The sequence below is a fragment of the Lissotriton vulgaris genome, chromosome 6, assembly GCF_964263255.1.
Source record: "Lissotriton vulgaris chromosome 6, aLisVul1.2, whole genome shotgun sequence".
Classification (NCBI taxonomy): Eukaryota; Metazoa; Chordata; class Amphibia; order Caudata; family Salamandridae; genus Lissotriton; species Lissotriton vulgaris.
Genome location: NC_141694.1, coordinates 1,856,833,601 through 1,856,905,689, shown reverse-complemented (window position 1 = coordinate 1,856,905,689; position 72,089 = coordinate 1,856,833,601). Strand labels below are relative to the sequence as shown.

The following is a 72,089-nucleotide window of genomic DNA, read 5'->3' as shown; positions in this document are numbered from 1 at the left end:
CAGGTCCGAGGCCATCGCCTAAGCCGGGAGATACCGTTTACTGCCCCTTATTGCATGGAGTCGCTCCTCTTCAAAGGATCCACTATTGATCATGGCCTCCCCACCCCATGGGATACGATCAGGCGCACACATCCTAAGAATCGGCGGAACACTCAGCCGCGTGATAGCCCCCTCCTGTTATCAGCGGGGTGAGGACCTCTATTGTGGATGTATGTGGGGGTGGATTGACACGATGATTATGGGGACATCATTTCATAAGTTTGAAGAGTCTTTTATGCAATAAAGAATGCTCACATGTCATAAACCAGGGTAAAGAGGCCAGGCCTCAGAGAGGCTGTTAGAGCACCTCGAGACGATACCTTGTTGTCTGATCTGATGTGTTCTGCTCCGTCGGAATAAACTTCTGTTTTCCTGCCTTCCAGTCTCCAGCGCCTGCCTCATTGCTTGGTAAATTGAATGGTATAGAGGCGGTTAGCGCCGGGCAAATCTTGGAGAAGGCCATAGCCCTACCCTTCTTTAACAATTGGCGTCCCAAAGCGTGGGGCCCATCAGCGACACGTGGATCCAGTGGGAGAGGTCCCGACGACAGAGTGAACGACTGCAACGATCGGGAGAGCTCGTGTCCGATAGACCCTCGTCTGACAGCCGATCATCCGACCTTCACTAGTTCCGAACAGACCTCTCTCGAGTGATCTACCGTCCTGACTGGGAACCATCAGGAGTGCCGCGAACGTCACAAAGAATAGAGGACGATCGGGCGCTGGATTCGGAAGACAGGAAACCGTCCATGCGGTCCGGGTAAGGTCGTGTAAACACGACAAATTGAGAAATGATTGTTTTTGGATAATACTAGTATTACGCTTTTGTTGATTCCTCTGGAGATTCACCGTCTGCAAACGGAGAAACTACAGGCTCTCTCTTTGCAAACAGTGAAGGATAGGTAACGCAGACTTTTGTCCCCATTGTAATCCGTCGTGCCTATATTCCTCCCCCACTGTTTTCCCGAACTGTCGTTCGTGGATTGTTGTCTGGAGATTCTCTGTCGGCAAACAGGGAGGAGCAAGGTCTCTCTCTCTTTGCAGGTAGAAAAAGAGCGGGTAACGCAAACCTTTAACACGTCGTACCCACTTATTCTCCCCACTGATTGTTTGATTGACCGTACATTAAGTGTTCGGTATTGGTCCTTTTGAGGTATTCACCGCCTGCAAACAACGGAGAATAGAAATATTCTGCCTAGTCTTTGCCCGCCGTGATAAGATAGGTAGTGCAGACTTTTGTCCCCGTTGTAATCCGTCATGCCTATCTTCTCCCCACTGATTGGTAGCCTGTTTAGCCCGGACCGCTTATTAGAGATGAACCATCCAGCTCCACTGGAGGGCACCCCTAATAAGGACATGTTCACCAAGCATGGACTAGTCGCCATCGCCTATACTAGGTTATGGCATAAATACACAAAGACGGACCTCAAAAGTCAGTGACCACTGATAGGTTCCTTTGATGACGATAAAATAAAAACATTAGAAATAGCGCTACAGAAAAATAAGACTACGCCTACTATGCTCGATAGCTTCGGCATGTGGCGCAAAGAAATGGAACAAGGAAGAAAGAGAGAAGAAGCAAAAATAGGGAAAGAATTACGAAAGGCAGCCCACCTAGCCGCTAAGCAACTAGAAGAAGAAATAAAAGAAAGAAAGGAAGCTACACAAAAACAAGAATCAGGGTCGGCAGGTCAATGTCCTGTTAGGACCCCCTCTGCGCTCTACCCTGAATTGCCCTCCAAACAACGGGCGAACGATGAGTTACTGCTAGGTCCCCCAATCATCTATATGCCCCCTCCATATGCCCCCTGTCAACAAAGCTTGCAAGCCCCGAGTGCGAGCGAGAGTGACCTCAGCGCTAGTGCACCAGCCCTCACGGCCTCCGCACCAGCCACATTAACAACATTGCCAGATGACCCCGAGGCTAGCAAGCAACCACCAGCCAGACCAAATAGGTTGAGCAAAGATGAGCGGGATGGGATTGACAAGATAGCAAAGACTCTAGTAGAACGGAAGGAGAGCGAAGAATACACGATGAATATGCAATTCACATGCCGGTAGCCATAGACGGCATTTCATTTTACGATTTAGCTACCACACCTTGAATGCATATGAGGATAGATATCAGAATAAGGGCCCTGCTAAACTGACGGCTCTATATAGAAAGGTCGACGTCGGAGACGGGACTGAACACGATGTGACGGACCTCTTCATGCAAATGCTTGAAGTCTTCCGCCACCTCACGGAACAGAAACCAGAAGTTAAGATTACAGTCCCTGAAACGACTGAGTCCTCAGTAGAAGTGGCCAACACTATGATGCCCTTCAGAGAGGCGGCCCCTTACTGGGTTCCGCCACGTGGTCAGGGAACAAACGACGATATTAACCATGCAGATGCAAAGGGAAGGGTTGTGTACAATTGGGTTTACCAACCATGGGACCGACAAGATATCTTAACGTTTAGACTAACTCTGCCTGATTTAAGAAAGAACCCGACAGCATTTTATACCGAATTAGGCACCGCCTTAGGTTCAACGATAATGACTTTAGCGGACATTGACTTGTTTTTCGGGTTGTGCCTGCCAGCTGATGTGTGGAAGCAAATCCGGAAGGCTGACCACACGGATCTGTTCGGACATACCTGGAAGCAACTCAGTGACCTAGACAGACAGCGAGAGCCCGGAAGGAAGCCAGTAAAGGACATATTAGAACTCCCAGACAAATTAGTTCAGAAGCTAAAGACACTAATCCCAGAGAAAAAGGTAGATTGGTCGGTAGTCACGGCCTGTCGTCAGAAACCCCAGGAAGATGTATCAGAATACTTCTCCCGATTCGAGACAGTGTTCTCCGACTACAGTGGCCAAGACATGACCACCGCAACCGGACAACACCTGTTTGTACAGAATTATGTGAAGGGGCTATCACAAGAGGTCTCCCAAAAGCTGCAGACGAGTGAGAGTAGTTGGGGGGCCTCCAAACCCGCAGCTATCCTTCAGATGGCTCAGTATTACGAGCACCAGAAGAATGAGAATGACAGGGCATCCGAGAAAAAGAAGAAAGATTTGAAAGAAAGGGTAATGATAGCCCAGATACAAGGTATAGCGGTCGGACGGGAACCCCACAGGGGGAACTACCAATCGACCACCCCTAGAAATCCACCTCCTAAAGACCACACCCCAACACCCCACACTGGACGTAGAGACATTAGCGATGACCAGTGTGCCTTTTGCAAAGGATTTGGCCATTGGAAATCCCAGTGTCCGGTTCTGCTAGAGATGAACAGAAATAGGGACCCCAAGGACATAGCGGGTGGACCAAGAAATAGGGGACAAGGACGGGGGCACACAAACGACACCAACAATGACAGATCAGGGAGATCGAACACATTTGATCGTCCCCGACAGAACCAGTATCAATTATCTGACGGTGAGAATACCCCCGATTTTGCATAGGACTGCCAGGGGCAAGGGAGGGATCCAGTCGAGCTCTGTGTTGACCAGCAAGGTCCTTACGTTACTGCTAAGGTCTTGGGAACAGAGTCTCCATTTTTGGTAGACACTGGGGCGACACGTAGTGTGTTATCAAAACGACTGATTCCAAGGGCACCCTTGTCTGGCTCACACATTACATCGATAGGTTTCGATGGAACGCCCTCCACTAACCCCCTGTCCGTACCTATCTCCTTTGACTTAGAAAGCAACACCACTGACGTGACATTTTTGCTCTCCTCCAACTCCCCTGACGCCATTATGGGCATTGATTTACTGAAGCATTTTCGAGCTACTATCAGGTGTTCCCCAGATGGAGTCCGAGTCATCCTGTACGACAACCCGGGTGTGTCTAAACCCTGCCTAGCACGACACATGTACTCCCTGACTGACTGTGATCTGTCCTTGCTTGACACCCTGCCCTCGTACCTATGGGCCACGAATGACTCTGATGTGGGGCGAATGATGATTGACCCCATACACATAACTGTAAGACAGGACGCCATGCTCCCGAAACTCCCACAGTATCGGATATCGCCCGAGGGTGAGAAGGCACTGGTAGCGATCATTCAGTCTCTGGTAGATGCGGGGGTGGTTGAAGAAGTGGTTAGCAATGTCTGCAACAGCCCAATCCTACCTATTGTCAAGAAGCAAGGCGAGGGAGATGAGAAAGCGTACCGCTTCATCATCGACCTACGAGAGATTAACAAAGTGGTTGTACCCCAATACCCCGTGGTCTCAGACATCACCACCATTCTGACCCTCATCCCGTCCACTGCCACCACCTTCACTGTCATTGATCTTAAGAATGCGTTCTTCTCTATCCCCATCCACCCAGACATCCGTTATCTCTTCGGCTTCACCCTAAAATCCTGCTCGTACCGGTTTTGTAGAGCTCCCCAGGGGTACACTGAAAGCCCCAGCATTTACAGCCAGGCCCTCAAAAGACAGCTGGATGCCTTCCAGCTACCAGATGGAGTGGTGTTGATCCAGTATGTCGATGATATCCTTTTGGCGGCCGACACCACCCCACTTGCAATCACAGCCACTGTTCAACTCCTACACTTTCTTGCAGAAAATGGCCACAAAGTTTCCAAAAAGAAATTACAGTTCTGCCAGCCACAAGTGACATACCTAGGCCATCTCCTGTCCAAAGAAGGGAGGAAGCTTACACCCGACCGAATCCAAACCATCCTAGACACCCCCGTCCCAAAAACACAAAAGCAAGTCCGCTCTCTGGTTGGCCTTACTTCTTTTTGCAGACAATGGCTACCCAATTTCAGCCTCATTGTAAAACCCCTACTTGCCCTGTTGGCCAAAGATGCCCCCCTTCCCGCTCCCTTGGACCCCTGAGTGTCAAACATCCTTTAAGGAGTTACGGGATGCCCTTTGCTCGGCCCCCGTCCTAGGAACACCGGATTACTCCAAGCCCTTTTCCCTCTTCACCCACGAAAGGGAGGGGTGTGCATTGTCTGTCCTAACTCAATCAATTGGTCCTAAGCAGCGCCCTTGTGCCTACTTCTCCGCCACTCTTGATCCTGTAGCCAGAGCTTTGCCTGCCTGCCTTCGAGCAGTAGCTGCCGCTTCTGTCTCTATCCGTCAGAGCGAAGGAATCGTACTTTCAAACTCCCTCACTGTGTTAGTACCCCATGCAGTCGACACCCTTTTGAACCAGACAAAGACCCAACACCTGACTAGCGCACGACTGACAGGGTACGAATTGACTCTACTTGCACCCCACATTACACTGAAGAGATGCACGACTTTGAATCCTGCCACCCTGTTGCCCTTGCCTGAAAATGACCCCGACGTGCCTCCCATACACGAGTGTGTGACCCTCACGGACGAACAGACTAGGAGTAGAGTTGACCTCCGAGACACTGCTTTTACAGACCCTGATGGAGAGCTATGGGTAGACGGCTCATGCATCAAGCTCCCAGATGGCACCACTTCAGCTGCCTATGCAGTAACGACAGCCCGAACAGTAGTTGAGACAGCCCGCATCACACAACGATCTGCACAGGCAGCAGAGCAGATAGCCCTCACCCGAGCATGCATCATAGCCACAGGAACCACCACGGGAATTGGGGAACTGGCTACTACTCATCAATCATACAATGTTCCAGACATATCACAGACATTCAAAACACATTCACACCACTTGGGAAAAGGGACTACAAAAACATGAGCTACAGTCTTAAAATATGTACAATCTATACTACAAAAGAAACAAAAAGCCACAATCTGCGAACACAGTTTTACAAAAATAGAAAAAAATTGGTTTTATAATGTACAATCCTATATCTTAAGTTAGATCTACAAGAGAAACTTTTTCAACTGATGGGGCTTGGTAATGTACGAGCGACTGGGAGAAATTAATTGGATGATCCTGTCGCTCTCGCAGAATGTAGAACACAATGTAGCAGGAGCCAAGACTGTAGCTCATGTTTTTGTAGTCCCTTTTCCCAAGTGGTGTGAATGTGTTTTGAATGTCTGTGATATGTCTGGAACATTGTATGATTGATGAGTAGTAGCCAGTTCCCCAATTCCCGTGTGTCCTTTTTGAACATGTTTCTCTGTAAAAAATGAAAAAATTACAAGTTTTCAGTTTTTCTAAAAATGTCACAATAAAAAACTATTAAGTAGTAACTTCCGTTCTTGAATAATTCTTCAAGTTCTGTTTGGTCATTTGCTTTATTAAATTATTTATATCAGCACTGGCACCTCACTTTTGTTTCTTTATAAGCAGAAGGCTGACCCCTAGAGAGAAACTTTGGTCAGCTATAGAGAGGGAGGCCTTTGCTGTGGTTTGGGCCCTGAAGAAGCTGAGGCCATACTTGTTTGGCACTCACTTCAAGATTCAGACAGACCACAAGCCCCTCCTATGGTTAAATCAGATGAAGGGTGAAAATCTCAAACTTCTTAGGTGGTCCATTTCCCTACAGGGGAGGGACTTTACAGTGGAACATAGACCTGGGACTGACCATGCCAATGCAGATGGACTCTCCAGATATTTCCACTTAGAACTGAAGACTCAACTGGTCAAGGTTAGTTTAATGTCCCTAAGTTTGGGGGGGGGGGGTTTGTAGGAGAGTAGGGTCTGCTTCCTATGGTCACCCCCACTTTTTGCTTCACTGGTTTTCGACGTAGATGTGGCTGTGGGTCTGCTAATCAGACCCACAGCACAGATGCACTCTCTCTAAATTTAACATGTACCCTAGGTACAACCACAATTGGGAATTGGTTCACCTTGTCAGCCCCTGTACTAAGTGTACCCTAGGTACTCAGGGCATAAGTGCAAACAAGGCCTACCAGGGGCTGCAGCATGTATTATGCCACCCCTGGATGGCCACTCAAATAGACACAACTGGCTGATTACTCAGCTGGGGCAAGGTCGTGTAATCACCCTTTGCTTAGGTGTAGTATTCCTATACCTACTTACATATAGACACATAGTAACCTATAAGTCACTCCTATGGCAGGCCTTAACAATCCTGAAGGCAGAGTGCTTGGTTATGTGTGAGATGGTGCTATAGCATGAGTTGAGCCTGTCTGCAGCTTTCAGAACCATGTCCTTATAGCTGTTCTATGATATCGCCATACCATATACTCTTTAGTGCGTTATAATCCTTGCGGTTAGATGCTAACTTTGGTTTGGCTTTATTTAAACATGTCGTGTAAGGTGTCATACACTTTGGAATACTACCCCCTCGCCAATTCTGGCGACGGGGGTAGCATTCCACCCCTCTAGAGGGAGAAGACATGTTAAGTCCAACGATCCCGGTTAAAGTTAACCAGAGCCCCAGCATCACAAAATGGATGCTGCTGCCACAGACACAAGTCTGACCTCCTGCTGCTGGGAGTCCTTCCAGTCACTGAGGTTTGGGCAATAGGTTTCCTGCTTGGGGAGGTGTGAGCACCACCCCAGACAGGAGGATGTGTATTGGAACAGGGAGGGCTGAATAGATTGAGACACTGCCTGGGGCACACTAGGTGCTTAATGCATACCCCAGTTCAAACCAGTTGCTGGGGCACTCCAGCCCCATCTCTGGCGCGAAACTAACAAAGGAGAGGGGGTGTAACCACCCCACTTCCTGGTCCCACCGACAGGAGGGACCTAGAAACTAAACCAGCCCCCTTTAGTGGTATAAAGGTAGGAGCTGACCCAGGAGACTTTAGATTAATCCTGGAATCGAACTGAAGACGAAACTCTGGACCCTTCGACATTCACCTGAGCTGAAGACGGAAGAATCTCCCTTGTGGCCAAGGATTGACTACCCTGGGAAACCAGGCACCATCCAGCAACTCGACGGCTTGCTTTGTCCCCGTTCCCGCCAGAACCCGAGCACAGAGCCTGACAAGACCCCGACTCCCAGACCTCTCTGACCCCACTGCACGACTCCAGCACAGCTGAGCACCGTGGAAGGCGTTGAGACACGTGGGACCAGACATCTTGGAAAGCCTGCAACTTGCTAACAGCGCAGCTCCTGAGGTATCCTCAAAGCTGTGCACTGGGGACTGAGACACCCCGACACCGAGCTCCACCTGCACCGAAGACCAGCCCTCCACACTCCACGAGATCTGCGTGGGGCCCTTCTGCTTGTATTCTGCTCGACATATTGTCCCGGTTTCTGGCCAGTTGGCTAGTAGCCCTGTGATGACGATCCTTTGAAAATCCCTCGCTGGTCTGGTTGCTCCAGACTGGCCCTCACTTCCCTGAAAAGGTGAAGAACCCCAGACCCTCCTGGTCTGTACCAGAAGCCTTTTGTGTATCCTGCATGGGTTGCATTTGCTTAGGCTTGTTGGCTCCGATCTTGAAGCTGACCTCTCCATCTGCGAGAACCTTTGTGGGACAGCTCCTCCCCAGCACCTGGTCATCCTCGACGCCTCCTGGTCCGCGTGGCTGCAACAACAAGCTTCCAGAGAGCACCTGAATGCTCCCCGACGACGTCTGGTTCCTTCCTGGTTCCACCCGGTCACTGGCTAGTGACCTAGACTCTGTCCCCTCTGCTTTCAGGTCTTCTTCAACTCCGATCCACCCTTGGATCCACCCGGACACCTTCCTCCTGGTCGCCTGCAGCATCTTCCTTCACAGACTCCATAGACTTCAACGGCGAAACTCGACACATCTTCACACCTATGCACCTGCTTCCTGTGGGTGAGGTAACATGAGTACTTCGGTGCTCTCAAGAGTATTGACTATCCAAGTGTCTAGGTTTTTAGTTGTTTCCTTCTAGCTAGACCGGAAGTGTCCTAAATCTTCATTTACTTACCTTTTACGTTCCTGTTGCCTTTCTATTGACTCCGGCGTGAGAGTATTGACTGCACGCGCTGCCTCTGGGCCTCCTACTCCTAACCTAAGGGTCCGATAGTATAGCCCCAGTGATTGCCTAGGCCCTAGGCCTTCTCCTTTCCCAAGTCGTGGTTCTTATACCACTTACTTAGTATATGGTTTTACGCACCCCTAGGGCCTAACTGTAAATTGTGCTATTTAAAGTATTTCTGAGAGTAACTTGTTATGTGCTTTTGCCTCTGATCTCATGAAGAGTTCAGAGGAGTGTGTTAGTGAATAAATACATATATATTTTATATATATCCTATGTGGTATCCTTTCATTTGGTATTCAAGGGGTTACATATGGTAAAACAGATGGCTTTACACGCCCTCAAGAGTCTTTTAGCCTAAGACTGTTCTGTCCAAGTTACCTCTAGGATAGCTGGTCTATAAGGTTGACTTTAGCCTTCCCGGCGTTTGAAATTTCACCCGATGCGGTCACATGGAAGTCGAGTCTCATATTTTAGCAGGATGCGCCATAGCTTGGATGCAACATTCCCAGTATTCGAAATAGAACAATAATACCTCATGGACATAATTTTTACCTAAAAGAGTTCGCTTTATTTCTATTCTTACTCTCAGCTGGGACCCAACTATTGGTGGTTTTTTATCAATAAATAGAAGGCCAAGGACTAATCTTACCTCAGGATTCTTAGAACAACCGATTTACTCCTGCAGCCACCTATACAGGGATCATCTTTAGATGTCATACTACCCTCAGGATATTTATAATTGAATTGCGTCACTAGATCGCCATCAATAGTGTCAACCCTCGCTCCTCTTTACCCCCTGGACATTTGGGTTTCTTTAACGGAAGTGGTCCTGAAGAAGGTGGCCCTGAGCCGCCGAAACGCGTCGACCAAGTGCGGGGTCTCCCATTGACTATGGAGACCTTCACTCTTGATTTTTCTTCCGTGTTTTAAATGTTGTGAGAATGTGTGTAGTTTGAGTGGTAATGTGGAGATTGTTATGAATGTGGTTGGTTGTTACCTTCTTTCTTTTTTCCAGGGGTCATTTCATATGTATTTGTCTTTAGTTATTTGATTTGTCATAAATGTTTGACTGATTTGCATGCGTAGTTAGATTCTTGTGTTCTCTTCTTCAGTATGTATAAAAATTGTCTGTATAAAAATTATAAATTTAATTATGTCTGATGAATTTTCTGAAACAATGTTACTTGAAGTAAATTTGTGGAGCATATATTTATAAAAATGAAATAAATAATATATACTTTGTTGTAATATTGTAAGTTATGGTCTTGTTCTTGTCACCCACTTTGTAGCAACTGCATTTTTTCAATTATGTGGTAGATAAGGGATAACTGTTCTTTCTTGTTAGATGACTTTACAACCATCACCATAAGGGTTGCTTGGGCTGGTGCACGGTGTTCACTATAATAGTGAACATCATATACCAGGCCAACTTCTCACACCCGTCCCCATGACCAAACCCCACTCTTGGCTGCCGTATCGGTGGGAAGTTTAGTAGTCAGGAGAGGTGTCCCCTCTCTGCCAGGACCATCCTAAGGTGCCCTGGAGCAGGGTAACCCCCTCCTTAGAAAATCCTCCATCGTCAATGAAAGGATTTTAGCCAGTCAGGCTGGGGTTTGCCCCCTCCCCAAAGGGAAGGGACATACTAAGGATGTAGTCACCCTATAGGCAAGTAGCCCCTTGGCTACCATCTGCCAGTACCTGTAATGCCCCTAATTTCAGATATTATGAGGCACCCCTGAACCTTGATCCTCAGATTCCTTCACCCTACAAAGAAGAATGACGAAGACGCCGTGCAGCAATGCTCGAAGATGACAACTGTCTTGGTCCCAGCCCTGCTGGCCTGTCTCCAGCTCAAAGAGCCTAAGAAGAAGACAACACCTGTCCTGTGGCAAGCGACGTCCAAGAACCACAGGAAAACTGCCACTCTTCAGCAAAGACCAGATCTCCCGAGGACAACTCAAGGACTCTGGATCCAGGCGGCTCCACGGCCCCTGCCCAATCTGCGCCTGACGCCCACGGCCTGAGTCTGAGTGTCTCACCTGTCCAGTGATGTCTCCCCAGTGATCCAGACCTCAACTCCATCTGCAGCTGACCTCTGCTGGACTCCATGAAGACTCCTGCAGCATCATCTTATAGGGGGTCTCCTGACTGCGACCTGCTCCGTTCAAGAAAATCCGGCACCATAGTGCACCCCTGCATCCTCAGCCCCCTGACTTTAGAGAGCCCAGCCGATGGTGCCCAGCCCTCCTGCAACATCTCAACTTACCTGCCCTGCTGGTGTTCACTTTCATCCAGCCTCCTGGTCTGGGCCTGCAGCCTCTTTGTGCGACCGTTGTTCCCCACTGGAAAGAATTGGGCTCCTGCCGCTGATTTGCGCTCTGTGCACCCTGTTTCGCTGGTGGTGTGAAGTTGGTACTGCTTGTGACCCCCCATGTGCTATCTTTAACCTCCGGAACCTGTGTCCTGAAACCATGGGTACCTACCTGCAAGCTGCACCTCTTGTGGGGATCCCAGTCGTCATTGACTAACATTGGGCCCAGTGACCTCTGCACCCGGCCGCCCCAGTGCCGCTGGTGGTGCAGTAACGACCTTGGTCTGACCCTTGCCCAGTGTTAGTCTAAACCCACAAAGAGTAAGTCTTGTGCTTACCTGCTACTGTGCAGAATTGTTTAATTCCATAAGATTGCATTGTATTTCTCCTGATGCATTTAACTGTCTGTCTTTTACAACTGGTAAATTTTCTACTGTTTTTGATTTACAATACCAAAATATTGTTACTACTGTGAAGCATTTTTGCTGCCTTGCAAAACAATGGCTACTGCATCTTGAAAAGTATTATTGCTATTCTTGAAACTGTAACTTACCTGCTACTGAGGTCCTCTTGGTTCTAAAATAAAATAACAAAGTAATAACTTTTTTACAAAACAATTGGTCTTGGATTCAGTCTTTGAGTGTGTGTAATCAATCATTTCTTGCCTGAGTGTGTACAACAAATGTTTAACGCAACCCTCTGATAAGCCTAACTGCTCGATCACGCTACCACAAATAGAGCTTTTAGTGTTATCTGCTTAAACCTCCTGGGGTCCACTGGACTCTGTGCAAACTTTGATACAGTACATACAAAGCAGCCTCCTACAAGCCCTAAAATCTAAGGTGCTAAAGTGAAACAATCCAAAATACAGTTTTTTTATGTACAAGTTTGCACTTGAGCTATGAATAATGTGTGAAACGCGTGTAGCAGGTTCGGAGGTCCAGGGTGAGCCAAGAACAGCTCTCCTCAGCCTCCATTGCGCTGATTTTCAACAAAGGATGCAACACAGACGGGGCTGCTCAGAATTGTGGGACCGGCCTTCACTGCCGCACAACAACTCCTCTAATGGTACAGGTGGCGAGGCAGGAGAGGCTTTGGTGTTAGACACTCGAGGCCAATGAACTCCTGCTTCCCACACCCAGCTAGATGCAAGTGGGGCTTGGCAGCTTGACTTGTTTCATAGCCCAGGCGACGATTACAGTGACTTACCTTGTGGAACAAGCTGCTCGTTCCAGCGGCCTCACCAGTAGCACATTATGAGGCCTCTTCACGGAGTAAGGCCTAAGGAAACGTGCCCCAGCGCCACCCCCACTCCCCCTCCACCCTCCCCCATCTTTCTGAGGCTGGTGAACGTGCCATATGAAGCAGGGGCTATTTCACGATACTTGATGTGAGATAGCCTATATTCCTGAGGAAGACGCCTGGCCCCATAGAGGCAATATTCGAGCGCCGAAACATGTTGATGAAAAAAAGTAAGGTGCATTGCTCTGCCGTCCTGTGGCAGGGAGACTCCAGTAAACACCATTTTAACACATCCACATAAAGATGTATCATAAATCTAGCAGCGTAAGACAGGGAGAACATCAATTTTGACATAAGTGACATAACCACTCTCAAACTAGGAAAGCCACAGCTAGGAGACTACAAGCCGTGGACAGAAGTACTCGTGACTGCTTCCCAGGCAAGGTATGGCAACCACTGCTGAAGAGGGGCACACTCGCTCGGGGAGTGCGCATCATCCTATGTGAGTGCAGGAATGCCCCGGTTACTTACCGGTAATCTTCATTACTCCGACTCCATGTCTTCCTCGCCACAGTAATTACCCATGAGCCTCCGGCTCCACACAGAACTCCAAGTACAAAAACAGCGCTCTAGTCTCCCTCTCCCTCCTCCAAGATGGCCCCCAGTGGCTCCAGCCAATCCCATAAAGGGACACAGAAGCACCAACACGACCTGAAGAACCAAGCCGCAGACATGAAGCCACCACCAGGGCCGGGAGGGAAGGGAAACTATACTGTGGCGAGGAAGACATGGACTCAGAGTAATGAAGATTACCGGTAAGTAACCGGGGCATTACCTCCTCGTCCTGTCTTCCTCGCCACAGTAATTACCCATGAGCCGATACCAAAGCAATCAGCTTCATGCAAGGAAAACACTCTACAGAAATCATGTAGAGAACACATCCAAACACAAGAGGTACAAATATTCCACAGAAATATACACCTCAAGGAATCCCAGCCGACAGGACAGAGGAGGCAAAGGAAACAGAAACCCCACCCCAATCCGAAGTCGACAATGGGACCCGAAAGTATGCGGGGACGACCAACCGGCCGCCCGGCAAACATCCTCCATGGACACCCCCCAAAAGCGGCCCACGATACAGAAACAGATCCTGTTGACCGACCCTGAACAGTAAGAGGGCGAAGCCAACCGTATGGTCTCCACAATCCAACGCCTGACAGTGGACAGTGAGGGCTTCAGGCCCTGACGAGACAAACCAAAAATTGACAAACAAAAAGTCAACCTTACAAAAGTAATGAGTGCATGAGAATAAACCAACAATGCACGATGCACATCCAACAGGCGGAGAAGGTAATCCGCAGTCTAGGAAGGTGCAGGACAAAGAAATGGAAGAACCACTTCAGCAGAACGGTGAAAATAAAAATCCACCCCAGGAATAAACGTAGGATGAGGGCGCAAGACTGCATGATCAGACAAAATGACCAAACTGGAGTAGACCGTAGGAAGGCACCCAGCACACCAATACGCCAGGCAGAAGGAAGAGCCACAATAAACACCACATTGAGTGCCAAGAACATCAGGCCCACCGACACCAAAGGCTCAAAGGAGCTGACAGCAAGGAACGCAATACCAGAGTAAGGTCCCAAGGAGAAGAACACAAGAAAGGACGGGGACGTGGCAAAGAAAACGACTTAAAAAGCCGAGCCATCAAAGGAGAAATTCGAACCAAAGGCAGGACATGAAATGCCCGAATGGCGGCCCAATGAGCCCTGAGAGTGGAAACGGCCAAGCCCAAAAGGAAACCATGAAGTAAAATTACAGAATCCGATCAGGATCCAAGGAAGCCAACGACAGCCTGTGACCACACCTCAAGAGGCAAAGAAATCCCAATGCTTAGCGTAGGACTCCAGAGTAGAAGGCCTCCGATATTGGTGAATGACGCCAGCCACAGACATAGAACAACCTCCATGCCTCAGAGAATCCCACACAAGAGCCAGGCCCGCAGACCCATGGAACGTAACACAGGTAGAGGAAGAAGAGGACACAACAGATGGTAAGGCACGAATGGGAAGGCCCACCCTGGAGACACAGCCAATTCCAACAGTAGGGGATATCAAGTGCGACGGATCCAACCCGGAGCAATCAGAAGTATAAAGGAACCCTTCCCCAGAACTTTTGCAAGACCGCCTGAAACAGGGGAACAGGGGGAAAGGCATACAACATGCCCCATGGCCGAAGGAACGACAGAGCGTCCACCAACCAAGCATCCTCGCAAGGCATAATCGTGCAAAAGCAGCGGATTCAGGCAACAGCCCGGGAAGCAAAGAGGCCCACAATCGGAGACCCAAACAACCTCCGCCACCCCATGAACATCAAATGTGTGAGGGACAAAGACTCCATGGAAGGAAACACCAGGACAGAAAATCCATCACAGTGGACGCCGGATCCGGCAGGTAAAAGGCAGATAGCGACGCCAGGTTCACCTCTGCCCAACAACAAAACAGACGGCTGAGGCAACTGAGGGAACGAACCCTGCATCCCCCTTGACGGTCCACAAAAGACCTCACCACCCGACAGTCCGTCCGGACATGCACATGGAGACCCCGAAGAAGATCCGAGAATCCAGCAGATCAAAAAGGACGGCCTCAGCACCACGCATTTGGAGGAACACGACAACACCGACTGAGGCCAAACCCCCAGAGTCGCCGAATCCCCCAGATCAGCACCCCAACCCAGCAGGCGGGCATCGGTAGTGACCACGCGGGTGGGAATAATCAGAAAGGGGCGGCCCCCGGACAGATGACCCTCGTCCAACCACCAACTCAGGACCACCCGAACATCCACCGACATATGAACCAAAACACCCATATCGAGGGAACAGGGGACCTGACGCGACCAAATGTGGGAACACCACCGGGTACATGTGGAGGCGAGCCCATGGCATCGTTAATAAAGAGGCCGATATCACACCTTGAATCCCCAACCACAGGTGTACAGGACGAGAATGCCCCCAACAACAGGGGATTAACATCAGACATCAGGGACAGAATCCGTGGAGGGGTATGGAACACCATCCCCAAATGAGTCTTGAACAGAACACCAACGAAAGCCAATCCCCGTGTAGGAACCAGGAAGGACTCCGTCACATTCACGAGGAAACTGTGATGCCCCAGGACATGGAACACACTCCGGACATGTAACACCGCCATAGAAAAGAAGAAGCAGAAATGAAAGTGTCGTCCAGAGAAGGAATATACACAAATGCCCTCCCCCTGCAAGAGACCAACAAGAGGAGCCAGACCCATAGTAAAGGACCCGGGAGAAGAGCAGAAACCAAAAGGCAATACCAGGAACCGGTAATGACGACCCAGGACGCAAACCGGAGAAACCGCTGAGAGACGGGATGAAACAGGCACATGTATACAAGCATCTCTCAAGACCAAAGACTCCAGGAAACACCATGAGACACCAGAGGAAGGATCAACTGTAGTGAAACCATAACTAAATACTGGCGCAGGACGAAAGCCTCGACCTACATCAGGCCCATCACAGGATGAAGATACCCGGTGCGTTTGTACACAATAATATAGTAAGGAATACACGCCCAACCTGAACAGATCGCAGGGCACAGGAAGCACCGCATGACTGGTCATCAGGGAAACAAATGCCTTCCAAAGCATCAACCGCCTTAGAGGGGCTCAGGGACAAGGCGCGGACCTGAAACAGCCTGGGGGAGTCCGGGTAAACCCAAGAAGTACACCCTCTGAAACCACTTGAAGAACCCAATGGACTGACACAGTCAAATGCCAAGAGCCCACGAATCAAGTGAGGCGACCCCCAACCGGACCAATACCAGGATCGATCCAGACATGACTTGTAAGCCCAGCACGTCCCCTCCTAGAATGACCAAAAGCATGCTGGGAAACAAAGGCACGGAAGTAACCAGTACGCTCAGGAGCAATGAGCTTACGGCCCAACACAGTAGTAATCACCATGTCATTCAAAGGAGGACCAAGCAAAAGAACACCCGAAAAAGGGATCATCACCAGGAGACACCACCGCGCAGCGTCAGCCTTCCAGGAACGAGTCTACAACTGACGCCTGGTAGCGACAGATGACCCAGCTGCCGAAACCGCCCGCCCCTAATGAATCAAAGGGAACATCAGACATCAGGCGTACATGCCGCTCCAGCATTTCCAGATCAGAAGAAGCATCCTCCCCCTGATCCAACATACAGCCACAGATTGAAAATCCATTAGCAAAGACTGGATCGTGCAAGATGAACAGGCAGCAGCCCTGACAGAAAATTTCATAGCCTCAAAAGTGCGCATCACCGCACTATCCACTCTACGGGTAACCGGGACAGCAGAAGAAACCACTGAAACAACAGTCCCTTGAGAAGACATGCTGACCATCAAGGAATCAACCCCCAACGAGGAGGGGCAGTACACAGCAAATCCTGCAGGGGTTTCCATTACACAAAAAACACGGAAAGGAACCAAGTACACAACCAACCACACAAACTCCAGAACCCTCAAAACTGAAGAATGTAGGGGCAATGATCCAGGCTCAGGGCGCTGACACGGAAAGAATAAAACATCAGCAAGAGGTGACACAGATTCAGGAAAACACCCAATGCTTGTGAAAGTGCCCAAGGACCAACGCAAGAACGGCCCCATGCACAAAGCGTCATCAACACAGGCCCACTTCACCGCAGGAACCGGCCCCTGACACCGTAAAGCAGCAGCCACAGCAATTGCAATCATGCGCTGCAACAACTCCATAAAGGGAAACGCCAGCCCAGAAGGAGAACCCACTGAGAAGGAGCCAGCATCAGGCACGGCAGAAGCATCACGCCCCATGTCCACTCGAACAAACACAGGCAAAAGTGAAAACTACACGCTCGGTAAAAAAGGACCCTAGGTCGCTAGGCAACCGTCCCAATCACCATAACACACGCCCCCTAATAGAATAAGAGCGCATGCAAACCGGCGCGCTCCGCCTAATTATGTGTGTTTAGCCAAAACACACGTCTGAGCACATCTCGCCCATCGACAAGCAACAACACACAGACGCGTCATAAAGAAAGCGGAGGGGAAGAGGAACCGTCACCGCACCCGGCCGCGCCAAGTTAGCTCCGCATGACGCGCGGCCGGGAAAGAGCAGTCCCGAAAACGGTCCCGCTCAGCAGGACCACAGAAGCCCCTACATAGCGCGAGGTCCAAAGCGACCGAGCACAAACAAACAAATGCCCTCAAGGTCCGCTACAGCAGGACACGGAGCGCGGAGGCAAACGAATGGGGAATAAAAGCATGTAAAAATCACAAAATGAAACATAGCGATTCAGAAACAATAAAAACGACATCACATCCCCCACCGAAATACCCAAGGCCAAAAAGGGGCTGCTCAAGCAAGACCCCAGCCTTCAAGAAACAACAACAAACACTCACCTGACCAGCAGGGAACACAGCACTCGGAGAAGTGCAGAAAAAAAGAACAGGTCGTGTTGGTGCTTCTGTGTCCCTTTATGGGATTGGCTGGAGCCACTGGGGGCCATCTTGGAGGAGGGAGAGGGAGACTAGAGCGCCTTTTTTGTACTTTGCCCCTTGGTTCGGCCTCCCCACTCCCCAGGGGGAGGGGGACAGTGGCTGGACCGGGGGTCTCAGTGGAGGCCACCCCCGGGAGGCAGAGCCCGAGCACCCAATGATCGGCGGGAGATAAGGGGAGCAAAGGCAGGGAAAGAGAAAGGGCGGGCCCACCAAGCATTGGGGCTGGGCCAGCTCAGCCATAAATTTAAGGTAGGAATGTGGTAGGGAGATAAGGGCTATTTAAGGGTGGGCACAGGGCACAAGGCCCTCTTTCTCCGGGGAATTTTGGCAGGAGAAGACCCACCCACCCACCCTTGGAGTGACAGGAATTGAAGGGGGGGGGATAGACAAAGGGGGTGAGATTTGTCGCAGAGGTATATGGGGCTTACAAGAGATCCTGTGGTTTTGGAAGAAGGGACAACAGGCGGTACTTACAAAGCGATCCAAGAAGAATACAAAAAGCAGGTGGCGCAGCGGGCTCAGACTACAAATGGGGCAGGCAGGACCCAGGGGGTCACTGGCAAGCTTCCCGAGCTCCCTGTGTTCAGGTGAACCGGAAGTAAACAATTAATTGCGCAACTCGGGCGGGGGCGGGGACAAACGCCAACCCGGAAGGGAATGTGTGGGCCCGGGAAGTGAAAAGGTCACCCGGCCGGGTGGGAACCGGCTGGTTACCCGGGAGTGAGTGGACACCGGATGCAAAAGGGCCATCCGGTTGGGTTAAAGCAGACGCTTACCCAAGGAGTGTGTGGAAACCGGAGGTAAAAGGTTACCCGGTCGGGCCGGAAGCAGAAGCTTGCCCGGAGAGAAAGGAAAAGGTGTGTCCCAGGGAGGGGGGCTACCCTGGCAAGGATAGCTGCACTGAATGTAGGGCACAGTGCAGAGGCATTGGTGGTTAAGGACGGGGACAAGTCACTTTGGAAAAGAGAGCCGCACTGAATGTAGGGCACAGTGCAGAGCTGGTTGTGTAGGAACGCACAGTCGCCAGACAGAAATAATGGTGTGTAAAGGATCGCTTGTAAGTGATAATGCCTAATAAACTGCGGCCTTAATTCTTCCATAAAACAAACTGGTGTGGTCTGAATTTATTGGGATTCGGGCGGTGCGACCATGTGGGGGGTGCCTCTGCTGGGAGTTCTGTGTGGAGCCGGAGGCTCATGGGTAATTACCGTGGCGAGGAAGACAGGACGAGGAGGTAATGTAGGTGAATTCCATTGTGTCTTCCAGATGGTTTGTTCTTGTGTGTTTGTGGGAATTGTACGAACGCCCTTTGCGCCTCTCACTCTCTCCCAGTGTATTCGCTTCCTGTGCTGCCCCAGTCCTGTAGCTGTGAGAGAGTTGAGGTATGCCCCTTCTACCGCTGCCACATCTCCTTAACTTACTATTTGCTCGTGCTGATGCTACCCATGTTGTACTTTATCGTGTTGTGAAGCTTCACAAAAAAAGATTCATGTTGCCAGTGCTTGTTGTAATGCTTGATGTGAGTGAGCCCTGAGCAAAGTTTCATTTGAATATTTATTTATGAAACAAGCATTTTTTTTTGGGAGTAGTCGACTTTGTAAAATGTTAAAACTACTGACTGCTTCCAGCGCCCCAGTGAAGTGCCTGCGTGAGCAAGTGGCAGTGCGCCCGGCCCAGCCGGCACCGCTGCCCCAGGCCCACCGCAGCCGCGCGGACGTCCACTGGTGCCTAAACTCCCCCAGCACCCGATTCCTTCACTCCTGCATCCTTCTGTGACTCTCTCCCCAGAAACTTACCCCTGAAATAAACCCTGCGAGCTGCATGTGCGGGCCGCGCATCGGTGACTGTCTACATATGCGTGTATATGACCGACCCTTGAGGTGTGCACGCTGCAGCCAGCCCCGTCCCCCGCCCCCAGAGCCCGCCTCCCCCGGGCAGGGCAGCCCAGGACACGTTTGTTTGGGGTTGCCTGGTAACTCGGGCCTCGGTGGAGATTTGTGCAGCGGCAGCAGCCTGTCCCTGTGCGGCCGCACAGCTCCGCACTCCCTGCTCCACAGCCCCGCACCAGCACTCTCGGTCAGTGCGCCCAGGATCAGCAGGTGCGCGGGGGTACGCCGGGCTTCAGTTGTGTTTTGGGGTCTCTTATGATTTGTTGCCCTCCTCTGGGCTTGCTGCGCTGTGCTCCCCGGCGTCCTGGGGGTGTGGCGTGCTCCTAGTGTGTGCTCTGTGGTGTGATGTGTTGTATTGGTCAGTGGGCCCTTCGAGTGCGCCGTGACTGTGATAAGATGGGCTTTGGTGTCGTGCTATCATCTTCTGGGCCGTTTTGTATTATTTTTATTTATTTCATGCGTTTTGATGTAGCGCGGACTTTGCCCGAAGGTGTCAGAGCGCTTCACAATAGGAACAGAACTGACACATGAGGATAAGATTACAAGTCAACAAATTACAAAAGAAAACTTTACGTGACATGAGGCAATCTTGGCAGTTGTGCATGAATCAAGACGAATGCCGTGCTGCTCTGTCATGTTATAGTCTGTGGTGCTGCGTCACGTGCTGCGTTCTCGGCGATGTCCTATGCTCTGATGTAGCGCTGTGCTCCTGGGTGTTGTCATGTGCTGTGTTGTGCGTTACTTCAACGTGCACGATGTCATATGACGTCCTTTGATGGGGCCCCCTGATGTGCCGAGCTCTCACGGGATTTGATGATATGTGCTCTGACGTCACGGGCTGTTTGTGGTTCACTGAAGTGCGGTTCTGTGCTTTGCGTGACGTCACGTGCCTTGGTGTGACCTGTTGTACCGGTGCCCTCTCACTGCTGTGCTGCTCTGGTGTGTGCTCGGGTGTGACCTGTTGTGTCCGGTGCCCTCTCTCTGCTGTGCTGCTCTGGTGTGTTGTCTGGTGTGACCTGTTGTACCCGGTGCCCTCACGCCTGCTGTGCTGTTCTGCTCTGGTGTGTGCTCCGGTGTCACCTGTTGTGCCCGGTGCCCTCTCTCTGCTGTGCTGCTCTGGTGCGTGCCTCGACCCTGATTCAGGGGCGGTCGCTCCACGCTCTGCACGGCTCCCCGTAAGTGTGTCCAGGTCCCCACCGCAGCGGCCGCGAGTTCGCCGCTGCTCCTCCTGCTGAGTATTGCTGGTTTTGGCTGTACTTTGTGCCTGTATTTTCTGCCCGTGACTTGCCTGTATTTGTCCATTGTTACTGTCTGATTGTATTTTCTGCCCATGACTGCCTTATTTGTTTTCACTTGTTACTGTGTTTTCGCCCCCTCGCCTCCTCTCTCCCACTCCCCGCCGCTGCTCCCCTGCGGCCCGCCCCTTTTTCCTTTCTGTACTCACTCCCCCTTCCCATTCGCCGCCCCGCTCCCGCCTCCCAGCTGCTCCTCCCTCCCACTTCGCCATTTATGGCGGAGACCACGCGCAGCGGTCACATGCAGCGGGCGCGCCGATTCTGCACCAAAGGCGCGCCAAAGGCAAGCCCGTCTGCGCCCGTCCGCGCCTGGACCGTGCCCAGCGCCAAGACCCCTGGACCGTGCCCAGCGCCAAGACCCCTGGACCTCACCGACACCAGCGCACCCGTCTGGACTATGACGCCGCCACCCTCCACGCACTCAACACCGGCCGGAACCCCGCCTGCCACCGATCCACCGTTAAATGAACCCACTGACCTTTCACCTGCCAAGCCTGCAAATTCACCTGCCTCCGGACCTGCGCCGCACCTGCAAGGCCAGGCACCAGCAACAATCACCTCAAGTTCATCCTGCTCAACACCTGCTCCGTCCACAGACACGCCGTCAAACTCTGGAACCTCCTCGACACAACATCACCAGACGTCGCCTTCCTCACAGAAACCTGGATGAACGCCTCCTCAGCCCCCGACATCGCCATAGCCATCCCGGATGGCTACAAGATCACCCGGAGGGACCGCGCCAACCAAACCGGAGGAGGCATAGCCATCGTCCACAGAAACACCATCCGCATCACGACCAACTCCGACAACACCCTCACCGCAGCCGAGCATCTCCACTTCCAGATGCACACCGACCCCAAGACCACCCTCAGAGCCACTCTCATCTACAGACCCCCGGGTCCACGCACACAGTTCAGCGAAGCCATCGCAGACTTCATCAGCCCGCATGCCCTCACCTCCTCCGACTACATCCTCCTGGGGGACCTCAACTTCCACCTGGAAAACAACAACGACAACAACACCACCACCCTGCTGGGCAACCTCGCCAACCTCCGACTCAAGCAACTGGTGAACACCCCCACCCACTACGCCATCCACACAATTGACCCAGTCTTCTCCTCCAGCAACCACATCGCCTTCAGCCACTCCACCGGACTACACTGGACGGACCATAGCTGCGTCCACTTCAACTTCAGGAAAACTACGACCCACCACCACCCGCAACAGGCTCCCCGAAGATGCTGGAGCAAGATCACCACCGACCAGCTCACCACCGCCCTGAGCCAAAACCCCCCCACCAACACCACGAACTCCAACGAAGCAGCCTGTAACCTCACACAGTGGCTCACCAACTGCGCCGATACCCTTGCACCACTGAAGAATCCTCCCAGCAGACCCGGCAGCAAGAAAACCTCGTGGTTCACCCTCGAGAAAGCCTGGCTCCACGACCAGTCACCAGAAAACATGACCCTCATGAACGCCATCCGCAAACACCACCAGCTGATCGGCACCACCAAAAGGACTGCATTCAGAGAATGACTGGACAACAACACCCACAACAGCAAGGAACTCTTCAACATCGTTAAAGAGCTCTCCAACCCCAGCGCCAGCAACAATGCCATCAAGCCCTTGCAAGACCTCTGCGACGCACTCGCCTCGTTCTTCCACCACAAGATCGCCAACATACACAACAGCTTCACCGTCCAGACCACGCACCTTACCACCGAACCAACGCCCCGACCACCACCCTCTATGCCTGGACCCCTGTCAGCACTGAAGACACTACCTGTTGGACTTGGCCTTTTCCCCCAAAATTTTTCGCTTTTGCCCCCTTAATTTGGAATGTCTCCCCCATGGGATTAAACCTGTATAGGCCATGAGTGGTGTGAGACACCTTGTTAAAATTGTAATGCTATGTAATGGTATGAGCACTTGTAAATTTCCCCATTTTAGAAATGCACCTGACTAAAATGTACGGTGTTTAAAATGGAAGCCATGGCCATCGGTTTTGCCACCGGACTGCCATAGGTCAGCGGTCTAGATAATATTACCCAGCCACCCCTAGCTTTTGGAGGGAAAGCCTGGCACCCAGGGTGCTCACCCCCTCCCCTTGAGCCAGTTTAGGCCAGCTTTGCCAACATTCTAGAAGGTTCTGGCACTGCCTGGGAGGAGGGTATAAGTAAGGGGGAAGTGCCACCAGAGAGTCAGTCAGAGCTGGGACAAGAAAGAGAGGGGACCTGCTGCGAGGTACTACTGCCACATGGGCCTGTGATCTGGGCCCTGCACCCCTAAAACCCCGCCCCCTCTGCTGTCCCCACGGGCCCCTGACAAGGGAGGGCCCCTACCCAGGTCGCTGACGCTGTTTGGACCAGGTACCACGCCAGCCCTGCATGAAGAAGCGCCCAGGAGTTGAGGAGTGTGCCCCTTAGGAGCTGTTGTGGGACTGTCCGCCCTCTTGGGAAGTTGTGGCCCCTGTGGAAGCGCTGGACTGAGAGGAGCTGCCCGGGGAGGATTGTGCCCCCGAGGAACTGTGTCTCGCTGCCCTGCCTCAGATAATAGGCCCCTGCACTGCCTGCCTACCGCTTTGTGCTGGAAGCTCCAAAGTTGTGTGTCCCGAGGAGAGGAGATAAGCGCCGTGAAAAGCGCCGTCTTTCTGAGGAGAATAGCGCCGCTCGTTGGCGCGCTGATTTGGTGTTCCAAATATTTAATTAAAGGGAGCCTATCCCTTTTTGCGGCCGTCCTCACCGCCGCAGCCCGAGGAGTGTTGGCGCTGCCTTGCGCCGGTGGGTTATCGCCGGAAGTCAGTGCCGCGGCCCGGCACTGCAATTGAGGAACCCCCGCTGTGGGGAGCATCGTCGCGGCGGCCCCCGGTGCCAGGAGAGGGCCGCCGTAGTGGAGAGGGCCGCGCTGGGCCCTGAAGCTGTCAGGGCCCGCATCACGTGACGGGGGCGACCGGCCGTGCCATTGGCCCGCCCCGCCGACGCCGCGCACTGATTGGCCCGCGCAGCCGTGCCCCCAGAAAGGCCGCGCAGGGATTGGCTGCCGGCGGGCAGCCAGAGAGAAGAAGCCGAGTCGAAGCCCTGGGTCCCCGTGAGGGAGGGGGACCCAGGTGAAGCGCCGGTGCGGGGCCCCTGTGGTCGAGGGGGAGCCCCGTGAAGAGCGACCGGAGCGTGAGCCCACCCCGCCGGTCTGTGCCCCGAAGAGGAAATCCCGCCACCGCTCTGGCTCTGACCGGTCCTGAGGCGGGAGGAGCCCGACAGAAGCCCCGGGTCCCCGGAAGGAAGGAGGGGCCCGGGTGAGGAAGGAGAGCTGCCCGCAGGATTGCCCTGCCAGCGAGAAGAGGGGGGGCCTCGAGGCACACTGTCGGGGCCTGGCCCCTCCGCCGTGAAACTCCGGCTGCCGGGATGGTGTTGCTGCCTGCAGGGCTCCCATGAGTTGAAGAGAGCCCCGCGCGCCCAAGCCGGCCGCCAGACTGCCCGGCCTGTCTGTGCTCCTGGGAGGAGGAGCAGCACAGGAGGAAAGCCTCGGCATTGGGGAGGCCAGAGCCCCTGAAGTCGGCAGAGCCCAGGGACAGCCCGGTGAGTGGGGACTCAGCCGCATCGTGGGTTGGGGGTGTGTCGGGGCATATGGTCGGTGCCCGCCCCAAGGACCAGAATAACTTCCCAGGTGCCCCGGTTGGCAGTGGGCTCCTGCAACGTTGGGCCCCAGCGGAGTCAGTGGCCCCAGTAGACTGTGCCAGTTGTAGGGGGCCCGATAACTAGCCCAAAGGGTCCCCCAAAGAATTATTGATGCCCCCCCTGAGTCATGGCCACAACTTATGTTAATGCTGGGTGCTTAGGTTACTGCACCCCTGCCCATGATTTAGGTCTAGGCCTGCCGTCATGTAAGAGGGGTAATGTTCTTTCAACAAGAGTTGCTGATGCAGGCCGTACTGGGTGTTCTGCCTAATGTTGGTCTATAGGTTGGCCTGTCGTGTCATTCCAGGCCCCTGGTTATATCCCACTGCTGATTAATTACAGGTGTTCCTGTCCGTTGGGATTTACTGTGATGCCCTGAAGTTTTCCTTTGCAGGGGTTGGGTTGGAGTATGCTGATTTTGTATTTTGCAATTACAGCCCATCACTAAGGATGAGAGTTTGAGTTGGCCCCGCCATTGTGACCCCAGGTTTAATGACTATGTAAACATTCTTCTTTATTTTCAGCTATGGACTTACAGACTCAGCCCTTACTTCCCATGTAAATAATCCCTGCTTTATACACTTGGCTCTGGCGCCAATTGGCGTCCTGTTGTGATACCACTGTTTTACATTTTTGCCTTGCAGGTTGGAGATACTAAACTTCTTAATTTTCCAACTCAAACTGGTGTCCTGCCTCTTTTGGGGTGTGCCTGGTGTGTTGTCTGTGGGTACTGCGTGAGTGCTTCACATGTCAACTCCGCTCCGCCAGCCTCGCCCTCGCCACCGTCCCACGGATCCGCAGAACCACCGCCGGAGGAAGATCCTTCTCCTACCTGGCGGCCAAGACATGGAACTCCCTCCCCACCCACCTACGACTGACCCAAGACCATCTCTCCTTTAGGAAGCAACTCAAGACCTGGCTCTTCGAGCAGTAGCAACACTCCCCCCCCCCTCCCCCCCCCCCCCCCCCCACCAGCGCCTTGAGACCCTTACTGGTGAGTAGCGCGCTATATATATGTCGTGATTGATTGATTGTTCTGGTGTGACCTGTTGTACCCGGGGCCCTCTCGCCTGCTGTGCTGCTTTGGTGTGTGCCCTGGTGCGACCTGTTGTGCCCGGTGCCCTCTCTCTGCTGTGCTGCTCTGGTGTGACCTGTTGTACCCGGGGGCCTCTCGCCTGCTGTTCTGTGCTGCTCTGGTGGGTGCCCTGGTGCGACCTGTTGTACCAGTGCCCTCTCACTGCTGTGCTGCTCTGGTGTGTGCCCTGGTGTGACCTGTTGTACCCGGTGCCCTCTCTCTGCTCTGCTGTGCTGCTCTGGTTGTGCTCCGGTGTGACCTGTTGTATGTGCTGTGCTGTTCTGCTGTGCTGCTCTGCTGTGTGCTCCGGTGTGGCCTGTTGTACCCGGTGCCCTCTCTCTGCTCTGCTGTGCTGCTCTGGTTGTGCTCCGGTGTGACCTGTTGTATGTGCTGTGCAGCTCTGCTGTGCTGCTCTGGTGCGTGCCTTGGTGTGACCTGTTGTATGTGCTGTGCTGCTCTGCTGTGCTGCTCTGGTGTGTGCTCAGGTGTGACCTGTTGTATGTGCTGTGCTCCTCTGCTGTGCTGCTCAGGTGTGACCTGTTGTATGTGCTGTGCCGCTCGGGTGTGTGCTCTGGTGTGACCTGTTGTACCGGTGCCCTCTCTCTGCTGTGCTGTGCCGCTCGGGTGTGTGCTCTGGTGTGACCTCTTTACCCGGTACCCTCTCTCTGGTGTGCTGTGCTGCTCTGCTGTGCTGCTCGGGTGTGTGCTCCGGTGTGACCTGTTGTACCCGGTGCCCTCTCTCTGCTGTGCTGTGCTGCTCTGGTGTGTGCTCCGGTGTAAGGAGATGTCTTCTGGGATCCCGCCGCGTGCTGTCATAGTCTGTGCTGTGCTCCTCCCGTACGCTGTGCACTGTACTGCTCCGTGCTGCGCTGTAAGGCAGCGTCGCGCTGAACGGTATTGTGATGTGCTGCATTGTTCAGTGCCGTTTTATGATGTCAGTTTTGTGAGCTGCGCTCTTGATCTGTGAAGCGGCCGGAGCCGGAAGCCGCAGGGAAAATGGCGAAAACTAAAAGTAAAATGAGCGAAAAAGGACGAAATATGGGGTAAGAGGAGAGGGGAATGAAATTAAAATGGAGAAACAGGAAGAGTGAGTGAAAGAGAACGATAGATAAAGAGGGACATACGATTCCAGAATGAGAGATACAGAAACACGATGTACTCAAAAAGAAGGTAAAGCAGGCACTCTGGAGAGCAAGCATCCCTCTCAGAGCAGGCACAGCACAGGAGGGAGCAAGCACGCTTCCCCCTCTCAGAGCAGGCACAGCACAGGAGGGAGCAAGCAAGCATCCCTCTCAGAGCAGGCACAGCACAGGCGGGAGCAGGCAAGCTTCCCTCTCTCAGACCAGGCACGGGCAAGCAAGCTTCCCCCTCTCAGACCAGGCACAGCACAGGAGGGAGCAAGCTTCCCTCTCAGAGCAGGCACAGCACAGGCTGGGGCAAGCAAGCTTCCCTCTCAGAGCAGGCACAGCACAGGCGGGAGCAAGCAAGCTTCCCCCTCTCAGAGCAGGCACATCACAGGCAGAAACAAGCAACCTTCCCTCTCTCAGACCAGGCACAGGCTGGAGCAGGCAAGCTTCCCTCTCTCAGACCAGGCACAGGCTGGAGCAGGCAAGCTTCCCTCTCTCAGACCAGGCACAGCACAGGCGGGGGCAAGCACGCTTCTCATACACAGAACAGGGGGAGCACAGGCAGGAGCAAGCAAGCTTCCCTCTCTCGGACCAGGCACAGCACAGGCAGGAGCAAGCAAGCTTCCCCCTCTCAGAGCAGGCACAGCACAGGCAGAAACAAGCAACCTTCCCTCTCTCAGACCAGCCACAGGCTGGAGCAGGCAAGCCTCCCTCTCTCAGACCAGGCACAGGCTGGAGCAGGCAAGCTTCCCTCTCTCAGACCAGGCACAGCACAAGCGGGGGCAAGCACGCTTCTCATACACAGAACAGGGGAAGCACAGGCAGGAGCAAGCAAGCTTCCCTCTCTCGGACCAGGCACAGCACAGGCAGGAGCAAGCAAGCTTCCCTCTCTCAGACCAGGCACAGCACAGGCTGGGCAAGCAAGCTTCCCTCTCTCGGACCAGGCACAGCACAGGCTGGGGAAAGCAAGCTTCCCTCTCTCAGACCAGGCACAGCACAGGCGGGAGCAAGCACGCTTCTCATACACCGAACTGAAGTGAAGACGCTGCAGTCATTGGTATGCTGATAACTTCTTTATTCTGACCACTCCTCAGCGCAGCTCAGGCAAGCCAGGTAGCAGGCAGAAAGAGCAGTAACATTCCAGCTAATAGATACAGAGAACACACGGATTGTTCTGGTTCTTATTCTTAATTCCTAAGAATCCGAACAATCTAATACAGAATAATAGGAGAATGCACAATACTATGTATGAACCCCAACACTACAAGAACAGGGAGAGCACAGGCGGGAGCAAGCAAGCTTCCTTCTCTCAGACCAGGCACAGCACAGGCGGGAGGACGCAAGCTTCCCTCTCTCAGACCAGGCACAGCACAGGCGGGAGGACGCAAGCTTCTCACGCACAACAGGGGCAACACAGGCAGAAGCAAGCAAGCTTCTCATTCACACACACCAGGGAGAGCACAGGCGGGAGCAAGCAATCGTCTCATACACACACACAACAAGGACAGCACAGGCGGGAGGAAGCAAGCTTCTCATACACAGTCACAACTCATACACAAACACATTAGGGACAACACAGGCGGGAGCAATCACACTTCTCATACACAGACCAGGGAGAGCACAGGCGGAAGCAAGCAAGCTTCTCATACACACAACAGGGGCAACACAGGCAGAAAGAAGCAAGGTTCTCATACACACAACAGGGGCAACACAGGCAGAAGGAAGCAAGGTTATCATACACACAACAGGGGCAACACAGGCAGAAGGAAGCAAGGTTCTCATACACACAACAGGGGCAACACAGGCAGAAGGAAGCAAGGTTCTCATACACACAACAGGGGCAACACAGGCAGAAGGAAGCAAGGTTATCATACACACAACAGGGGCAACACAGGCAGAAGGAAGCAAGGTTCTCATACACACAACAGGGGCAACACAGGCAGAAGGAAGCAAGGTTCTCATACACACAACAGGGGCAACACAGGCAGAAGGAAGCAAGGTTCTCATGCACAGAACAGGAACAGCACAGGCAGGAGCAAGCAATCGTCTCATACACAGTCACAACTCATACACAGGACAGGAAGAACACAGGCGGAAGCAAGCAAGCTTCTCATACACAGAACAGGAAGAACACAGGCGGAAGCAAGCAAGCTTCTCATGCACAGAACAGGAACAGCACAGGCAGGAGCAAGCAAGCTTCTCATTCACACACACCAGGGAGAGCACAGGCGGGAGCAAGCAATCGTCTCATACACACACACAACAAGGACAGCACAGGCGGGAGGAAGCAAGCTTCTCATACACAGTCACAACTCATACACAAACACATTAGGGACAACACAGGCGGGAGCAATCACACTTCTCATACACAGACCAGGGAGAGCACAGGCGGAAGCAATCAAGCTTCTCATACACACAACAGGGGCAACACAGGCAGAAAGAAGCAAGGTTCTCATACACACAACAGGGGCAACACAGGCAGAAGGAAGCAAGGTTCTCATACACACAACAGGGGCAACACAGGCAGAAGGAAGCAAGGTTCTCATACACACAACAGGGGCAACACAGGCAGAAGGAAGCAAGGTTCTCATACACACAACAGGGGCAACACAGGCAGAAGGAAGCAAGGTTCTCATACACACAACAGGAGCAACACAGGCAGAAGGAAGCAAGGTTCTCATACACACAACAGGGGCAACACAGGCAGAAGGAAGCAAGGTTCTCATACACACAACAGGGGCAACACAGGCAGAAGGAAGCAAGGTTCTCATGCACAGAACAGGAACAGCACAGGCAGGAGCAAGCAATCGTCTCATACACAGTCACAACTCATACACAGGACAGGAAGAACACAGGCGGAAGCAAGCAAGCTTCTCATACACAGAACAGGAAGAACACAGGCGGAAGCAAGCAAGCTTCTCATACACAGAACAGGGAGAGCACAGGCAGGAGCAAGCAAGCTTCTCATACACAGAACAGGGAGAGCACAGGCAGGAGCAAGCAAGCTTCTCATACACAGAACAGGGAGAGCACAGGCGGGAGCAAGCAAGCTTCTCATACACAGAACAGGAAGAACACAGGCGGAAGCAAGCAAGCTTCTCATACACAGAACAGGGAGAGCACAGGCAGGAGCAAGCAAGCTTCTCATACACAGAACAGGGAGAGCACAGGCAGGAGCAAGCAAGCTTCTCATACACAGAACAGGGAGAGCACAGGCGGGAGCAAGCAAGCTTCTCATACACAGAACAGGGAGAGCACAGGCAGGAGCAAGCAAGCTTCTCATACACAGAACAGGGAGAGCACAGGCAGGAGCAAGCAAGCTTCTCATACACAGAACAGGGAGAGCACAGGCAGGAGCAAGCAAGCTTCTCATACACAGAACAGGGAGAGCACAGAAGGGAGCAAGCAAGCTTCTCATACACAGAACAGGGAGAGCACAGAAGGGAGCAAGCAAGCTTCTCATACACAGAACAGGGAGAGCGCACGCGGGAGCAAGCAAGCTTCTCATACACAGAACAGGGAGAGCACATGCGGGAGCAAGCAAGCTTCTCATACACAGAACAGGGAGAGCACCGGCAGGAGCAAGCAAGCTTCTCATACACAGAACAGGGAGAGCACAGGCAGGAGCAAGCAAGCTTCTCATACACAGAACAGGGAGAGCACATGCGGGAGCAAGCAAGCTTCTCATACACAGAACAGGGAGAGCACAGGCAGGAGCAAGCAAGCTTCTCATGCACAGAACAGGGAGAGCACAGACAGGAGCAAGCAAGCTTCTCATACACAGAACAGGGAGAGCACAGGCAGGAGCAAGCAAGCTTCTCATACACAGAACAGGGAGAGCACAGGCAGGAGCAAGCAAGCTTCTCATACACAGAACAGGGAGAGCACATGCGGGAGCAAGCAAGCTTCTCATACACAGAACAGGGAGAGCACATGCGGGAGCAAGCAAGCTTCTCATACACAGAACAGGGAGAGCACATGCGGGAGCAAGCAAGCTTCTCATACACAGAACAGGGAGAGCACAGGCGGGAGCAAGCAAGCTTCTCATACACAGAACAGGGAGAGCACATGCGGGAGCAAGCAAGCTTCTCATACACAGAACAGGGAGAGCACATGCGGGAGCAAGCAAGCTTCTCATACACAGAACAGGGAGAGCACAGGCGGAAGCAAGCAAGCTTCTCATACACAGAACAGGGAGAGCACATGCGGGAGCAAGCAAGCCTCTCATACACAGAACAGGGAGAGCACAAGCAGGAGCAAGCAAGCTTCTCATACACAGAACAGGGAGAGCACAGGCAGGAGCAAGCAAGCTTCTCATACACAGACCAGAGAGAGCACAAGCGGAAGCAAGCAAGCTTCTCATACACAGAACAGGGAGAGCACATGCGGGAGCAAGCAAGCCTCTCATACACAGAACAGGGAGAGCACAGGCAGGAGCAAGCAAGCTTCTCATACACAGAACAGGGGGAGCACAGGCAGGAGCAAGCAAGCTTCTCATACACAGAACAGGGAGAGCACATGCGGGAACAAGCAAGCTTCTCATACACAGAACAGGGAGAGCACATGCGGGAGCAAGCAAGCTTCTCATACACAGAACAGGAACAGCACAGGCGGGAGGAAGCAAGCTTCTCACACACAGTCACAACTCATACACAAACACATTAGGGACAACACAGGCGGGAGCAATCACACTTCTCATACACAGAACAGGGAGAGCACAGGAAGGAGCAAGCAAGCTTCTCATATACAGACCAGGGAGAGCACAGGCGGAAGCAAGCAAGCTTCTCATACACAGAACAGGGAGAGCGCATGCGGGAGCAAGCAAGCTTCTCATACACAGAACAGGGAGAGCACAGAAGGGAGCAAGCAAGCTTCTCATACACAGAACAGGGAGAGCGCATGCGGGAGCAAGCAAGCTTCTCATACACAGAACAGGAAGAACACAGGCGGAAGCAAGCTTCTCATACACAGAACAGGGAGAGCACATGCGGGAGCAAGCAAGCTTCTCATACACACAACAGGGAGAGCACAGACGGGAGAAAGCAAGCCTCTCACACAAACAAAAGGGGCAACACAGGCGCTAGCAAGCAAGCTTCTCATACACAGAACAGTACAGGTGGGAGCAAGCAAGCTTCTCATACACACAACAGGAACAGCACAGGCAGGAGCAAGCAAGCTTCTCATACACAGAACAGGGAGAGCACAGGCAGGAGCAAGCAAGCTTCTCATTCACACACACCAGGGAGAGCACAGGCGGGAGCAAGCAAGCTTCTCATACACAGAACAGTACAGGTGGGAGCAAGCAAGCTTCTCATACACACAACAGGAACAGCACAGGTAGGCGCAAGCAAGCTTCTCATTCACACACACCAGGGAGAGCACAGGCGGGAGCAAGCAAGCTTCTCATACACACAACAGGGAGATCACAGGCGGGAGCAAGCAAGCATCTCATACACAGAACAGGGAGAGCGCAGGCAGGAGCAAGCAAGCTTCTCATACACAGAACTGGGAGAGCACAGGTGGGAGCAAGCAAGCTGCTCACACACACCAGGGAGAGCACAGGCAGGAGCAAGCAAGCTTCTCATACACACAACAGGGGCAACAGAGGCAGAAGCAAGCAAGCTTCTCATACACAGAACAGTACAGGCGGGAGCAAGCAAGCTTCTTGTTAGTAATGGGGGTCTCTAGTTGGCAGTGGCTGGCCACAGTCCAAGTAGGGAGCCTTCTTCCTAAGTCAGAGTAAGGGGGCTACACCTTTTGATAACCCCTGCTCAACTCTGTGGTAACGTAGCACGAGCAGTTAGGCTTATCTCAGAGGCAGTGTGTAAAGCATTTATGATCATACACAGTAACACAGTGAAGGACACTACAGAGGGACACCACTCAAGTAGCTATAAAAAATAAGTATCTTTATATATAGACTTAACACAAGGCCAATAACGGTAAAAAGCCACAATACTGAAAAAAGGGGGTTACTCTTGAAAGGATGGAAAAAGAGTTCAAAGTGTTCAAATAGGGGTTCAGTTCAAAGCGGGGGTCTCTGCGACCCTTTTACTTACAAAGTACCTGGATTTCGTAGCAAAACAAACAAAAGGTCGCAAAGGAGCTGTAGCGATATTTTCCCCATGCTAGGCCGGCGATGCGTTGAATCCTGGCCGTAAGGGAGGATGATGCGCCGGGCTGCGGGTTCGTGAGGGACAAAGCGACAGGTTTCCTCATGCTAGGCCAGTGATGCGTTGAATCGTTGCCGCGAGGGAGGATGATGCGCTGATCCTGTTGCGTGTGCGATCTCGTTGCGATGAAAGAAAATGGCGCTCCGCGAGGAAGCGATGATCCGGGTGCGATGCGAGGAAAATGGTGGACGCACGGCGTCCGCGCTGCGAGGATCCGGGGTCAGCAAGCCTTCGAAAAGCCCGCAAACATGGATGCGATGATCTCTGAGGTTAGCGAGCACTTTGGGGCCCGCAAGCGTGTGATGCGATGATCTTTGGTTTGCGAGCGCTCGTCGGCAGCGGCACGTGGATTTTTCTTACGCTCTTCAGCTGCAGCGGCTCGCAAACGGAGTTAGCGACGATTTTCAGCTCTCTTTTCTCTGTAGTAGAACTAGAGACCCTGGAACTCATAGGGGCCTCACCTGCAGATCGAAATCCTCGCTGGGAGGAATCAGGAGGCTGGTGGGGGAGTCAGATGTGCCTGTGACTCCAGCAGGAGGCTAGCTCTCTTCTAGCCCTTGGGTGATTGCTTTAGCAAAAATAAAAGTCTCTCAAAAGTCCTTTCCCTCTTCTTCCAAGTCCAAGAGGAATTACTGCAGGCCAATCCAAGAAATAGCACACAAGCACAAGGATAGGCTTCTTCCGCAGATTCCTTCAGTAACACGAACAGAGGTTCCTCTTGACATCCAGGAGCAATACAAATTGTAGGGGTTTGGGCACAGATATTTATACCCCAAAAGTCTTTGTTCTCAGAAGTCTCTAGTCACTGAACCCAGCCAGAACCAGTTCTGCTCAGGCCTGAAGCACTTTGTTTACCAGGCTGCATCCTTCCTTTCAGAAAGAGGGGGTCTGCCATCAGACGCACAGTAGGAGGTGGAGCCAGCATTCACCTTGCCAGGCACAGATCTATTCAGGACAAGGAGCTACCCCTCCCCAGTACTCAAAGCAGATCTCTCTATTCAACCCAGGCCTGACTCAGCCTGCCTTGCCCCTCTAAACCCAGTCAGCCAATACACATAACAGCAGAGCACACTGGAGGCTTAGGCAAGAAAACACCTACTTCCTAAAAGTGATATTTTCAAACACAGAATATTAAAACCAACTTCACTAAAAGATGTGTTTTATTATTCTGAGCTCAGGCATACTAAATTCGATTTTCCACCATGTTCCCTGAGTCAGATAGGACTATAGGATGTAATAGCCAGTCTGCCCATTCTAGCCTATGGAGAACAGGTAGCCTTGCAGCAGTGAAAAACAAAATGAAGGGGGATTCACTACCAGGACATGCTACACACATCAAGCCATGTCCTACCTTATGCACACAATACACTTACCATAGGGGTGACTTACATGAGGCTAAGGGAAGGGTCAGGGGCTGGGAAGTGTGGGCACTTCACAGCCAAGATGGCAGTTCTGGACTGCGCACAGACACTGCAGTGGCAGGCCTGAAGTACCTTTTACAAGCTACTTTTGTGGGTGGCGCAAACCAGCCCTGCAGGCCCACCAGCAGCATTTGGGTTACCAGCCCTGGGCACACAGGCCACGCTACTAGGGACTAAGAGATAAACCAAATAAGCCAATCAGGGATATACCAATCCACAAGCATACTTACACAGGGAGCATTTGCGCTGTGGCACTGAATGGCAGTGGCACAGCGCCCAGAGCATCTAATACCAGCAAAAACAGAGGAGACAACAGCAAAAATGGAAGGCAGACTCACGCCAATGGTGCCAGGTCTAACACGTGTCCCCCCCAGCTGAAATGTGGGGAGAACTACCCATCTTCTTGGGGGTTCTCTTCTCTAAGGCGGAAAAATCTGGACAGACCATCAGCATTGGCGTGTTGGGACTACCTCGACAACTTGGGATTCTGACCCCTCATCTGCATCAACCATCTGAGGGGCCTGTGGTCTGTCTGAACTGGGAAGTGAGTCCCAAACAGGTATGGTCTCAGCTTCTTCAGCGCCCAGACCACAGCAAATGCCTCACGCTCAATTGCACTCCACCTCTGTTCCCGGGAAAGTAACCTCCTATTGATGAAGGCTAAAGGTTGGTCCCAGCCCTCCTCATTGATCTGTGACAGAACAGCCCCCACCCCATGCTCTGAAGCGTCGCTCTGGACAAGAAACTCGTTAGCAAAATTGGGCGCCTGGAGGACGGGTGCTGTACCCATGGCTCCTTGAGGGCATCAAAAGTTTTCTGACAGGTGTCAGTCCAATTCACAATCTTTGGCCGCTTCTTGGAAGTCAGCTCAGTCAAGGGGGCAACAATGTTGCCATACCCCTTGACAAACCTCCTGTAATAACTGGTGAGGCCTAGGAAGGCTCTCACCTGGGTCTGGGTCCTGGGGGGCTCCCATGCCAGGATGGTTTCAATCTTAGGCTGTAGGGGTGCCACCTGGCCACTCCCAACCTGGTGTCCCAAATACACCACAGAACCCTGCCCAATCTGGCACTTACTTGCCTTGATTGTGAGGCCTGCTCTGCGCAGCGCCATCAGCACTTCCCAAAGGTGGCGCAGGTGGTCCTCCCAGGAGGAATTAAATACTGCAATGTCATCCAGGTAGTCGGCACTGAAATCCTCCGGCCCAGCCAACACCTGGTTGACCAAGCTCTGAAAGGTCGCAGGGGCATTCTTCATTCCAAAGGGTATCCCACGGAACTGGTGGTGCCCATCTGGGGTGGAGAATGCTGACCTCTCCTTGGCCCCGTCAATTAAGGTGATCTGCCAGTACCCAGACGTCAGATCAAACGTGCTGAGGTACCGGGCAGCCCCTACCGATCTATGAGCTCATCAGCTCTGGGGATGGGGTGCGCATCGGTCTTCGTGACCGAATTGCAACCTCGGTAGTCCACACAGAATCTGAATCAGAGGTGGCACCAGGCGCAGCAGCTTTTGGCACCAAGACCACGGGGCTGGACCATGGGCTGCTAGAGGACTCAATCACCCCTAGGGCAAACATTTTGGAGACCTCCTCCTTAATGTAGGCCCTGACCCGGTCAGTCACTCTGTAAGCCTTGTGCTTGACAGGAGGACTGTCTCCGGTGTCCACATCATGGACGCACCCCTCAGTGACACCTGGCACCAGGGAAAACAAATCAGGAAATTGCCCCAACAGCTGGTGACAATCTCTCTGCTACTCAGGGGTCAGTGTGGTGGAGAGGACCACAGCCTCCACTGACCCATCCTTCTCTCCGGCACACAAGAGGTCAGGAAGAGGCTCACTCTCCTCCTCCATTCCAGCATCTGTGGCAAGAAGCATGCCCACTTCAGATCTTGCAAAATGGGGCTTCAGGCGACTCACATGCAGGACCCGCAAGGGGTTCCTGGGAGACTGAAAGTCCACCAAGTAGGTAACTGGACTTTTGCGCTCCACCACCTCAAAGGGACCGGTCCACTTATCTTGGAGCGCACCAGGCTCCACTGGGGCCAGTACCCAAATCTTCTGACCAGGTTGAAACTCGACCAGAGTGGTGTTCTGGTCGTGCCAGCGTTTTATTTTCTCCTGGCTGGCTTCCAGATTTGCCTCAGCAATTTTTCTGAAATGCTGAGTCTGATTCCTGAAGGCCAAGATGTAGTTGAACACATCTTGGGGAGGTTTCCTGGGAGATTGCTCCCAGCCTTCCTTGACCAGACTCAGAGGCCCTCTTACCAGATGGCCATAGAGCAGTTCAAAGGTACTGACCCCTAAGGACTTCTGTGGCACCTCATGGTAGGCAAACAACAAGTATGGCCTCAGGGGCTCCTCTAGGCCCATAATCATGCCCTTCAAGGTCCGGTTGAATCTTTCAACCAGACCATTTTCTTGGGGGTGGTAAGGAGTGGTGAACATATAAGTTACCCCACACTCCTTCCACAGGGACTTCATGTACTGGGATATGAAGTTGGACCCCGTGTCAGACACCACCTTTCGGGGGAACCCCACACAGGAGAAGATCCCCATCAGTGCACGCCCCACCACGGGGGCTGTCACCGTCCTGAGTGGGATGGCTTCAGGGTACTGGGTGGCATGGTCCACCAGGACCAGGATAAACCTGTTGCCCATGGCTGTCCTGGGATCCAAACGCCCCACAATGTCAATGCCCACTCGCTCGAATGGGGTACTAACAACTGGAAAGGGCTGGAGTGGCGCCTTGATCTTCCCACATCACTCTTCCTACTTGCCTGGCAAGTCTCACATGCCCTGCAATGAGTGTCTGAACTCTTGCGCATCTGGGGCCAATAAAAGTGGGTGACCAGCCTCTCAAAGGTCTTGGTCTGCCCCAGATGTCCTGCCAATGGAATGTCATGAGCCAACCACAGTAGGAAGGCTCTGAAGCATGCGGGCACCACCAGTACACGGGCTGACCCCAGCACAGCAGCCTTAGACTCGCTATACAGAAGACCGTTCTCCCAATAAATCAGATGTGAACCAGACTGGTCACCTGCTGCCTGGGCTACTGCCTGTCACCACAGACCCTCAAGAGAAGGGCAAACTCTTTGCTGCTCACAAAACTCCTCCATGGTGGGTCCTCCTTCCTGCTGCCAATGGGTCAGCTCAGGCAGGTACCCCAGGTTGGTACTCTGTTCCCCGGTAGGCTCCAGGGCATCTCCCTCAGGGTCTGCTCCCTCCTGGGCTGTGGGAACCAAGGGGGCCGGCTTCCTGGGCCCCCTGCCCTTTCTCTCTGAGGCAGGGACCTGGGCCATACTTTCAGGCTCCAAATCCTTCTCAACACCCTCCTTAGCTGCCATGGACCTGGTGGTGGCACATGCCCACTCAGGCAGACCCAACATTTGCAAATGAGCTCTACTCTCCACCGTAGCCCACGGGGAGATCTCCAAATCATTGCCCAATAGACAGTCTACAGGCATGGCGGGCCTCAAAGCTACCTGAAGAGTTCCTGAGACCCCCCACCCACCCACTCAAAGGGAACCTGAGCCACCCCACATTGGCTCTCTGAGTTGTCTGCTGACACTACAGGGTAGAATGCATGAGGGACAACCTGCTCTTTGGACACCAACTGGGAGCTGACAGCAGTTACACTGGCTCCTGTGTCCCTTAGAACCTCCACTCTATGGTCATTGATGGTCACCCACTGCCTGTACTTCTTAGTGTTCTCAGGCAGTGGGGGCTTAGGGACCATATCAAAGTCTCCTAATGAAACAAGGGTTAACTCCACGGGATCCCACCCTTCTGGAGCGCCCATCTCTTCCTCCACCAGGGCTACACTAGCAAGCTGGCGGGGTGGCGCCCAGGGTGGTGTGGGGTGGTCCTTCATGGGACACTGGGGATCAAAATACCAGTGGCCCACTTGACCACACTTAAAACAAGTAGGGGGCCCCCTCTGAACAGGCCTACTTGTCGGGGGCCCTGACATCTGTTCCTGGGGAGTCTGGGAAACCAGTTCTTGGTTCCCTTGGGGTTTACTATGGGGCCCTCTTGGAACTTCCCTTGGTTTACCCCAGGCCCCCCCACTTCTCTGGTGGGGACTCTGTCCTCCTCTGGCAAAGTCTCCCACTGGACCCTTGCGAACCCTGGTGCTCACCCAGTGGACCGCCTCCTCAGCAAGCTTCCTAGGGTTAGTTAGCTTGCAATCAATCAGGTGCTGGCGTAGCTCAGGAAAACAGTTACTAGATAAATGCTCCCAGGCAATTAAATCATACAGTTGCTCAAAGGTTTCTACTTTGCTACCTTTTACCCAGCGCTCCATTGCTCTGCAAAAAAAAGACACATATTCAACCGACGTGGTACCCTCTAACTTCTTGCAGGTCCTAAACCTCTGCCTATACATTTCAGGGGTTAAACCATAGCGGGTCATCAAAGCCTCCTTCATGTTGGCATATACCATTCTACTTTCTTGGGGTAGGTCCAACAAGGTATCCCTCCGCTCACTAACAAAGCGTCCCCACAACCCCGCTCCCCAATCCTTCTCAGGGACCCGGTGGGACACCATAGCTAACTCATATGCTGCAAACCATTGTCCAATATCTTAAATTTTGTGGAAATCCTTAATAACCTCTTTGGAGATGTACACTCTACTCTCATTATGTACTACCGGTATGCTGCTACAAGAGGGGGAGATCTCTACACTCTTGGCCTTGATCTCAACTCTCTCAATACTCTCTCATGTTCAAACTTCATCTTCATCATCTCACGTTCTAACTTCTTGTTCTCTAGGTCCCTCTGACCTTCCATTTTGAGCCTAGCCATCTCCATATTATGCCTCCTATCTCTCTCACTGTCCTCCAATTCCTCTGGAGACAGACCCCTTGAGGACACACTTGTGCCCGGGCTAGACGGCGCTTTTTCACCAACCAAATCTACCACTTCCACCTACTGCTCTCCCACATTCTCTCCCTCCTCCCCAGGCCCTCCCACATTCTTAGGAGCCTCCCTGACTTCTAGCCAGGTCTTCGGGGCTTTGTAAAACTCCTCTCTCTTAGTGAGGCCTGTGATAGGGACTGTGAACTTTTTGCAAAAGAACTTGAGCTGCTTGGCATTGTAGGTATCTATTCTCTCTTATTCCCAGGAGAGATCCTCCGAGGCATTGTATCTGGGCTTGCCCATTGTAGAAATAACTAGCGATATCACTCAAAAATAGAATCAAAAATCTCAAAAATGTATGTGGTTGCGTTATGGCCTGCACTCACTAGTAGTGTACACTATAATTACTGTATACGATCACAAATGCAAGTCCAGATCCTCACCGCTGACCACCAATGTTAGAAATGGGGGTCTCTAGTTGGCAGTGGCTGGCCACAGTCCTAGTAGGAACCCTTCTTCCTAAATCAGAATAAGGGGGCTACACCCTTTGATAACCTCTGCTCAACCCTGTGGTAACGTAGCACGAGCAGTTAGGCTTATCTCAGATGCAGTGTGTAAAGCATTTATGATCATACACAGTAACACAGTGAAGGACACTACAAAGGGACACCACACAAGTAGCTATAAAAAACAACTATCTTTATATTTAGACTTAACACAAGGCCAATAACGGTAAAAAGCCACAATACTGAAAAAAGGGGGTTACTCTTGAAAGGATGGAAAAAGATTTCAAAGTGTTCAAATAGGGGTTCAGTTCAAAGCAGGGGTCTCTGAGACCCTTTTACTCACAAAGTACCTGGATTTCGTAGCAAAACAAACAAAAGGTGACAAAGGAGCTGTAGCGATATTTTCCCCATGCTAGGCCGGCAATGCGTTGAATCCTGGCCGCAAGGGAGGATGATGCGCCGGGCTGCTGGTGCGTGCGGGACAAAGCGACAGGTTTCCTCACGCTAGGCCAGCGATGCGTTGAATCCTTGCCGCGAGGGAGGATGATGCGCTGATCCTGTTGCGTGTGCAATCTCGTTACGATGAAAGAAAATGACGCTCAGCGAGGAAGCGACGATCCGGGTGCGATGCGAGGAAAACGGCGGACGCACAGCGTCCCCGCTGCGATGATCCGGTGTCAGCGAGCCTTCGAAAAACCCGCAAACGTGCGATGCGATGATCTCTGAGGTTAGCAAGCACTTTGGGGCCCACAAGCGTGCGATGCAATGATCTTTGGTTTGCGAGTGCTCGGCGGCAGCGGCGTGTGGGTTTTTCTTACGCTCTTCAGCTGCAGCAGCTCGCAAACGGCGTTAGCGATGATTTTCAGCTCTCTTTTCTCTTTAGTAGAACTAGAGGCCCTGGAACTCACAGGGGCCTCACCTGCACGTAGAAATCCTCGCTGGGAGGAATCAGGAGGCTGTTGGGGGAGTCAGATGTGCCTGTTACTCCAGCAGGAGGCTAGCTCTCTTCTAGCCCTTGTGTGATTGCTTTAGCAAAAATAAAAGTCTCTCAAAAGTCCTTTTCCCTCTTCTTCCAAGTCCAAGGGGAATTACTGCAGGCCAATCCAAGAAATAGCACACAAGCACAAGGACAGTCCTCTCCTGCATATTCCTTCAGTAACACGAACAGAGGTTCCTCTTGACATCCAGGAGCAATACAAATTGTAGGGGTTTGGGCACAGATATTTATACCCCAAAAGTCTTTGTTCTCAGAACTCTCTATTCAATGAACCCAGCCAGAACCAGTTCTGCTCAGGCCTGGAGCACTTTGTGTACCAGGCTGCAGTCTTCCTTTCAGTAAGAGGGGGTCTGCCATCAGACGCACAATAGGGGGTGGAGCCAGCATTCACCTTGCCAGGCACAGCCCTATTCAGGACAAGGAGCTACCCCTCCCCAGTACTCAATGCAGATCTCTCTATTCAACCCATGCCTGACTCCGCCTGCCTTTCCCCTCTAAACCCAGACTGCCAATACACATAACAGCAGAGCACACTGGAGGCTTGAGCAAGAAAATACCTACTTCCTAAAAGTGATATTTTCAAACACAGAATATTAAAACCAACTTCACTAAAAGATGCATTTTATTATTCTGAGCTCAGGCATACTATATTCGATTTTCTACCATGTTCCCTGAGTCAGATAGGACTGTAGGATGTAATAGCCAGTCTGCCCATTCTAGCCTATGGAGAACAGGTAGCCTTGCAGCAGTGAAAAACAAAATGAAGGGGGATTCACTACCAGGACATGCTACACACATCAAGCCATGTCCTACATTATGCACACAATGCACCTACCATAGGGGTGACTGACATGAGGCTAAGGGAAGGGTCAGGGGCTGGGAAGTGTGGGCACTTCACAGCCAAGATGGCAGTTCTGGACTGCGCACAGACACTGCAGTGGCAGGCCTGAGGTACACTTTACAAGCTACTTCTGTGGGTGGTGCAAACCAGCGCTGCAGGCCCACCAGCAGAATTTGGGTTACCAGCCCTGGGCACACAGGCAACGCTACTAGAGACTAACAGGTAAACCAAATAAGCCAATCAGGGATATACCAATTCACAAGCATATTTACACAGGGAGCATTTGCGCTTTGGCACTGAATGGCAGTGGCACAGCGCCCAGAGCATCTAATACCAGCCAAAACAGAGGAGACAACAGCAAAAATGGATGGGAGACTCACGCCAATGGTGCCAGGTCCAATACTTCTCATACACACACACACCAGGGAGAGCACAGGTGGGAGCAAGCAAGCTTCTCATACACACAATAGGGGCGACACAGATGGAAGCAAGCAAGCTTCGCATACACTCACACCAGGGAGAGCACAGGCGGGAGCAAGCAAGTTTCTCATACACACAACAGGACCATAACAGGCAGGAGCAAGCACGTTTCTCATACACACAACAGGAACAGCACAGGTAGGAGCAAGCAAGTTTCTCATACACACAACAGGGACAGCACAGGCAGGAGCAAGCAAGCTTCTCATACACACAACAGAAACAGCACAGGCAGGAGCAAGCAAGCTTCTCATATACACAAACCAGGGAGAGCACAGGTGGAAGCAAGCAAACGTCTAATACACACACAACAGGAACAACACAGACGGGAGCAATCAAGCTTCTCATACACAGAACAAGGACAACACAGGCAGAAGCAAGCAAGCTTCTCATACACAGAACAGTAGAGGTGGGAGCAAGCAAGCTTCTCAAACACAGAACAGTACAGGTGGAAGCAAGCAAGCTTCTCATACACACACACCAGGGAGAAAGGCGGAAGCAAGCAAGCGTCTCATACACATAACACGGACAACACAGACAGAGCAAGCAAGCTTCTCATACACACACACACAACAGCGAGAGCACAGGCGGAAGCCTGCAAGCCTCTCATACACACGTACAACAGGGAGATAACAGGTGAGAGCAAGCAAAAGTCTAATACACACACAACATTAATAGCACAGACGGGAGCAAGGAAGCTTCTCATACACACACAACAGGGAGAGCACAGGAGGGAGCAAGCAAACCTCTAATTCCCACACAACAGGAACAGCACAGGTGGGAGCAAGTACGCTTTTCATACACACAACAGGAACAGCACAGGCAGGAGCAAGCAAGCTTCTCATACACACAACATGGACAACACAGGCAGAAGCAAGCGACCTTCTCAAACACAGAGCAGTACAGGTGGGAGCAAGCAAGCTCTATGACAAATCCACACAGTTCCTAGTCACCCTAGATGTGGCTTCTTTATATACTAGCATTCCACAGGACCAGGCCATCAAATGCATACGTGGTATACTAAACAAAAGGCTGACTCCTAATCGGATCCCGAGGGAATACCTGGTCTCGGTACTCGAGATTGCCATGACAAAAAACCTTTTTGTATTCCAAAAAACATTCTACTTCCAATGTAAGGGCATAGTCATGGGGCCTGATCTGCTCCCAGCCTAGCAAATCTATACATGAACCCATATGTAGATGAATTCATATACAGTACCAACAACCCTTTCATCAACAATATTGCCATTTGGAAGTGTTATATTGACGACATCATAAAGGTTCGGAAGGGGCAGAGCCTGACTTACTCAATTGCCGTTAATGGCTCAATGACAGGTGACCAGATATCCAGTTCACAGTCAACTATGCTAGGGAATCCATCTGCTTCCTAGATATCTTACTCAAAATTGAAGAGGGACTGATCTACACAGCCTTAAACAGAAAACCAACAGAGCGAACCACCTTGTTGAAATACTCATCACATCACTCAAGGAGCCTTGGGGACAATTTGCTTACGGACAATTTTTAAGGCTACGAAGAAACTGCACTCACAAAACAGATTTCTTTAAAGAAACAGACACCCTGATCATGAGGCTAAAGGAAAGAGGTTACCCCAAAGTTTACTGAATGATGCACGAAAGCGAGCCTGGTACTCCCCCAGAGAGACCCTACTAGAACTACGTACAAAGACCGACACTGAGGAGAAGGTAGTCTGCGTCACAACCTTCAATACCAGAAGCCAAGAGATCAAGAAGATTATCAAAAGATATTGCCATCTTGCATCCGCAGAAACAAACACAGTATCTGAACCAGTGTTTGCCTTTAAACAAGCAAAAGATGTCAAAGACTTTGTTGTAGCTCCACCTACACCAATGGACATTAGGGCTCAACTACAACTACCACCACTACTGGGACACTTCAAATGCAGTGCCTGCAAGGCACGCAAACTGACAATATGGGGTCCTACCTTCATGCACCAAGAATGGACATTCCAGCCACTCCAACACACTAATTGCAACAGCAATAGCACAAATGTGATTTACGCCATCAAATGGCCCTGCGACCACCTATATATTGATCAATCTAAAAAGTAAAGAGCAGAATGCTATAACACTGTAGTAGTTTGCGTTGCAATGTGCAGGGTGCCCCACTGGTGGATCATTTTGTTGAGTTAGGCCATGACCTGGAAAGCCTTAGATGGTGGGTCTTGGAAAGGGCCATGCCACACGCAAAAGGGGGGATAACGCCACATCCCTCAACCTGAAAAAATGTATGTGGATACACTCTTTGGATACTGTTAATCATGGGTTTAACGAATTGGAGGAAACAAGGAGACAATTGGGACTTCTGGGAAGAAGATAAAACCCCCCATTGGTTCATACATCAGTTTCCCTCTGCTTGTCCTCCTTCTAGGCTAACAGTCATGTAACAGCCGTATTCCAAATCTGTGGATAACTTTCATCACAAGATTAACATAATTGCGTTTTTGTCGGGATTGAGAGCAGCGCAAGAATACACAAGCGCCACTAACCTTACTCTGATGGCCAGCAGAGACGATAGACGATAGTCCTTCCAACTCCGCACCACACAAACCCCAACAATGGAATATACCCACTGTTCGAGCCTGTACGGATAGGGGCCGGGAGGAAGATTGGCATCGGGGGAATGGTACTTCTGGTATCGTCTGGTCATTACACCATGAGGTTACTGGTACTGGGAGGGACACTGCAGGTAGAGGAGGGGACAGAGAGCAAGAGATTAATATCGCAAAGGGAACTATGTGAACCTTGAATCCCCCCCTTGGATTCCACACTCACCAGTTTATCCACCCCATGTATCCAAGAAGGAATCCAAGCATACACACAGCACACTATTGAAAAGGTTGCCAGAAGTACGGAGAAGTTAACTTCACTTCTCTACCTACCACAGTAGCAGTCAACAATATAGATCTGGAGGACTACTAGTACCAAGCGTTTAAGCGCCACGCTTGTAAGAACCACAATACTCCTTGTGGAACGGTGTAGCCCAAGTATCTGGTAGAGTCAGCAACCATTGACAGAGAACACAGAACTTCCCCGAATATAAACAAGAAATGGCGGCAGCCTTAGTACCGCTTCAAACAGTAGAAGTATACAAAAGAACAGGAGGCGAGCCCGCACTCCTCAGGGATACTTGCACGACAGAATATGGCTTGTAACAAGGACTCTCCTGGATTCTTGACCACGCTGGCTCTTCATCGGCGTTGATTGCTCCAACGTCGACTGACCACGCTGGCTCTTCGTCGGCGTAGCGCAGATCTGAGGACTGACCACGCAGGCTTTTCCTCGGCGTCGTGCAGAACAGGACAAATGACCACGCAGGCTTTTCCTCAGCGTCGTCCTCAAGAATACCACTCGATCAGAGAATGCTCAACTGCTATGAGCAAATACGGAACACTATTGACAAGCCCCGTTGTGTTCCGGAGGTGGAGTTTATATAAGGTCCTCCCATTGAGCCAACCCCCAGCGCCGGATGGCCTTCTGGGATTTGTAGTATTTCCGCAAGGGACTGTCAATACGGAATCTTTTACATTTGGCCGTGTCGATGGTAGCGATCGCTACAGTTTTTATCGTTCCGAGATCTTATCTGTGCCATAACGCCTATCAGAATGTAACAACCAGCAATTATGCCCACATTCAACTCTCCCACTTGGAACAAACAAGCTATGTGACATATATGGGCCTTTTTCTTTTTCTTATTTAATTTGTTCTGATGGTATGTACGCTATATAAGTGAGCCTGCTCCTGGAATTGTAAGAATTTTTGTTTTAAATTGCTGACTTGTATTAATCCTAAATCTGTGATTCATTCTCTCACCACGTCATTCTCATACCATGTACGAAATGCATTATGAATTGTTGGTCTGCATTATCTCTTTAAAGTCAACGTCCTTTAAATACCACGTGATTCATTCTCTCGCCACGCCATTCTCATACCTTTACAAATGTCATGTATGTAATGCATTATGATTTTTTGTTTGCATTATCTCCTACTCATGTGTCACTCTCAAGTCAACCACGTTAAACATACACCTAATGATATGTTATGAGCTTTGGACTCAATAATGGGGGTTCCTCAACCACGCTTGATTTCCTCATTAAGCGTCCATAATTGCTTTTGTTTGCACGGTTTTCAATGTATTTATTCTACTGAAGATTCAATCATAACTGCTTTTTGGCAGACTCATTACCTACATCCAGTTCCTACATCCTGATGTGGCTCGCACTAATAATGAACAGGTTCACGCCTCTCTACGTTATTTAAATATCAGTTACACAAACAACGAGCAAAGTGCAATGAGTCCCGGACAAATATATGAATGCCTACAAGAATTACGTCAAACCATTAATCTAGTGTCTCGCACTAATAGGGAACAGGTGCATGCCTCGTGAGCACCTTCTAAACCCAATCAGCGTCATCATCCATGTGTGGCTAGCACTATTGAGGAACGGTTGCACGTTCCCCAAGATTGACGACTAATTGAGAACAGGTATAGGCTCCACGCTTGCACCTGACCTCATCCGCTTAAATACACGCTCCCTCTGGTAGGCCCAGGCGGTTTGTTCTTTCACGCTGGCCAGAGGTAAGAGCTCCACTGAGTGATGCTCCAAATCTGTTTCCCTTTCCTAAATGACTGCATTTCTCCCTCCTTCGCTGCCTTTATTTACTCAAGTCTCCTATCCTTGTTTAATCACTACAAGTTTTTGACCCATTGCATGCTCTTGACGGCCGTGAGCCGTCACGCGTCACGGTGGGCGTGTGCAGAGGACGAACCCCGGCCGTCCGAATCCCGCCCACTAATTAAAATGCCTGCACAGCGTGAAAATTCGCCCCACATGCAAGGGGTTTAGCAATCTTTAACGCAGCTAATTAACTCCCAACTGAATTGCTTTCTCTTTGTTTTCCTGCCTTTTTGTTGTCTCATGTCTTCTCTCCCTGTATAACCACTACTCGTTTCTAAGCACACTATAGCAGAGGGTCTTACTGACTATCGTCACAACTCTAAAGGTCAGCATTTTGTATACGTGCGGTAAAACTCTCTCACTCACTAGGAGCCGGTGCGCTCCCTAACCACTTGTTTCGGAGTTGAATTCACATCATCTTGTTTAGTCACGTTGTGCCAATTTGGCATTCTGACACCAGTCGTTAACTAACTTGCTCACTTTAGGAGCCGCATCACTTTCATTCACGATCGCTATGTTGCGTATGCTAGCATGCCCCATGGCGCCTGGACGTATTCATTGTCAGCTAATTAAGTGAGAAGCCCACTTAAGTCACCTTTTCTAAGACTTCTGTCCATCTTTAACAGTTATCTCAAGAGGTTCATAACTTGCTACCTCTTTACCCCCACAGCCCCATGATTCGCACAGCAGTGGATGTGACTCATCTACATTCCTGCATTCAGATTCTGACTCAACCTACTCCTGATGGTTCTACAATGACGCAATTCCTTCTTAACTAGGCAATCATCCAGCACTTTGGTCTGGTCCATCTTTTATTTTTTTTAAATCCCATGCAGTTCCTTGATTCCTGCCCTATCATTAATTCCACAGAATCCAACCCCAGGTGGATCGACCAATCGAAGCACTCATCAAATCTTTGATAGTTACTACTAATGGTAGGTTTTCAGAACTATCGGTCAATCCTTTCACACGATGTAACATACCTCACTTATAGCTAATTTCTCTCGTAGGCTGTCCTACCTCTTCCTGAAGAAGACCCAACGTGACTTCAATTGAATCACACACTTTCTTGGGCCGAAACGTCGACGTGCCTTCACAATTGTTCCCCATTCTGTACACGGCATGTAATAGCAGAACCATGTCTTGATTGGAGATTCAATGAAATAGGGATTGATGTCTCTGAATGAACTTTTTATATACATTTTGTACAGCACTGTATATATGGTATTCACCCAAAGCACTTTGTCACTTCTAGATCACCTTATCACTGATTAGTTAATTGTTTGCATCGCCCTTTTAAAAAAAGAAAACAAAATTGTTTTTTGTGGCAGCCTGACTAAGATATAACTCTAATTGTATGCCAGAAAAATACATTAATTTATGAATACAATTGCTCTTGATTACATCAATCTAGGTGTGTTCAACTTTTTTTCTTTTTAAATGCTGTTAAAATAATTATCTAACTCCTGACAGAACCTACCTTACCTTTGATTTACCTAACAGGACCAGGCACACCGGCACAGCTGTGAGTAGTTATCAAAAAAGAGAAATCCTTTCTGTGTATTAGTCTTTTAGTTAGTGACCATGTGGCCTACACATTTAAATCAATGCCTGTTACTTTGTGGCTTGTAATATTAGGTAGATATCAGGTAAGTATTAGAACTCCACACTAGAATATCATTTTTGTTACTCTCAAAAATGTTTATTATTATAGGAAAACATTTATACTTGATAAAATCATTGTTAAAATTGCATTCAATTGATACTGTGATTGGGTGCTCTGGTACAGACTTATATACTATCTAACAATTCCGATTTACGGTATCTATCTCAGAGTCACTCCAAATTTAAAAATCATATACTTTTATACTCGCAAATTAAATACAAAATACATACAATTCATATACATTAAAAAGTCCCACTGTCGACGCGTTTCGGTGCGTTGATTACAATTTTGGCACCTTCCTCAGGACAGGCGAAGTTTAAAACCAAAGATTATTTACTTCATTTTGAAGTGTAGGGGTTGAGGTCCTTCTATTGATTTTCTGGACAACTGTATCTCCTTTAAATGTTGCGGTTAGAATCACTCACATCAAAGTCTTTTAGATCATTGATTTTCTTAAGGTTCTGATTGACACTTTATTCACTGGTGTCTATCAAGCAGGTGCATTTTTCAGTATGCACCGTCTATGTTAGGTTATCTTGCCGTGCCAATTGCTGTTACGCCTAATGCTGACATTCAGGCTGCTCTTCCCTTCACCCTTCACCTTCAAGTGGTGTCTTTATACCGATTAAGGGCTGTAGTGTCCCTTTATCGCCTGAATGCAGCGTTATCTCCTTTTCATTAAGCGCCGTAGGATACACTGTAGGGTGGGGGTATATTTTCAATTGTATCTTTTCCCAACCTTAAAAACCGGACTCTCGGCGAACCTGCTCTGAGTAGCTACTGAGTAGCGGTGAAAGCAGGAAGCCGTCAAGAGCAGGTTCGCCGAGAGTCCGGTTTTTAAGGTTGGGAAAAGATACAATTGAAAATATACCCCCACCCTACAGTGTATCCTACGGCGCTTAATGAAAAGGAGATAACGCTGCATTCAGGCGATAAAGGGACACTACAGCCCTTAATCGGTATAAAGACACCACTTGAAAGGGTGAAGGGAAGAACAGCCTGAATGCCAGCATTAGGCGTAACAGCAATTGGCACGGCAAGATAACCTAACATAGATGGTGCATACTGAAAAATGCACCTGCTTGATAGACACCAGTGAATAAAGTGTCAATCAGAACCTTAAGAAAATCAATGATCTAAAAGACTTTGATGTGAGTGATTCTAACCGCAACATTTAAAGGAGATACAGTTGTCCAGAAAATCAATAGAAGGACCTCAACCCCTACACTTCAAAAAGAAGTAAATAATCTTTGGTTTTAAACTTCGCCCGTCCTGAGGAAGGTGCCAAAATTGTAATCAACGCACCGAAACGCGTCGACAGTGGGACTTTTTAATGTATATGAATTGTATGTATTTTGTATTTAATTTGCGAGTATAAAAGTATATGATTTTTAATTTTGGAGTGACTCTGAGATAGATACCGTAAATTGGAATTGTTAGATAGTATATAAGTCTGTACCAGAGCACCCAATCACAGTATCAATTGAATGCAATTTTAACAATGATTTTATCAAGTATAAATGTTTTCCTATAATAATAAAAAATGTTGAGAGTAACAAAAATGATATTCTAGTGTGGAGTTCTAATATTTACCTGATATCTACCTAATATTACAAGCCACAAAGTAACAGGCATTGATTTAAATGTGTAGGCCACATGGTCACTAACTAAAAGACTAATACACAGAAAGGATTTCTCTTTTTTGATAAATATTTGATACCCAGTCCTTTCTGGTCCCTGGGAAACTCTCTATTTTTGGAGACAGCTGTGAGTAGGCCTTAAACTGGAAAAGCGAGGGGTGCTGTTAGTCAGAGTTGGGGCTACACTGGGTGCATGAGAAGGAGCAAGTACTAAAATAGCTGTCCTGCTGCTGGTCATTCAGGATTTGCTGCATTGCCTGGTGAAGATGTGCATTAAGACTCTCTTCGGTCCAAGGACTGGTATAGCAATGATGCTACAGGGGGTGATTGTGGTGTGGTGACTCTGTGGGTCCAGCTTTGTCGCGTGGTAAGTCATCACGGATGTTGCATCAAGACAACCATAGGCTGCTACCTTATGAAGCCACTGTGTCTGGCAACAAGAGTTTGAAAAGTGTCAATAAATGGCTTAAAGCTGCCCTTTTCTAAGGATAAGGGAGCATCCAAAAGGCAACCCATCAATTTACCTGGCGCTCTGAACAACCTGGCATCAGAGCCGGAGTCTGTTTTTGCTGGCTGTGACGAATATCAAGTCCTAGCTTGGAATGGGGACAGTCATTTGGGGGACGGGTTCATGGGAGATGACCGAAGCATAAGTGAGCAGCGCACCAGAGCAGAGATATAAAGGGGAAGGGAAAAGTGCAGGGAACAGAGGTGAGGCATAGAGAGTAGAAAGTGAGGCACAAACGAGAGAGCCACTGGATGCAAGATGTGAAAGAAAACAGACAGACATCAGAAGAGAGATGGGTGATCGGGATCAGAATATGTCTTGTCCTTGGGGTTATTCTCAGGCAAGATAAAATCTAAAGCAAAAAATAACAGTTTTAAGCAAATAAGGAACCGACTCTATGACCTCCGGACATAGAGTGGCACATAGAGTGGGACATAGAATGGGGCATAGAGTGGGTCATAGAGTGGGACATAGAGTGGGACATAGAGTGGGGCATAGAGTGGGGCATAGAGTGGGGCATAGAGTGGGGCATAGAGTGGGGCATAGAGTGGGGCATAGAGTGGGACATAGAGTGGGGCATAGAGTGGGGCATAGAGTGGGGCATAGAGTGGGGCATAGAGTGGGACATAGAGTGGTGCATAGAGTGGGGCATAGAGTGGGGCATAGAGTGGGGCATAGAGTGGGACATAGGGTGGGGCATAGAGTGGGGCATAGAGTGGGACATAGAGTGGGACATAGAGTGGGACATAGAGTGGGGCATAGAGTGGGACATAGAGTGGGACATAGAGTGGGGCATAGAGTGGGACATAGAGTGGGGCATAGAGTGGCGCATAAAGTGGGACATAGAGTGGGGCATAGAGTGGGACATAGAGTGGGGCATAGAGTGGGGCTTAGAGTGGGACATAGAGTGGGGCATAGAGTGGGACATAGAGTGGGGCATAGAGTGGGGCATAGAGTGGGACATAGAGTGGGGCATAGAGTGGTACATAGAGTGGGGCATTGAGTGGGGCATAGAGTGGGGCATAGAGTGGCGCATAGAGTGGGGCATAGAGTGGGACATAGAGTGGGACATAGAGTGGGACATAGAGTGGGACATAGAGTGGGGCATAGAGTGGGACATAGAGTGGGACATAGAGTGGCTCTGCCTCTGGGCTCGACCTAATGATAGCTCCTGGCAGGCTTGACACGATTCACCTGATTAACTGCTCCCAGCAGCCACGCATCTGGATGAGCAGCACCCCAACAGTGGTTTGTCCCTCAAAAAAGCATTTTGTGTTGGAAATCTGCAGAGGGACACTTTTTAAATTGGAATTTACTGGTAAAAACTGTATTAGTCCGAGTCCAGGCCTTCCTTGTGGTGCAGCGGTCAGAGCTCCTGAATCAGGAGCTGGGGCTCCATGTTCGAGCTCGAGTGAGCTGTAATTCTTTGCAAATTACTTAATCTCCTACTAAAACAGTAAGGTCAAGCAGTGGGGTGGGAGGGCATGGCAAATTAACCTGGGAGAAGCAAAGTGAACAGAACAGCGACCTGCAGTGTGTGGGACGGATGGAGGGACATGGCAAATTAAGCTGCTAGAAGGAAAGTAAACAGAACAATTAAGGAGCAGAGGCAGGCCAACAAAAAGGAAATACTGCAGTCAAAGTTCTCTAAATAGCCCTAATGAGTAAGATACATGTAACAGGGGCTGTCCTCATGGGAGGGGACAATAGAAAAAAGGGAGGTACTTAACAGGAAGAAGGAGGGACTATTAACAAAATAACCCAATGAAATGAAAGGAATTTTGAAAGACACTGCTAGAAGACAATAAAATGTATGGGCGGAACATAGGTGGAGCTTAATGCCCATATACTGAATACAGCATGTCTTGAAGCGACAGCGCAGGCGCTGCCTATGCAAGATCTAAAACAGTCATCGAAAGGAAGAGCACCACGCGTGGGAAGCAAGTCATCATGGAAAGGTGGCTTCTCGCAAAAATCAACTTGCACCACAAATAAACAAAACTCTTACTTTAATGTATCATCCAGATAAGCGTGTAAACACTGTAAATATTGCCATCTCTCATTTTTTGTAAGCAAAACTTAAAATAATAAGACTTGTAAATGAACGCAGTGCATGTACATACTCATTTAGATTATTATTATTATTATTATTATATGAAATTTATAACGCGCTCAGATTACCCGGGGGCATCCCGGCGCGAGACAGAACCAAGAGGAGAGACTCAAGTCCAATCACTACTGTGGAACAAATAGGTCTTCAGGAGTTTCCTAAACAGATGACTCTTCGAGCTGGAAATGTGTTGCTCTCAGTGGGGAAGGGCTTCTCTGGCAGATGGCTCCTATTTGTGCAAAAAGGCTCTCCGGATGCTGAAAACAAGGAACCTCCTGCACTGCAAATGTAGTGCTCCCTTGGAGACAGAATAATACGTGTACTGGCCAATATCATGATGCTAAGAGATAACCACTCTTCTGAGTTCACCCAAGATGTGATTAAAAGTGTCTCGAAGCAATTGCCAAAGGGGGCTAACCTAAGGCAATAAATAGCTGATGGGGGCTTCCCCAAAGTCAATTTGTTGCATATGTTTTTAAAATAAAACGTATTGTGTGTGCCGGACCTAAGAATCAAGTCATGTTTTAAAGGTATCTCATATGAACACATGTACTCAACTAATTTATGTAATGAGATGGGATAATTTTCTTGTTGTTTTAATCTTTCTGAAACCCTGTCTGGATTTCACCATTTGACAGGCTGAAAAGCCGAACCCTAAAATCCTTGAGGTGAAATTCAGCATCTGAAGCATAGGAGCATTTGTTTCCAATAATTATCAGGGCCTTCTCTATATCTTTCACCCTATTGAACCACCGTAGTACGCTTAGAGCCCAGATACTCCGCCACCATAACTCTCCGTGCTACCACCAGGACTCCGCCCTTTAGACCACAGCTTTCCAAACTTTTCTTGTTGGTGCCACACCTTTTGGAGATTTATCATTTTGGGATACAGTAAGGCAGTGTAGCAAGCGAGCCCGAACCACTTAAGGGGGGTTCTCCCGCCAGAAGACATTTTTTAAATAAAAGTGGGCAAATGGGGAATTTCCAAGCAAATTGAGACCATGAGGTTGCACAAATGCCCCTGCAGCGGATGCCTTCATCCACTGAGCCACCAGACCCGGCATACACACATCTTTCTCTCTCTCTCGCTGTCGCTCTCTCTCTCTCTCTCTCTCGCTCTCTCTCGCTCTCTCTCTCGCTCTATCTCGCTCTCTCTCGCTCTATCTCGCTCTAGCTCCCTCTATCTTGCTCTATCTCGCTCTATCTCACTCTATCTCGCTCCCTCTCTTTCTGTCTGTCTCCCTCCCTCTCTCTCTCTGTCTGTCTCCCTCCCTCTCTCTGTCTGTGTCCCTCCCTCCCTCTCTCTGTCTGTCTCCATCCCTCTCTCTGTCTGTCTCCATCCCTCTCTCTGTCTGCCTCTCTCCCTTTCTCTGTCTGTCCCCCTCCCCCTCTGTCTGTCTGTCTCCCTCCCTCCCTCTCTCTCTCTCTGTCTCCCTCCCTCTCTATGTCTGTATGCCTCCCTCTCTCTGACTGTCTCCCTCCCTCTCTCTGTCTGTATCCCTCACTCTCTCTGTCTGTCTCCCTCCCTCTCTATGTTTGTCTCCCTCCCTCTCTCTGTCTGTCTCCTTCCCTCTCTCTGTCTGTCTCCCTCCCTCTCTCTCTCCCTCTTTCTCCCTCCCTCTCTCTCCCTCTGTCTCCCTCCCTCCCTCTCCCTCTGTCTCCCTCCCTCCCTCTCTCTCCCTCTGTCTCCCTCCCTCCCTCCCTACCTCCCTCCCTCTCTCTCTCTCCCTCTGTCTTCCTCCCTCCCTCTCTCTCCCTCTGTCCATCTACCTCCCTCTATCTCCCTCTGTCCGTCTCCCTCCCTCTCTCTCGCTCCCTCTGTCTCCCTCTGTCCGTCTCCCTCCCTCTCTCTTGCTCCCTCTGTCTCCCTCTCTGTCTTTCTGCCTCTCTGTCTCTGTCTCTCAGTCTCTGCTTCTAATGTCTGTCGCTGCCTCTATCTATCTGTCTGTCCCTGTATATCTATCTCCCTCTCTCTGTCTCTCTCTCCGTCTCTGTCTTTCTCTGCCTCTATCTGTCTGCCCCATCCCTGTCTCTGTCTCTATCTCTGTCTGTCTCTGTCTTCCTCCCTCTCGCTATCTCTCTCTCCCTCTCTCTCTGTCTCCCTCACTCTGCCTGTCTCCCTCACTCTGCCTGTCTCCCTCTCTCTCTGTCTCCCTCTCTCTGTCTCCCTCCCTCTCTCTCCCTCCCTCTCTCCCTCTGTCTATCTTCGTTTGTCTCCCTCTAGTCAGTTTCCCTCCCTCTGTCTCCCCCTTTTGTCTCCCCCTGTCTGTCTCCCTCTGTCTCCCTCTCTGTCTCCCTCCCTCTCTGTCTCCCTCTCTTTCTGTCTCCCTCCCTCTCTGTCTCCCTTTCTCTCTGCCTCCCTCTCTCTCTGTCTCCCTCCCTCTGTCTCCCTCTATCTGTCTCCCTCTCTTTGCCTCTGTCTACCCCGGACTCCTTCCCTCCCTCTGTCTCTCTCCCTCTGTCTCCCTCTTCCTCTGTCTCCCACGGTTTCCCTCCCTCTGTCTCCCTCCCTCTGTCTCTCTCCGTCTGTCTCCTTGTCTGTCTCCCTCCCTCTGTCTCCCTCCCTTCGTCTGTCTGTCTCCTTCCCTCTGTTGCCCTCCTCCCTCTGTCTGTCTCCCTCTGTCTGTCGCCCTCTGTCTCTGTCCCTCTGTCCCTCTGTCTCCCTCCCTCTGTCTGTCTGTTTCCTTCTCTCTGGCTTCCTCCCTCTCTTTCCCTCCCTCTGTCGCCCTCCTCCCTCTGTCTGTCTCCCTCTGTCAGTCGCCTACTGCCTCTCCCTCTGTCTCCCTCCCTCTGTCTCCTTCCCTCTGTCTCCGTCACTCCGTCTGTTACTCTCTGTCACCTCACCCCAGCTTCCCGGGCACACACACAGCCCACCGAGCACTTCACAGGTCTTTAAAAGACCCTTTACTTGTTAATGAGGCTTTGTTGTGAATCGCCCGGTCCCCGTAGAGCAGAGTGTCTAGGAATGCCTCTCTATTAGCAGCAGTGCTAAGTGCCCGCGACACACCCACCATTTGCAGGGGACACAGTACTATGTCGGGACACACAGTTTGGAAAGCTCTGCTTTAGACAGTAGACCAACCATCACCCTCAACACCCCAAGAAGAATTTGAAACAATAAGAAAATGTTGAGTCAGCATCTAACTCTGACCTTCAATTTGCTGTAGAAACAAGTTTGCAACAGGTGAATTTATCTCCCAAGAATTAATTTCAGTTTGTTGAGATAACAGTGGCGCCCTTCACAAAGAGAGGTTGTCACCATCTGTTTTTATGGTGATTGCTTCAGTTGTCCTCAGCTAGAACTCTGAAATGCTGTGGGTGGTGTATTTGTTTTGTTAAGTCATTTTCCCCAGACTCATCAACTGTTTTTCGGATTATTTCTCTAGGATTAAAGACTGCGGCTCAACAACATGCCACCCAAAAAGAAGCAACCGAGTGACAACGCCAAGAACCCAGTAGGCAAATCCGCAAAGGAGGCTCCTGCCACAGCAGGTGAGGCACAAGGAAAGGCAGAAGGCACAGGCGAGCCAGTCTTGTCTGAGAGAGAGGCCTACCTTCAACAAGAGAACAAGCAGCTCGCGTTGAGCATGGAGTCGCTGAGGAAGCGACTGGACATGCTGCGGCATGACAACGAGTTCTTGCAGGAAGAGGCGCAGCGGATCCGGGTGGAGAGCCAAGAGTACATGTCCTACATGTCCAAGCGGACCCAGAAGCGTGAGAACGCCATCATCTCGTTGAGCGACCAGAACCAGAGGGAGCTGGAGGACATCAGAAGGCAACAGGAGGAGCTGCAAACCAACTTCATGGAGAAGGAGGCCCAGCTAAACCACCTGCTCCTTCAGCAAGAGGCCAGACTGGCTCACGTTAACCAGGAGATCGAAGACCTCCAGCCCGTCAAGAACCTGCAGCTAGAGCAGATCGCCAGGATCAAGGAGCTGGAGCAAGAGGTCATGACCTCCAGGGCCAATAACGCGGACACGCTGCTAAAGATCAAGGGGGCTTTCCTTCAGGGTAAGGCTGCATACGTGGCGGGCTCTGAGCAGCAGGTGCTGACGCTGGCCAAGGAGGCAGGGGAGGAGGCGGAGCGCTTCATGAAGGAGCATAATGAGGGGGTGGTGCAAGAAAACCAGCAGCTGCGCCAGCAGCTCCTGCACCTCATCCGGCGCTCGCGAGTACTGCAGGCGCACAAGCTGCACCTGAAGGCACAGAATACGCAGCTCATCCAGGAGTCCCAGTACAGCCAGACCATGGAGCGCTGCCGACGCCGAAAGCAACTACCGCATTTCAGTGGCGCAGCCACCAGTGAAAAGCTAAGGGTGAAGTTCAAGGGACTGTCAGAGGAACACAAGTGAATGACACCTGCAGTGACTACCAATCATAGTCAATCTTGGCTCATTCCTGCACGTATGACGCAATTTATGAACGGAATATGAAGCCAATCAGCAGTGGATTATGGGGGCACCTGGGCCCACCTGCAACCAATCAGGAAACAAAACCGACCTTTCCTTTCAACATGGCTCCTGTTCATTCCCTGTGTTTATCATGGTGCTAGTAGTGGTGGGAAGGTTGGTAATAGTATTTACTCATTGCTTGCAACCAGTTGGACAGACTTCTGCCAGAATTATCGCTAGCTACATTAAGGGTGGACATGGCCACTGCTCTCAGCCGCTAAGACAACACATTCTGGAATCCCATCAGGAATAAACAAACTGTCAGAATATTGTAGCAGATATGGTAAATTTAGTTTTAATTATATCTTCAGAGTTTCTCAGTTAATTTTTAACATAAAACCAGGCCCAAAGGCCAGAAGAGCCCATGCTTTTACAGGGTAGCCCCTTCTCCACTAGCATCTATCACCAAAAGTGGTGCAAAGAGGGTGAACACACGGCGTTGGCTCAGGATATGCAGATTCCTCATATTGTAGAAGTTATCATATGTGTACAATCATCCTTTAATGAACATAGTATGTGCTCCTTAGCAATGTTCGCAGGACCTCTTGTGGTCACAGATCTATACGATGAAGCATTGCTCAATCCAAACTGCGTGTTAAATCTCAGACCGGTCTCTATGCTCTACGCAGCATGTGGGGGATGGAGGTGGAGGGACAGACATCACATTGCTTAACATGGGGGGGAACCCTGGGCATTTGGGAGAGTGGACAGGGCGTTGACGGGCTGCTTGTAGTACAAAACGAGTTTCAGAGTTATCCCTGTGTCTGGTTGGCAAAGTCAACTTCCTGGACAGCCTCTTCCAAAGGCTCAGGTAAAGATTCAATGAAAAAAGAAAACACAGTGGTGTGTCTAAGTACAACATCTCCTAGTGCCTGCTTGGCTGGCACCATCCCAGGTGTGACAATTCCCATCACCATGCCGGTGAAGGTGTGTTCTCCCGTCTGGGTTTGAGACAGGTTCCAAATGTTTGATACTTTTAAGACCCCATAGTCTTTTTACTCTGTTAGGGTCTGAGATACTTCCATTCACCATTAAAACTCCATCTCACTTGACACGTGACGTGTACCAGTGTCCAGGGGGTTCTGCAAGACCACTTTGCCTTGGTGCACCATGTTGATAATAGGCCTTTCTGGCATTCCAATAAAATTCCGTATTCTGTCAGTGTTGGAAAGTGGGTTATTGGTAGGGGCAAATGTAGGTCTGCCACTGGCAATAAGGTCACTAACACATGATAGGACCCAGCATAGGTATTGGACAATTATTCCTGTGGTCAGTTTGAACACGAAAGTGAGTCCCAAACAAATATGGTCTCAACTTTTTCAGTGACCACACCACAGCAAAAGCCTCTCTCTCAATGGCACTCCACCTCTGCTCTCTGGGGAGAAGCCTCCTTCTATTAAAGGCAACTGGCTGGTCAAGGCTCCCTTCATTCATCTGTGACCAAACTGCCCCAATCCCTTGCTCTGAAGCATCAGCCTGAACTACAAATTCTTGTGTGTAGTCAGGGGCAAGTAACACTTGTGCTGAACACATAGCAGCTGTCAGAGTGTCAAAAGCCTTCTGACACTCTGGGGTCCAAATCACCTTTTTGGGCCTCTTTTTAGAAGTCAGTTCTGTTAGGGGCACCACAATGGTCCCATCATTTTGAACAAACCTTCTATAGTACCCTGTCAGTCCAAGGAATGCCCTGACCTGAGTCTGGGTAACAGTAGCTGTCCAATCCAAAATAGTTTGGATTTTAGCTTGGAGAGGCTGTGCATGGCCCCCACCTACCAGGTGGCCCAGGTGCACCACAGAACTTTGCCTATTTGGCATTTGCTTGCCCAAATAGTCAGGCCTGCCTGCTGCATGGCCTGAAGCACTTCCCTTAGGTGGTTTAAGTGATCCCCCCCCAGGTAGAACTGTATACAGCTATATCTTCCAAGTAAGCTGCACTAAACTGTTCCTTGATTCCTGCCCTATCATTAATTCCACAGAATCCAACCCCAGGTGGATCGACCAATCGAAGCACTCATCAGATCTCTGATAGTTACTACTAATGGTAGGTTTTCAGAACCATCGGTCAATCCTTTCACACTATGTAACACACCTCACGTATGGCTAATTTCTCTCGTTGGCAGTCCTACCTCTTCCTGAAGAAGATCCGACGTGACTTCAATTGAATCACGCACTTTCTTGGGTCAAAACCAATGACGTGCCTTTACAATCCTTCCCCATTCTCAACACGGGATGTAATAGCAGAACCATGTATGGATTGGACATTCAATCAAATAGGGATTGATGTCTCTGAATAAACATTTTATATATATTTTGTACAGCACTGTATATATGGTATTCACCCAAAGCACTTTGTCACTTCTAGATCACCTTATCACTGATTAGATAATTGTTGCATCACCCTTTTAAAAAAAGAAAACAAAATTGTTTTTTGTGACAGCCTGACTAAGATATAACTCTAATTGTATACCAGAAAAATACATGAATTTATGAATACAATTGCTCTTGATTACATCAATCTAGGTGTGTTTACCTTTTTTATTTTTAAATGCTGTTAAAATAATTATCTAACTCCTGAAAGAACCTAACTTACCTTTGATTTACACAACAGGACCAGGCACACCGGCACAGCTGTGAGTAGGCCTTAAACTGGAAAAGCGAGGGGTGCTGTTAGTCAGAGTTGGGGCTACACTGGGTGTATGAGAAGGAACAAGTACTAAAATAGCTGGACTGCTGCTGGTCATTCAGGATTTGCTGCATTGCCTGGTGAAGATGTGCATCAAGACTCTCTTCGGACCAAGGACTGGTATAGCAATGATGCTACAGGGGGTTAGAAAACGATCTACATCTCCCTATTAAAACAATATAAAAATTCTATCTTACAAACTAAATCCACATATTTCTCTCAAAAATCATTAATTCCTCGTCCAAATCCAAAGATGTTTTCTCCGTTGTTAATGAGCTCACTTTACCAGACCGGGTACTAGCCAAGCCGGCCCCCTCTCAGGTATTGTGGGACTCATTAAACGCCTTTTTCATCGGAAAAAATTGCTCTCATCAAAAACAATATTCCGCCTTCAATCCCATGTTTGATCCCTGCTACCACTTGTGGAAATCCACTGGCGCTAGACCATATCCCCCCAATTTCTAAGCCAGAGTTTTTGGCCCTCCTAAATAGAGTAAACTCTGGCTCCCCAAATGACAGTTGCCCCCCTGAGGTCTTAAAGAAAGCCTTTCGAGCCTGCCCTGATCCTCCACTTTCATTACTCAACAGCTCTCTGACCACTGGCACTGTTCCTGACTTTTTTAAATGTGCCGCAGTGGTGCCTATTCTTTAAAAAAACCAACGCTGATCCCCTAGTACTGAGTAACTTCCGCCCCATTTCCCTACTCCCTTTTCTTAGTAAAATTCTAGAGGCCCATGTGACTAATTGTCTCAGTGCCTTTATTGAGTCTTCCCAATTTCTGGATCCCCAGCAGGTGGGTTTCCGGCCGGGACACTCTACTGAGGCTGTTATTGTGGCTGTGATGGACGAGCTCAGGAAGGGGGCTGATAACAACATTCCCCAGGCCCCTGTGCTTCTGGATTTGTCGGCTGCTTTCGACACGGTCGATCACACCCTTTTGATCGACCGTGTCGGCAGCGCCGGCATCCGGGGCACAGCGCTAGAGTGGATCAGATCCTTCTTATTCCATCGCTCCCAGGCTGTTCGCTTTTCCTCCTTATCAGCCACCCCTGAGAAACTAACCTGTGGGGTTCCACAAGGGTCGGCTCTATCACCACTTTTATTCAACCTATATATGCAACCCCTGATTCAATCCCTACACAACTATCCTGTTACCATCTTCAATTACTTTGATGACATTCAAATGCTCTTTAATCTTAACTCCACACCGGCATCCATCGCTGATTTTCAGTCTACTATGACCTTTATTGGAGAATGGATGTCCCAAAGCCAATTGAAATTGAATCCCAACAAAACGGAGCTGGTTCTAACAGGAGGCCCCCTTAATCCCTGGAACCCCAATGTTTGGCCACCATCTTGGGGCCCCGCTCCTTCCCCTTCTGAATCTGTAAAGAGTTTAGGGGTCACCATCAGCAAAGATCTCTCATTGGCACCCCAGATCAAGGCAGTTACTTCGTCATGTTTTTTGCAACAACGACGAATTCGAAAAATCTCCAGGTTTCTGACCACTGAGGCCCTTGTACTGGTTATTATGGCACTGGTTATCTGGTTATCTCCCGCCTTGATTATGCCAACGTTCTTTACGTTGGCATTCCAGCCTACCAACTTCGCCAATTACAACTGGTGCAGAATCAAGCGGCGAGACTTGTATTTCGTCAACCTAGACATCAACATGTCTCCCCCATATTGAAAAAGCTTCATTGGCTGCCAGTGGCGAAACGTGGTATTTTCAAACTTGGCTGCACCGTTTTCAAATCTTTGACTGGCCATGGCCCTGCCTTTGTAACATCTAGGATCCATCGTTACGTCCCCTCCCGTAACCTGCGCTCCTTGCACCACAACCTTCTTTCTGTCCCTTCCTTCAAGCGGAAGAAACACGGCGGCCTTGGGTTCTCTTTACTGGCACCCAAAACTTGGAATTGTCTCCCCTACGAACTCCGGTCAACCTCCTGCTACATGTCCTTCAGGAAACTACTAAAAACTCACCTGTTCCGACAAGGATATGATGACTGAACACTGGCTCCCTGTCCCCTCCTGAGTTTATCTGCCCCATAGCGCCATGAAACCAGTGGTGTCCGAGCGCTCTACAAATAATTTTTACATTACATTACATTGTGGTGTGGTGACTTTGTGGGTCCAGCTTTGTCTCTTGGTAAGTCATCACGGATGCTGCATAAAGACAACTATAGGCTGCTACCTTATGAAGCCACCGTGTCTGGCAACAAGAGTTTGAAAAGTGTCAATAAATGGCTGAAAACTGCCCTTTTCTAAGGATAAGGGAGAATCCAAAAGGCAACACTTCATTTTACCTGGTGCTCTGAACAACCTGGCACCTGTTTTTGCTTGCTGTGATGAATATCAAGTCCTAGCGTGGAATGGGGACAGTCATTTGGGTGACGGGTTCATAGGAGATGCCCGAAGCGTAAGTGAGCAGTGCACCAGAGCAGAGATACAAAGGGGAAGGGAAAAGTGCAGGGAACAGAGGCGAGGCATAGAGAGTAGAAAGGAAGGCACAAATGAGAGAGTCAACTAGATGGAAGATGTGCAAGAAAACAGACATGCAGAAGAGAGATGGGTGATCGGGATCAAAATATGTCTTGTCCTTGGGGTTATTCTCAGGCAAGATAAAAGCTGAAGTTAAAAATAACAGTTTTATGCAAGTCATGAACCCACTTCATGCCCTCTGGACAAATGGTTTTGTGGGCCCAACAAGTATTTTCACTTCAAGCCCCAGGAAAGTATGTTATGCTCATGCTTGCAAATTAAGGAGCATTCTTGTTGACCAGGCAGGCTCAGAAAGGTTTGAGGAAGGAACTGGGCAGAGATCGGTTATTGGGACTATAGTGGCCTCAGGTCTAGAGTGACCTCAGTTGAACCCACTCACTGCGTGGGTTCCGCTCTGCTTTGGGCAGGTAATCACTAGACATCACTACATTTTGCAGTTACTCAAAACTATGTCAAAGGCTCCATCGTTGTTTCACAGCTATTACTCAACTTTAAAACCGACACGACGATCTCCAGAGGCGTGGTGTTTGGTGAGCACTATTTTATATTTGTTATGAAGCGTGGTGCCATTGCAGCACTGAAACTTGCTAAAGCCGTGCTACAACGAGGCCAACACAGTGAAGGCACTTAGGTCAGACCGAAGGGAGGGTGGTGGTGTGGAATAGTGCTATGGGCAAGTTCACAGATCAAAGAGGTTTTTGGGTTTATCAGACATGAGCCGATCCAAATGAAGGTGAAAGGCTATTTTGATACTGACGAGGTTCACTTGTCACAAGCTGGAATGGACCTATTATTCTTGGACATACAAGAGACACTGTAAAGAGCCGGTTTCAAGTGAAGAAAGTGCTGTTTGGTTGGCGGGGGCTCTTCAGGCGACGGGGCCGCCTCCAGAGCTGTGGCGGCGTTACAGGGCAATCTGGAAGTAGTTTGGGTACAGAAGGATACCGCTGCAGGAGCATAATATGGGTGACAGAGCCAAATCTCAGAAGCCTCAGGGTAGGTTCCTGGAACAATGACGTCGGCGTCCCGTTAGTCCTTCGGGCGGTTGTGGGCCTGAACAACTGGGGGCTTGCCTTGCTACGCTCCGCCCTGAAAGGGGCGTGAGAAATAAGGACCAGTGTCACGTGATCCAGTAAGGGGATCACCCCTAAAAGGGTAGCGCTGAATGGGTTTCCACAGTGCTTGGCTCATCAGGCGGGCAGGGTAGCATAGGTTAGGACGTCTACCTGCCCTTGGATCGCCCGTAAAATAACCCACCATAATTTGCATACTTTTGTATGGAATAAACCTGCAGCCATATTTTCTCCAAACAAAAAAGTTGTGTTGTGTGTTCATTCATGCATGCCTTTTCTACTTTGGTGCGGGTGGGGACCCTGCGCCAATAATGGAACTATGGGGCTTCCCGTGGCCCCCACAAGGGGCCACCTCGGAAGGCGGCCAACCCTTAGTGGCATTTAGGCGCCTCCCCACACCCACTCACTTCTGAGGGACTCCAGGAGGAGTCCTCTTACAGGGCGCGCTGGACACGTCATGTCCGGCACTCCAGGGAATGGGGAGGGGTATTTAGGCCTCCCCCGCCATTGTTGTTCCTCTTTGCTGCCCGACACGCATCTCTCACTCTACCGTGTACCCGGCATGGGACAGGCAAGGGAAGTTTGAGGATGTTGTAAGGTTTTCTTTGCCGGTGCAGGTGGAGTTACAGGGCGATCTGGAAGCAGTTTGGGTACAGAAGGATACCGCTGCAAAAGCACAATATGGCTGCCAGAGCCAAATCCCAGGAGCCTCATGGGAGGGTCCTGGAACAAGGACCATTAGTCCTTCGGGCGGTTCTGGGCCGGAACAACCGGGGGCTTGCCTTGCTATGCTCCGCCCTGAAAGGGACGTGAGTAATAAGGGACCAATGTGCCACGTGATCCAGTAAGGGGATCACCCCTATAAGGGTAGTACTGATTGGGTTTCCACAGTGCTTGGCTCATCAGGCGGGCAGGGTAGCATAGGTGAGGACGGCTACCTGCCCTTGGATCGCCCGTAAAATAACCCACCATAATTTGCATACTTTTGTATGGAATAAACCTGCGTCCATATGTTTTCCAAACAAAAAAGTTGTGTTGTGTATTTATGCCTGCATGACTTTTCTACTTTGGTGCGGGTGGGGACCTTGTGCCGATAATGGAACTGTGTGTCACTCCGCCTTACTCTGAGCCTCCCACTCCTAGAGGCACCCAGCATCCCCACACCCCCTTCCACTGCTGACCCATGTGGCGAAAGCTTTTCCCTATGAGATTTCCTTGTTATCTGCTGGTTTTAAAACCCTCAGGTAGGTTGTTAGAGAAAGCCAGGGGGCCCTGGTCCCGAAGCCATTGCGCAGGAGAGACCAGACAGAGAGAGGAGATGTCTTCTTCCATTACAGGCTGAGGGCGCTGGGAGGTGCCCTAAATGGGCAACTCATTTGGGCTGGAGGAGGCCACATTTTTCCTAGCCCCCACCCCTTTATCACTGCCGAGTTATTCCTGCCAGATGTGTCTTCTGCTGAATCCTCTGAGCCGCAGGCCCTGCTGCTCCCGCTTATAACTCCTGCAAAGTTTTCTAATGCAGAGACGCTCATGTTTATTGAAGCTGTCATAGGAGAGATGGCGGGATAAAGCCCCCTTGTGAACGGGACAGCTCGCTCACCCCTTCCGCCTCTCCGGCTTCCGCACAATTCTGTCAAGTAATGATAGACAGAAATCTTTTTTCACCCCCTGAATTGAGGCAATTGTCTCAATCTCATAGGCGCTGTCAAAGAGATAGCGATGCTTCATTATAGGCAGATCAAAAATAAGGCAGAATTAGCAAGGATAGAGGCAACATAGACAGTCTTATGGAGGAGGCGGGGCTTTACACAAGTTGTTCCAGCTGAAGCAATGAGAGTCGTGCCTGCAGTAAGAGAAACTCGATAAAGAAAGCTGTGCTTAAAGCCTAAGTAACATGTACCATGTAACAACCGAAGTAAAAGGGCCAGTCGCCATGGGAGGTTTCCAATGAAGACAAGGCGGTACCTAGGAGGGACTAACAAGCGTGCTTACGAATCAGAAGCCAGCATTTACGAAGGAAAATGACACAAGTCAATGACAAATATGGGCAGAGAGTGGGCGGGGCTTCAAGTGCATACTCCAATACAGCATGCCTCGCAGAACAGCACCTGCGCTCTGCCTCTAGGCTTGACCTAATGATAGCTCCTGGCAGGCTTGCACCCCCACAGTGGTTTGTCCCTCAAAAAAACGCATTTCATGATCGAAATCTGCAGAGGGACACTTTTGAAATTTGGAAATTAGGTGGAATGACACGATTAATTACTGGTAAACTTCATTAGTCCGAGTCCAGGCTTCCTTGTGGTGCAGCGGTCAGAGCTCCAGACTGAGAGCTGGGGATACGTGTTCGAGCCTTGGCATCGGCTCAAAATCCAGTGAGCTGTAATTCTTATGAAATCACTTAATCTCCTACTAATTTAAATTGAACAACAAAAGAAAAAAACAGTAAGGTCAAGCAATGGGGTGGGAGGGGATGGCAAATGAGTCTGCTAGAGGCAAAGTAAACAGAACAATTAAGGAGCATAAGCAGGCCAACAATAAGAAAATAGTGCAGTCAAAGCTCTCTAAATAACCCTAATGCAGCACTATTTTCATTCACAGTTCCTTTGGGGTCTCTATCATCTTGTATTCAATTACTTATTCACCGACACTCCATTTTCTTCCATTTTTCCCCTTTCTTGAGCCCTGGCATTAAGCCACTGTCAGCTTAAAATCTATGCACAAGCATTTCTATTGTTTAGTAGTACTCATTAACTATGTAACTCATACTTGTTGCATTTTACCCTGATGAAGGGCCATTGTTTCAGGCCCGAAATGCATTGGGAACATTTTGAAATTTGATTCAGTATGCTGCATTCAAGCTATATTATATTATTTTCATTTGGAACTGATCTGCTTGACATTGGAATAAACCACACAGATTTCTTGAAATTGTGGAATTCATGAAGATTCTTTTAAAGACAGCATTGTTGATGAATTTGATTCGGTTTCTTGATTACTTTTTCATTAATTGTATGAAGTTATTCACTAAATTTTGATTATTGTTAACACTTAGACCGTACACTTATCAGTGACGCAATAGTAGTGCACTGGGTTTACCTAGATATTTATCTAGTTATTTCTCATCATTTTGAACCAGGGGTTAGCAGACCCCCTTGCCTGGTGCACACAAAACTTAAAGTTCACATAGGTTAAATTCCTTTGAAATACTGTCATAGCGAGTTAAAACTAGTTTACTGAGTGCACACCAGTCGCGCTTACTAATTTGTATAAACGGAATATAGCATGTCTCGAAGTAACAGTGCAAGCGCTGCCTATGCGAGACCTAAAAAAGTCACACAAAGGAAGAGCACCTCTTTTGTGAAGGAAGTCCTCATGTAAAGGTGGCTTCCCACGAAAATCAACTTACGCCAAAAATAAACAAAACTCTTACTTTAATGTATAATCCAAATAAGTGTGTAAACACTATAATTATTGTATTCTCTCATTTTTTGTAATCAAAACTTTAAATAATAAGACCTGTAAATGATTGCAGTGCATTTACATACTCATTTAGATGAATATTCACACTGGAAATGTGTTGCTTTCAGTGGGGAAGGGCTTCTGCATTCTGAAAAGAGGCCCTGCCAGATGGTGAAAACAAGGAACCTCCTGCACTGCAAATGTAGTACTCCCTTGGAGGCAGAATAATATGCGTAACAGCCAATAGCATGCTGCTAAGAGACAACTACTCTTCTGAGTTCACCCAAGGTGTGATTAAAGCCCATTTGTTGCACATGTTTTCAAAATAAAATGTATTGTTTGTGCCAGACCCAAGAATCAAGTCATGTTTTAAAGGTATCCCTAATTAACACATTTATGCAACTGATTTATATAATGAGATGGGATCATTCTGCTACCTTGAGATCCAGGGTATGTCTTTCCTCCCTACCATCAGGACTCAGGCCCTGGACAGTAGAGCAACCACCACCCTCAACACCTCCAAGAAAAATCTGAAACAATAACATAATGTTGAGTCAGCATCTGACTTAGGTCTTCAATTTACTGTAGAAACAAATCTGCAAGAGGTGAATGAATCCCCCAAGCATTCGTATCAGTTTCTTGAGATGACGGTGGTGACCTTCAAACTGAGGTCACACAAGGTCGTCACCATCTGTTTTTATGGTGATTGCTTCAGATGTCCTCAGCTATAACTCTGAAATGCTGTGGGTGGTGTATTTGTTTTACTAAGTCATTTTCCCCAGACTCATCAACTGTTTTTCGGATTGTTTCTCTAGGATTAAAGACTGCGGCTCAACAACATGCCACCCAAAAAGAAGCAACCGAGTGACAAAGCCAAGAGCCCAGTAGGCAAACCTGCAAAGGAGGCTCCTGCCACAGCAGGTGAGGCACAAGGAGAGGCCGAGGGCACAGGTGAGCCAGTCTTGTCTGAGAGAGAGGCCTACCTTCAACAAGAGAACAAGCAGCTCGCGTTGAGCATGGAGTCGCTGAGTAAGCGACTCGACATGCTGCGGCATGACAACGAGTTCTTGCAGGAGGAAGCACAGCAGATCCAGTTGGAGAGCCAAGAGTACATGTCCCACATGTCCAAGCGGACTCAGAAGCCTGAGAACGCCATCATCACGTTGAGCGACCAGAACCAGAGAGAGCTGGAGGACATCAGAAGGCAACAGGAGGAGCTGCAAACCAACTTCATGGAGAAGGAGGCCCAGCTAAACCACTTGCTCCTTCAGCAAGAGGCCAAACTGGCTCAAGTCAACCAGGAGATCGAAGACCTCCAGCCCATCAAGAACCTGCAGCTAGAGCAGGACGCCAGGATCAAGGAGCTGGAGCAAGAGGTCATGACCTCCAGGGCCAAGAATGCGGACACGCTGCTAAAGATCAAGGGAGCTTTCCTTCAGGGTAAGGCAGCATACGTGGCGGGCTCTGAGCAGCAGGTGCTGACGCTGGCCAAGGAGGCGGGGGAGGAGGCGGAGCGCTTCATGAAGGAGCATAATGAGGGGGTGGTGCAAGAAAACCAGCAGCTGCGCCAGCAGCTCCTGCACCTCATCCGGCGTTCGCGAGTACTGCAGGCGCACAAGTTGCACCTGAAGGGGCAGAACATGCAGCTCATCCAGGAGTCCCAGTACAGCCAGACCATGGAGCGCTGCCGACGCCGAAAGCAACTACCGCCCTTCAGTGGCGCAGCCACCAGTGAAAAGCCAAGGGTGTGGTTCAAGGGACTGCCAGAGGAACACGTGAATGACCCCTGCAATGACCACCAATCATAGTCCATCTTGACTCATCCCTGCACGTATGACACAATTTATGAAAGGAATATGAAGCCAATCAGCAGCGAATTATGGGGGCAACTGGGCCCACCTGCAACCAATCAGGAAACAAAACCGACCTTTCCTTTCAACATGGCTCCTGCTCATTCCCTGTGTTTATCATGGTGCTAGTAGTGGTGGGAAGGTTGGTAATAGTATTTACTCATTGCTTCCAACCAGTTGGACAGACTTCTGCCAGAATTATCGCTAGCTACATTAAGGGTGGACATGGCCACTGCTCTCAACCACTAAGGCAACACATTCTGGAATCCCATCAGGAATAAACAAACTGTCAGAATATTGTAGCAGGTATGGTAAATTTAGTTTTAATTATATCTTCAGAGTTTTAACATAAAACCAGGCCCGAAGGCCAGAAGAGCCCATGCTTTTACAGGGTAGCCCCTTCTCCACTAGCATCTATCACCAAAAGTGGTGCAAAGAGGGTGAACACACGGCGTTGGCTCAGGATATGCAGATTCCTCATATTGTAGAAGTTATCATATGTGTACAATCATCCTTTAAAGAAGATAGTATGTGCTTCATAGCAATGGTTGCAGGACCTCTTGTGGTCACAGATCTATACGATGAAGCATTGCTCAATCCAAAACTGCGTGTTGAATCTCAGACCGGTCTCTATGCTCTACGCAGCATGTGGGGGATGGAGGTGGAGGGACAGGACATCACATTGCTGAACATGGGAGGGGAACCCGGGGCATTTGGGAGAGTGGACAGGGCGTTGACGGGCTGCTTGTAGTGCAAACCGAGTTTCAGAGTTATCGCTGTGTCTGGTTGGCAAAGTCAACTTCCTGGACAGCCTCTTCCAAAGGCTCAGGTAAAGATTCAATGTAAAAAGGAAACACAATGGTGTGTCTAAGTACAACATCTCCTAGTGCCTGCTTGGCTGGCACCATCCCAGGTGTGACAATTCCCATCACCATGCCGGTGAAGGTGTGTTCTCCCGTCTGGGTATGAGACAGGTTCCAAATGTTTGATATTTTAAGACCCCATAGTCTTTTTACTCTGTTAGGGTCTGAGATACTTCCATTCACCATTAAAACTCCATCTCATGTGACACGTGACGTGTACCACTGGCTCATCCACCCAGGGTTCTGCAAGACCACTCTGTCTTGATACACCATGTAGTAGTAGTAGTATAATCTTTATTCGGTAAAAATGTCACCATAAAAGAATACATTTTACACAATTATACATTACTTTTAGTTAAAAAAAAATGAAGAACATTGGATAAAACCTAGCAACGATAAAATTCCCTTATGAAAAAGTGAAGCCTGCACATTATACAGTACATTGGATGATTATTATGAGGCCCCAACCAAACATCCTCATCAGTACACTGTTGCATAATGGTTAGAGTGACTTCAAAAGCCATACTAATCATCAACATAACGTCCTGCCAATAGGGGCCTGCTAGCTATTTGGCGGGGAGGAGTTTTGCTTCATCCTCCTAATACGAGTCAACCATGCACTACTCAGAAATTTAGCCACCCCGCATACCATGGCAGAGGAAGACGGGTCAGTGGAGAGAACTCGTAGGGCCATTCTATGGCACCTCAAACCCAACTCCATGCATACTGGTTTCAACCAAACCTTCCTAGCCACTTTATAAGCGGGGTAGGCAAAAAGTAAATGCGCCACAGACTCCTTTGGAGCCGCGCACCCGGGGCAGGGGCGTGTGGGACCACCAACATTAGACCACCCTGAGGTGAACTCGTGCACCGGAAGTGTCCCATACCTGAGTTTTAAATAAAGGGCTCCATCCAGAGGCTTGGCTAAGAGGTCGAGGAAGGGTTCCAACTTCCTAGACCATTTAAACTCTAAGAACCGCTCGGTGAGTAAACCCCCAACCCCACTGCGTGTTGCCTCTGCCTGAACCCAGTTCCAATATAACTTCTTAATCACCGGTTTAGGAGGTGGCATTTGACTCGCCCACACATCCCTCAGGCCCAATTGCACCACCAACTGCCTCACGTTGCTCAACCACCCGATCTTGTTACCGACGTCGAGCAGAATTAGTTCATTCAGCACAGCAGCATAGTTGGCGAGCTCCCTGGTCCTTCGCAACCGAACCCAAAACAGTAGGGGGCGCAGCCGCACTAGATCTTTAAAGGATCGCCTGCCCAGATCTAGCCGCAAAGGAATTAGCGGGGGTAGAAACAGGAAGAGCCACCAAGTCCCTCAGAAACTTGTTTTCCGCTGCAACTAGCTCTGAAACATTTTTGAACCCCCACAGCTCGGAGCCATATAGTGCGGCCGGGAGAATCTGGCCCTCATAGATTACCATGACCGGTGCCACAGGTTTACTCATTGACTCCCGATGCTCTCTCAAAGTCACCCCTGACACTCTTTTAAGGCTGAGTAACATTTTAGCCAGGTGGTCCTTCCAGTTCATCTGACTATTTACCCGCACCCCCAAATAGTCGAATGAATCTACCAACTCCAAGGGTGCCCCACTGAGCGTAAAATTATTTCTAAATCTTTTGGAGGGTGAAAGAGCCATGAGCTTAGTTGTCGAGGTGTTAATGGTAAGTCCTCTATCTGTACAAAAGGTGCTGAATCGGTGCAGGAGCTTTTGGAGTGCCACCGGGGATTTAGAGATCAGTATGGTGTCATCCGCGAAGAGTAGAGTGGGGATTCTTTCCCCCGCCAGGGAAGGTGCATCCACCTCTTCATCTCTCAGATGATCCACCACTCCATTCACAAACAGAGAGAAGAGGGTCGGTGCCATAACACATCCCTGGCGTACTCCCCTCCTCACGGGCACCCTATCTGTCAGCTGGCTCTGGGTGCCCCATCTGATCCTCGCATAATTCCCCTCGTGGAGCCTTACAATAAAACTCAAAAGAAACCCGGCGAAACCCATCTTCTCCAACGTCTCCCACAGCCTTACTCGAGGGACTAGGTCAAAAGCTGTTTTGAGATCTATGAAAGCCATATAAAGGCTACCCCTTTTGATGCTAACTGACTTCCAATAGATGACAAAAAAGCGAAAGACCTGGTCCATCGTACCCACCTTCGGGCGGAATCCTGCTTGAAGGTGGGAGAGGATTTGTTCCTTTTCCATCCAAGCTCCAACCCTTGAGATAATGACCCTGCCAACCACTTTCTGAATCAC

The 72,089-nt window shown here is 50.0% G+C and overlaps 2 protein-coding genes across 2 annotated transcripts; both read left to right on the top strand.

Annotated features, from left to right (window-relative positions):
* The first annotated feature begins 56,322 nt into the window (after positions 1 to 56,322).
* Positions 56,323 to 70,173, top strand: LOC147709661 (coiled-coil domain-containing protein 166-like). The gene is made up of 2 exons (XM_086928176.1): positions 56,323 to 56,429; positions 67,925 to 70,173. The coding sequence occupies exon 2, from the start codon at positions 67,949 to 67,951 to the stop codon at positions 68,915 to 68,917; it is 969 nt and encodes a 322-aa protein (XP_086784302.1). The 5' UTR covers positions 56,323 to 56,429; positions 67,925 to 67,948; the 3' UTR covers positions 68,918 to 70,173.
* Positions 56,348 to 60,022, top strand: LOC147709662 (coiled-coil domain-containing protein 166-like). Its single transcript, XM_086928177.1, has one exon. It carries the CDS (start codon positions 56,348 to 56,350, stop codon positions 57,287 to 57,289), a length of 942 nt encoding a protein of 313 aa, XP_086784303.1. The 3' UTR covers positions 57,290 to 60,022.
* Positions 70,174 to 72,089: the final 1,916 nt, after the last annotated feature.

Bases quoted from the DNA above. Each gene is read 5' to 3' on its own strand.
- LOC147709662 (XM_086928177.1), top strand. From the start codon at position 56,348: ATGCCACCCAAAAAGAAGCAACCGAGTGACAACGCCAAGAACCCAGTA.
- LOC147709661 (XM_086928176.1), top strand. From the start codon at position 67,949: ATGCCACCCAAAAAGAAGCAACCGAGTGACAAAGCCAAGAGCCCAGTA.